Raw genomic sequence first — 72,089 nt, forward strand, 5'->3', positions numbered from 1 at the left:
ATAAGGAAAGTCTTTTGTTCAAAAGTGCTTCCATCCCGGAAGGCACACGACTAAGAAATGACCATAAATCCAACCCCAGACTAGCGTGATTCTAGTCTCAGGCCAAATTCGAGGCAATCTGATTTCAAAGTTTAATTAATAAAAAACTCGAGGGTCGGCTTCGGACTGACGTGGCTTTGACTTGATGATGAATTCAGTTTGAACTCAACACCATGCGAGAGGCACACCTATCTAGTGCCGGATTTTGGATCGATTAACTGATTTGTGCATTTCGGGCTAGCTTCTAGTCAGCATTAAACCAGAGTCAAGTTGTCGTTGAGCCGGATTTTCAACCATTTCTACATCATGTGCTTTCCAGACAATGGCGTGCATAGGGAGTAAGGCATTGATGCACAATCTGTGTGCCGTCAAATACAATGGATCGTGTGGGATTTCTTTGGTAGATCCGAACTACTAAGGTGTGTCGCGAATCATTAAAAGTTGTCCACCACTGGAGTTAGGGATGATTTTAATAGCTAAATTCTTCAATTTGCTAGATACCAAAAATACAAAAAAAAACTCCTTAAATTTTTGGAATTTCATTCAAAAAAATTCTCAGCTCATCCTTAATGAATATCTATCCCTGACATCATTAGAGCTTACAACTATACACAAAAAACTATAAAAAACCACATTTTTTCTAAAAAAAAAAAAAAGTAACTAAAATAGAAACAATTTCAAAAACTATTTATTTTACATCCATACATCATTCATTATGGAGCACAAACAAATCTTCTTTGTTAAGTACGAAACCACATAAATTGTTTCCAAAACACGTCTGTGGTACGAAAGTAAGTATTTTAGTAGCAGCCACACATCTACAAGAAAAGGCTTAATTGATATTCCATATACTTTTTAATGTATGCGAGAAATTCAAATTAAATTTAATATTGAATATGAAAACCCGAATGAATTTTAGTAGGTATTTTAATTATTAATGGTTTTTGGATGCCTTTAAAATGTGGTCAATTAAATGAATATTTAATTTTTTGAGTAAAGTTAATTAATATTGTAATATGATTAGGTGTTTTTTGGGGTTGAGAAATTGTTATGGAAATTTGATAGAGTTTATTGTTAATTTTGGATCGATATTTGGGGCTTTAATATGAGCTGTTGAATGAAATTGGAGAAGATTTTTGAAAAATTGGGTGAATTATCTGAGTCTAACAGGTTGAGGCTATTGAGTGACCGGAAGACACATGCCTGAACAGCATTCTTTGTAACTTGCCATAAAGTAGCAAGCATCTACCTTCAATTTGGTAACCACTTGAATCTACCCTAAGTTTGCCTATGCATAGGAATGCCTATTATAGGCGGTGCCTAGGCAAAGGCAAAAGCTATTGACTTTGGCTAGGCAGTGCCTTTGTCTAGGTATTGCCTTTGGCTAAGCAAGCCTACAAGAAGGCACATTTCTTTGCCTTTCCATAGTTACCCGAGCGGCACATATTGAAATGTTGCCACCACGGCGACGAGTCGGTCGTAAACTTAAAGCCAAGTGGCAGCCACTTGGTCAATTTGTGCCGATCGGGTTAATACCTAGACAAAGCCAAAAGCTACCATGATACAGCTAGGCACCTACCCACAGGCACCTATCTGACTATTTGCTTTGATCGATTAATCACAGTCTGTTCCACAAGAATATGTCCTGATCTAAATCGAATGCACTTAAAACCACAAACACAACAAGTAATTACCCTCAATTGAAACATATCAAGACATAAAATTGTCTCCCTAAAATCAGACACAATGAATCTAACATCTCAAACTCAATAGAATTGATCATTAAATTTATTTCAACAATGTCATACTTTCCAATCGATGACAGACAAAAGTTCACATTTCTATCTCAAAATAGATGTCATTCAAGTAAGCATTAAAACCATAAAGAAGACCTTCGCTTTTTTTCATATTGTTAAGAAACAATAGCAGAGAATTTCATCTATTGTTTTGTAAGAATAAGTTGAAACAAAAAAAAAAAACTTTGATGCTACTTTTTTTTTGTATCCTCGATTCCCTTCCATCCAAAAAGTGCTGCTCTACCGTTTTCCGTCGTCGTCATGGAACGATCTTTTTTTGCTTCCATTACTTTTTTATCAAAGTCTTAATTTTCTTTTGTGCTTTTCTCGTCCTCCTTTACCTCAATTTTCGCATTCCATGGGATAGAGATGCTTTTTTTCGTATCAGCACATAGCATTACTGTAATAGACTTAACCTTCAAATTAAGGAACAAAAAACAACAAAAGCAAAAGCAAACATAAAAGAAGTGCGGAAAAAATATTTCACTTCCTTTGCTTCTTGTTTCTTATTCCGCGATGGTTTTTGTGGATTTTTTTTTGTTTTGTTTTCATTTCGACGGGTGTTTTGCGGGTAAGGGATGGACATACTTAATTTAATGAATTTATGAGAAGGTTAATGAATTGGTTTAATTACTTTTTGTGCCTTTTTTTAAAAAAAAAGGACAAAGTTTACTCAAGTTACGGTGAAATTGGGGACGAATTTTAAACAAAAAAATGATGGTTTATGTGATTTATATAGCTGGAGGTTCGACATGGATTTATGAGATTTGTCAGCTTATTTGAGGCTGCTGGTGGGTGGGCAGTGTTGTAAAGATTTGTGTAAAAGTCTAAACTGATGTGAAGTTGGATTAAGATTGTGTTAATGAATGAATGAATGAATGAGCATCAAACAGGCAATTCAAGGGAAGAACATGGATTTGGAGGTTGAACCCTTCTCTCTTTTTGGAAAAAATCTTTAATTTACTAGGATTTTTCTTGAACAAAATCCCAGAATTCTACAATTTGTGCAATTTATACAATAATATCCATTGTCGTGCTGATGTCGATTTATTTGGGTCAGATTCAGAGAAATCCAACTTCAGACTAGATTCTCGAAGATCAGTGCTTGATTTTTCACTTTTTCTATGTCATCCCGATTAGCAAAAGGCGTCAAGTAGGGTTTCTGAAAAACCGCACTTTTTCAAAACCGCGGTTTTGCGGTTTTCCAAAATTTTAAAAACCGCGGTTTTGAGGTTTTTTGCGGTTTTCAATTTTCATACAAATGAATGAAATTTTTGGAAAAAATTAAAATGTTGATTTTTATGCATAAAAGAATTAAAACTTTCTATTTTTCTCTATTTTATTAAGATTCAGTTCTAAATTGCTTGATAAAATAGTTTAAAAAATTATTTCTTGTTCAAACTTTCGAAATTCAAGTTATTTTTACCAGTTTGCATAATTTCAGTCCAGAATTTCAATATAATATTAAATTGAAACTTATTTTTGAAAAATTATCTTCAAAATTTACTTTTTGTTGATTAAAGTAAATTTCTCCATACAAAGTTCTAAAACCGCGGTTTTTACTTTCAGAAACCGCGGTTTTTAAAAAACCGCTTTTTGAGCCAAAAAGTGCGGTTTTGCGGTTTTTGAAAAACCGCTTTCAGAAACCCTAGCGTCAAGTCACTTAAATGGGTAGAAATCTAACATCACGATTCCTTCATGCAAATAATCACTAAAACGGCTATTTTATGGGAGGTCACACAATTGTCAAGTACTAAACTTAAACTTTGACTAGATATTCGGTGGACTTCTTGCAGCCTGTTCTCCTAGGAATAGAAATAACTAGGAATGTGTTTGTGAGTGTTACAAGTGAGGTTAAGGAGATCCAGAATATACAGACATATGTGTAATTCATGCGTGAAAGTTGAAAGGTTAACAGGGAAAGATGGAGAATTTAGTGTTCATCGAGGAACCTAATCCAAAAACTCATGGTGAAGAAAATGCTTAAAACTGACCCTAGACCAGATTCAATAAAATCTGATCCAGCTCAAAGTAATACTGGTCTGGGCCGAATTTTCAAATTTTTTTACGCTGAGAGATTTCTAGGTTAGGAATTTTTTGGCTATAAGCACCCAAAGCATACTTTTTTATTAGGCTGAAATGATAACATGCAGGACCTAATTGTACCCTTGTTTTGGCACAAAATTAAAGCTAAAAGTACATGACTTATACCAACTTTAAATCTATCTCTAAATATTCCCATTCCATGATCCCTCATCGCAAAAAACTTTATCAATTCCCATAAAATTACCGAAAATCACTTTCCGCACTTAGAAATCTCAAAATTTTCGTCTATCATTTCCTCCAATTCACGATAATGGAAATTAATGTATAAGAATCCGAAATGATGGTGTAATTTAAAAGAAAATTAACATCCTGTTTCCATTTCATGCACATATGCGAATAAATTATGAAAAAAAAGCTTGTCTCACTTCCATCACACGCCTTCCTTAAAAAGCAGAAAATTTTAAAAGTTTTATCTACCGTAACACGCAATTTGAATAAAAAAAAACTTTTTTTGAAAGACGACAAAAACTTTTCAGTGACGAAGAAAATGCGAGAAGAAATATTGTTATTGATTTATCTCATTTTCATCCACACTCAAAATTTCTCCTTTTTTTGCGCTAGTTGACGGTTAAATATGTGTATAATGCCGCTCGAACGAAAATGTAAAGTGAATGGATTGAAAATCATTTTCTTCCTTTTCAATTTCATGTCATCACCAATATTTGAACTTTTTTACTTCTTCTCCATCGTGCATGCATGTATACAGCATCTCCATCACATATCGCATCAGAAATTAAACATTGCTTGGATGTAGTTAGGGTATTTCTTGGAGAAAATGGGGTTTCTTTGAACGGGGATGTTTCTGGTACTTACTTTCTGGTCGTACAGATCAATTGTGATTCATGGCCTCATGCAGATAATGCTTAAAGCTGGCTCTATTGCAGGCTTGTGTCTGTCAGTTCTCCAAAACCAAGTAAAACACAGTCGGAGACTAGGGTTGGTCAAAGCATCAAAAAAGCGGCAATGGTCAAGTGGTTAGAGCGTCGGACTACAAATCTTACGACCCGGGTTCAATCCCAGGGAAAGTCTAGTTGGATTTGGATGCTTTTTCGCTGTTCTAGTCATACCAACTCGGTTTGTGTGATTTACGACACACAAATTGTGGTTAGGTACGTTGCATTGATATACCCTGGGTCATGCAGCGTGCAGAGTTGGGGAAAGCAAAACGTCCATTGGACAAAAAACCGTCATCACGACAAATCTTCGTCTCCAACAAAGGTTGGGTTGGTCCCGAATGGCGCATTTTGAATTGATCCCACTACGGCGACAAGGTCGAAGTGTATTCAGAACCAAATGACAGCCGCTTGGCAAAAGCAACCAAATTTGTCATATCCAGGAACCAGGTAAATTTACTAAGTGCCTGCATTGAAACAATGGAATTGAAACAATTCAATATGTGAAGATCGGCACCAACCCCACTCAACGACTGTATTCTTTTTGGTATTTGAAATTGGCAGACAAGAGCCAGCAATAGAACCAACTTTAGACTCAATCTATGGAAAGCCATGGATCACAATTAATCAATACACAACAACCGAAGTACATAAGTAAACCAACCCCAATCCTCCCCTCCTGGATACACCCCTGTAAAATTGCAAAAGTGCTTTTTATTTCTTCTTCCACAACCAATGAAATTCTTGACAGAAGAGCGAATTGACTGTCACTCAATATTTAAAATGAATATAAATTGAATTTTTTTTTTCTTCTCTCACTTACTTCACTTCCCTTTTTCAAAAAATTTTCGATCTGAAGGTGAATTATTATTCAATCACTTAAGAATATTTATCGTCATGTGAATTCAATTTATTTCTTGCTAGGTATTGCATTATGAATTCAAAATGTATGTTCATGTGTGGCTGTCAATTTTTAAAGCTTTATGCAATTTTATTTCAATATTGTTCACTTTAAATATGCTTTTAATTATGTGCTTGATGTGTATTACTTTAATGATTTATTCAGCCATAAACATAATCAGATTATGATATTGTATAGATGGTGTGACTCAATCGAATACATGTTATTTTATAATGTGATAACAATAAGTGCCAATTAGTGTAGTTTGATACTTATTTTAATTTATGTACATAAATGTAATAGTAATATACCTATAATTTATCTAAATTCTTTAAAGTCGTCGAAGTGGCTTAGTGAGGGAATGATTTAGAACTTCTGTTTCTAATAATGGCAAACCACCCGCCTTGCTATCATGGGTTCGAAACTCGGCAAGATAAATTTTGAAGTTGTTGTCCTTTTTCGAATCATGTATATTGGGACTAGTCGAGTCTAGTCGAGTCTTGTACAACACAGACAGTAATGTCCTCTCAGGAGTGACTCTAATCCAACCTTAAACTCAGTACAATGGTCTGGCTGCGCACACATTATGCGTCGAAAAGACTCAAATATCTAATCCACAACCTTACTATGTAGACTTACAAGGAATGATGTTATCTAAAAAGTGATTCTAATCGCACTATATGTAGGTCTACCGAGTGCTGAGCTCGCGCCATGCCCCCCAAATTAATATACAATTATTCGCCGCAAATCAATGATCTGAATAGCTATAGACTTTTTTAAATCTTAACTCAATATGTAGAATAGATTATAATGTTGTGTTCGCTAATAGCAACGGCACTGCGATCGATGATCTGTTGTACCATCCCAAATTCTCTACAAAATGCCTATGTCCTTGATGAAGCCAACAATGTCCAAATAGCGTTATTTTGGTATGTCTTCAACAAACGCAAAGTCCGGATCAAAGTGCTTAACTCAATATGTAACTTGATCAATCATTGAATCTAAGTTTTGACGGTCGCTAAAACTCTCAGTCACGTAAAAAGAGAGTGTCGACTACAGTTACTACCCTGCTGGCAACAATGATATTGTCTTATATGAGTAGGAGGGTTCTAATTCACAGATCGATGTCAATGTTTGTACGAATTCTAATTACATCTCTAAATATCCTTCCCCATCTCTTTATTAAATTTCCCAAAAACCAGCGCGTACTCAATTTTCAACTTCCGATTCCATCCAATCATCTAAAATGACATTAATTCAATATATTTCCGTTTCATAATGAACTTAAAATTTAGCCTAAAAGAATTTTTTTATTCTCCTACTTCCAAACAACCTTCAATCTTAATTTCCTTTTCGTGTATCCATACTGCTATGAAAATAAATCGGCAAGAATCTTTGAACCCTGTCAAAATGAATTTTATTTGAGAATTTTCAAATTGAGGAATGGCGTGGTAGGAACAACATGAGAATAACAGCAATATTAAATAATATAAGACAAGATATTGATTTATTTATTTTGAGGGTTTATCTCACTTCCCCAATACGCAGTTGATATGTAAGGCAAAAAATCATTCACAGACGTTGAGAATAAAGGAAATATGGCGATGAAAGGAAAGAAATTACGAGACAAGTTTGAGGGGAAAAATGGTTTCAATTTAAGTCAAATGTTTTGTGGAAACGCAAACACAAAAAAAAAACTTTTTGTGATTTATTTTTGGAGATTGATGGGAAATTATGATAGCTGTTTTGTCCTGTTCAAGAAGAAGGTTCAAGAACTTTTGGATTTTTCTGTGTGGTTGGATTTCAAATTAGTTAGTTATTGATTCAACTCGACTAGAGAGCTCAATTCGACTCGACTAGAGAGCTCAATTCGACTCGACTAGACCTCGACTAGACCTCGACTAGATCTCGACTAGACCTCGACTAGACCTCGACTAGACCTCGACTAAACCTCGACTAGGCCTCGACTAGACCTCGACTTGACCTCGACTAGACCTCGACTAGACCCCGACTAGACCTTGACTCAATTTTATTAATTCTCCCAGAAAATGCGCTTTTTCATATCAAATCCTAAACATCCAAGCTTCTTTTATGCAAACAATCGAAGATAACGAATAAGAAGAATCAATCAAATATTATTTACATGCTTCAATATGATAGCTTCCCATGAAATCCTTAAAAGTGAGAGAAAAAACAAGCTGAAACCCTCATGGGATATCAGATGACTTTTCATGATTTTTTATGAGTGAGAAATTGGGCACATAAAATAGAACGAAATAAATTTTCTGTTGTTTTTTGGATGGAAGTAATACATTATTTAATATGTATGTGTAGGAGGTGTATGTAAATAATATGGGAATGAACAATATGTTTACAGTTGAGATTTCATTTAGTTTCATGAGAATTTGGTAATTTTTCTTGTTGTTGACATGGCCTTTAGCTGGAATTGGTGATATATTTTGATGGATCTCTTTGACATTTAGGATTGTAATTGAGGTTTTGGTATTGCTGGTTATTGCTTGACGGTCATGTTTCAGTCAAATTAAAGCTCATGACTAGACCTTATGGAAGTGCAATTGATGATCCTTTAAATGGCAAGTCTGCTATCTGCTATACTGAACCAATGCATTACCAAACTCTACAATCTCACAAAGCTCAACATCAACATTCAATTACCTTTACTTTACATATACTAAACATTTAATGCATCCCCATCTAAGACATCACATCTCTCAAATTCTCATCTTTGTTCGCAAAGATTTAAACAAAATTACAAATTAAATTAGATTAAAATTTAAAAGTCAAACTTAGTTCTTTTCAGATTTTTTTTTCTCTATCTCTATCCGAATTTGCATAATCTCATGCATATGTATATGCAGAACTCGTACGATATTTGAATACTGTTAACATTACTTTGGTTTGATGATGCATAATTTAATTACTTTGCAAACATCTCATTTAAATTTTGAAATAAGTAGTACATAAAAGTAATTTAATCAGAATAATTCAATGAATTTGATGGTTTGTAGATTTAATTTAAACTGGATTTAAGCAATGGGTAAGTATTTGGAGATGGATTGGAACAAATATTTGGATGATCACACATTTGTTCTAGAATAAAACTTGAGTGTTAAAGGAGGTTCATGGACTTTTGTCTCGAAAGAAACTATATCCCTAACAAGCAGAGAACGACACATTGAGTAGAGTAAACAGAAAGTAACGCTCATGAGCATGCATATCTAGTATATTTAAGATGAACAAGCTATTGAGGTCGTGCTCTTTTCTAGTTAGGGTATGCCAAACCCATTCCTCCTCAAATAAGCCTCTGTATAGGTAGAGTTGAATTAGGTTTGGGCAATCGAATGTATTCGAATACGATTTTGCCCAACACTAAGTTGAATATTATGTAGACGATTCTGTCAAAGAGAGACTAAGGCATCATTAACCGTGTGTGAAGGCAATAAAGCGGATTTCCGTATTACTAATTTTATGAGTATGTGGGTTCGATTCCCACCAGAATTCAATCTCTCAAGCATTGTAAAGAATAGTGTCGATAATGTCTTTTGAAGTCTCGATTTCGAAGAACTTTTGAGGCCAAGACCAAGAGCAAGAATTTAGACACCGAGACTGAAAATTCCTAGTTTTGACAAACCTGTGGACCTCTACTGCCTGTTCTTAGTCTCAGTCATGAGAATCAGCAAAAAGCCCTCGATGCGACATGGTTTTAAACAATTCTCACGACATTATAATGAATACACGACCCTTCATTCATAACATCAAAACAACTTGAAATTTGCAACCTTTATAGATTGTTTGGATATTGCACTATAAAACATGACCTTTTATCATGCCACACCAGATTCCAATAAACTCCTACACAACGTCAAACTTTACTCTTAAAGCATCTAAAATTCAACTAAAACTAAAGTACCTTAAAAATGCAAAACATCTCAAAATTGAAACTTTCCTCACAAAGTTATGCATAAAAATTTGCAAAAGCATGAAAAAACCAAAAAGTCATCTTTAACAAACACGAATTGAGTTGTGAATGAAACTTTTTTGACGCATAAAAAAATTCTAAAAAAAAAAGTTTTTAAGAAAAAGAAAATTTTTATTTCACACTTGTGAGAAAAATAAGAAAATTTTTCATGCTTTTTAATGCATTTTCACTAAAACTTTTGATAGAAGGAACCAAAAGAAGAAGAATTTCTTGCTTTTTTTTCCTCTTTGAAATGTGTTTATTCAAAAAAAATTTATCTTTAAGGCATTTTGTCGAATATTTTTCTTTTGTAGATTTTTCAGCTCAAATGGAAACATTTTTTGCATTGTTGAGAGAAGAAAATGCGAAGAAAAATGTGCAGAAATTCGAAGGGGAAGCACAGAAAAAATCTTGTACAGCAAAATATTGCCGTTCTTATCAACTTTTAATTGAATTTCTTCTTTGAAGACGGAGAAGCATGAGAATTTTTTTTATGTTGAAAGAGGGCAGGCACAAGTGATGGAAAAAGTTTATTTCTGGGCAGAAGAAAAGCTGAGTTATGAGGAAAAATCAGCAACTAAAATGAAAAATTACCAAAACTTTCTGTATCGATTCTTGCAAGAACTAAAGTTGCACTTTATAGACCACAAAAAGATTTTCGATAAATTTCACTGCCTAGTCATCGCTACACTAATTAAAACACAAATTATACTCCATTAATTTCCACCTTATCGAGAAAAATAATTAATATTGATTGCTATCAGCTGTCAAAATTTTTTTGGTTAATTTATCATAAAAACATTCCTAGAAGCAATTAACGAGTAACATGAGTCGGGTGAGAAGAGTAAGAAAAAATTCACCAAATGAATAATTAATGAGAAAAGATTCTCATATCAAGATGTAGGAATATGAATCAACATATGAATAAAAATTGCTTTAATTAATATTATTAGACGGAAACGCCTAAACACAGAGTAATGCACAGGTGAAGAAATTGATTGTTTGGCATTTGATATGATTAGTTAGTGAGAAATGCTTGTAATGATCCTTGAATTTTCTCAACTTATTCATAAAACAACGTAAAATTCTAAATAACGGATTCTGAGTGGGACTCGAACCCACGTCATACGTGCTCCCACGAGCTTTTAAGGATTATTCTGTTGTATGACAATTTGAAGGATATGATTAGTTCCTTTTGGTAGATTGTGAATCATAGGGCAAGCTAGAACGGCTATTTGGCGAGTTGGTTTCTTTTTTTGTTGCTCTACGATTGTACTCCAAGGGATTTTACTTCTGGCAACACTTCTTACTTACTTACACACTAGAACCATTCTCCGACTTGGGGTCTAGGTTCTTTCATAAGGCATTCTATTTGGAATTCTGTTCTGAATTCCTTCTCACGACAACTTATCTGAATCCCTGACCGCTCTCTAGCTCCATTTCTGAGTACCATAGTGGTTTTTCTGTACCATGATAGCATGCTCCTTGTCTGTATTTGTAGATCGACAATGTGGCTTCCATATGGCTCCAAAATAGACGATTCTTTAGATTTGATGATAACAGCTCCATGACGCAGTCTTCTACAGTTGTACATTTACATCATAACCCCGTTCAATATTTTTTGAATTTTAAATTATTTTTCATCAGAAATTCTTCAAATCAAACTTTAAAATAAATTATATACAGCCACAAACTGAATATTCGCAAACTTTACCCTCGGCTATTTCCGAATTATTATCAAACTTTCATAATTAAAAAGTTATTTAACTGAAACCCCTCAAAACCGCATCATTTCTCAAGAATTTTACTTCCAAAATTATATTAAACTTTCTTTTTTTCAAAAAATTTTACTTCTCGTGTAACAAAATTCGTCAATTCCTCTTTCCCCCTTTTAAATTACATTTATCCGTGACTTTCTGCCTTTTTTTAACAAAAAAGAAATATTTTCATCCTTTTTTTGGCCTCGGAAAAATGGCAAACAGAAAAGTTTATTTAGCAGTGAATAATTTTATCCATCTGTGCTTTCTCAAAGGACTTCTTTTGCTTTGTAAATAAGAAAATATTGATGGAATTCTCATGAAATAAACCAAAATTAGAATTAAAAGAAGCTTTGATGCTAAAAATATTAAAAAAGGATCATGTTGTTGTTATTGTCATGAATGTGACTTTGAACCTGGAAATATTGAGGAGTTATTTTTAGAAGAATGTGACTTTTACTTAGATTTGTTATGATATTCCGTTACTTAGGAAACATAAAACTATCTCGAACAATCTAAGGTTCACTAAAGCTACGTCATCGTGTCAATGTCAAAATGTAAAGTTGACAACGTGACAACTGAAAAATACGTTTAATTGCATCGTGCTGCTCGGGTACTAATATGAATCTCCTGTTTTCTATCTTGTATGGACATGTTTTTGTTGATGATTAACTCCTATTGATCAACTGTGAATCGAGTAGAGTTAATAAAGCGTTTGAACAATTACAACTAGGGTTCGACCAGATGTGCAAACCTGCTGCATGTCTACACTTTTTTGCACCTATGCATCTATGCATCTATGCAAATGGGGTTTCGTGCGCCCCAGTCAAGGGAACGGAAATAAATGCTTCTATGCGCATCGAATTTTGACAAACTCTAGTTAAAACTTGTACAATTTAGACAAATTTTGTGGAGTCCAGATTGAAATGGAGGGAATTTGAAAATAGAACATTGTCAACGCTGATCGTAATATCTGTGCGAATCCTCGTCATAGTGAGAACGACATTCTAAACAAGGTTCATAAACTATTATAAAAATTGTGAATTTTACAATTATCCACATGATGTTCTTTTTCTTAACTACTTGGTAACGCTAAAAATGACAGTTTTACCTTTATATGGCTCGATACCCCTCAGATTCAATTTGTTATTCCGGAACAACAAATTAAAGCTCAAAGTCAACTTTTCCATACAAAATTCGAATAAACTTTGAGCTCAATAGCAAATTCAAACTGTGCAAACCGAAAAACAATAGGAAGACATCAGATATGCTTAAATTTCGAGCTTCAAGTAATCACAACAAACATTTTACTGTGTCAAGTATTTTATTTTGATAAATTCTAAATCTCATGCTTATAACTATGGTTTTTAATACTGAGATTGAATTGTGGGATCAATGCCGAAAGGCAGTAAACTTCAATTCCGGAATTGAAAATCCTCCTTTTTGCAGATGAACCCCTGCAGCTAAACATTTAAGAATACGTATAGCAAATAAATTCCAATCTTGCTTCAAATGCATTTAAAGTAAAAACTAGATTTAAAGTGATTCTTCCGCCTACAGCAGCTATAGAAATATATCGAAAAAAAGAAGAATATTCCGCAATCCAGTTGTTTCATACCCTATCTCAATCTAATTTATATTAATACAGTTTTGTTGATTCAATAAAAAATAACAACGAAAATAATCAAAAGAACTAACATTTTTCTTCTTGCGGTATCATTTCAGAGTTGAACGAGTCCCCCACGTTATTTATTCATAAGCACAACGAATGAATGGAATAAGAAAGCGAAACGGAAAGGATGAAAAATTGCATAAATAAAGCATCAGCAGCGAAAAATGTAGCAACTATAATTCAACATCAACAAGATGAATAAATTTGAGATAAAATTTAAATTTTTCTAATTAATTTTCTAAGTGTGTTAATTAATAATTATAATAAATAAATAATAATAATCAAAGCGTGAAGGAACGATAAGGAAGTTGGAAATTAAATAGTTCTAAATTATAATTCAAATGATAATTTTGAAAATATGAATACAAAATCTTCACTACCAATGCCATCGTTCGTTGGTAATACATCGGGTCAACCAAGTCCGCCATTATGCTTTCCGCCAGCAAAAGTTGACAAAAACAGTGACAGTCAACAGCCATCAACGTTATGCTGTTGTCGAAAAGCACCAAAATCACAATGTATAGCAGCTATAGGTAAGTCACTATTATGTAACATATTGCTTCTGTTGATGATATATTGGATTTTGCTTTAAGAAAATTTTACATCCACAAACATACATGAATGTAAGGAAAAATGGAAAAACTGTAAACTTTCATATCGCTCACTTGAATATCAAATAAGAATATCCCACATAATGATTGATGTGAGACCTTTTTTACTCCCTCACATCCGCATCTTATTTTTCGTTTGTTCTACATATAAAATGTGGATTTTTGAGTGGGAAGGAGGAAATTATTCGATCGTGCTGACATTAGTGAAGGCAACACAGCATGGGGTTGAATCAGAAAATTGTGCTAATTGTCCCTGAACAGCCTTTCTATACAGAATAATGTACTTTTTTCGAGAGTGATTCTCTCATGAGTGGCTGTAACTAGTTGTTGGCAAGTTAATGTCCAGTTGATGACTAGTTTAATGTGTTTTTGACCATTCGGGTCTCTTAGTTGGCTGTATGTGATCTCTTACGATCTATAGAAGCAGATCACGAGATGAGTGTACTGGTTGCTAACCCGAGCAGCATACTAGTCACTAGAGCAACTTTAGGTCGCTGAGGATATGGCAAGATATGAAGATGCCCAATTAGTACCGTAATGACTGATTATGGTTGATGTTTACAGTTAAAGATGAAATTTACCTAAATTTGCCGCTCGGGTCAGCATTCCAACACATACCTAAGTTTCTGCTTCAGACTGACCTTTCAAACTCTACCCCTCTATTCCCAAAACCAACATTTACATATCAAATACTCTCCATTTCCAAAAATTTTTTAATGCTGCCATTTTTTAACCATCAAAAAGATTACCATAAATTCGCAATCATTTACAAATTAGACTAATGGTTGAAAATGTTAAGCTGATAAAATATGGAACAAACATAAAGTACATAAATATTTGTTTGTTATTTTGTACATCCTGCAATCGAACGCTCATTTTCATCAGCATATTGTGTGTATAAGTAGCTACAGGGGTGAATCCAGACCTAGCAAGCAAATAGGACGTAGGAGTAGGGGACAAGTGTAGGGGGCATGGGTAGGGGACAGGGGTAGGGAGAAAGAGTAAGAGACAGGGGTAATGGACAGGAGTAAGGGACAGGGGTAAGGGACAGGAGTAGGGAACTGGGGTAAGGAATTGGGGCAAGAGAGAATGGGTAAAAGACTGGGGTAAGGGACAAGGGTAAGGGACTGGGGTAAGGAACTAGAGCGGGAGACAGGGTTAATGACAGGGGTAGGAGACTGAGGTAAGGGATTGGGATTGGGGACTGGGTTAGAAGACAGGAGTAGGAGAGAGGGGTCGGGGAGAACAGAATAGGAGGACAAGCCCCTTAAGTACGCTTCTGATCAGCATTATTGATGTAATAAGCATTAAAGATATATTTGAACATGTTTTTGATGGATTGACATATTCATTAAATTGCTTTATAATGGCAAATTGTTGTACTTCCAATAAAATAGGTGTAAATTTGCCATTGTGTTGTTAAAATAATTTTTCAAAATTGATTGATGGTCTTTTAAGAAAATTGGAAAAATTCTTCTTTGGAATTTCCAACAAAACAATCTCAATCTTTGTGTCAATTTAAAGTTTATTGACATGAATATCAAGCCTCAAAATTGCTTCAAAGCTCTTCTTTTACTTCACAAAATTTTCAGCATATTACATCTTCTTGCATTAGACTATTAAAAATATTTTGAAGGTATTGTTTGTGATTACAAACAAGAAAAGCCCACAAATGACATGATTTATTATTTCAACTGGCATGCTTCTCATTAATCATGAAATTTTTTTCATTTTATAATTTGAAAATAATTTTACCAAGACAATGAAAAAGAATTTTTTTCATAAATGCACAGCAGATGGGTATTATAATCGATAACAGTGTGGCCAGGGGAGTAGGCAGGGTTTGAGGATTTCTGTATGAAACACAAAAATTTAGGTGGATTTTGGGGGTTTTTTTGTGAAAAATCCTTGAAAATTACGGAGTTTTTCCAGAAAAAAGGGAGTGTCATCCAATGCATGCGGGTCAACCATTCCATGCGGGTCAACTCCTGCAGGCGCTAAATACGCCTCTAGCATGAACACGTTCAGAACAGAAAGAAATTCTTGAATATTCTCATATTCGGACAATTAATAGTTCAATTGCTACTTCCTTTCTTACTTTCTTGACTGGGGTGTACGGGACTAACGTGGGCCCATTGCTGTGCAGAGAAAACATCTAAATCCGACTTTATCCTTCGAGAAATTTTGTCATTTCGGAATGTTGAGGACATTATCGTCCTTTTCTACATACTCAATATTAGGTGCTCTTTTGGTATCCCCGAGATCTCTTAGAAAGCCAGATACTGTTACGTTATATACTGGGGCATCTTGTGAGCATACTGTTAGCATTCTGTGGGCATACTGTGGGGATCCTGTGGGCATCTACAACATGTCCAACTCATGTCAAATTGAGAGAATTGTAAGCTATGTAAAGTTAATTATTAGTTTACTGCTTCTCAAAAAATACAACTCTAATTTGCCCTCAGTCATCAAAGACAACGATACCAATCAAAATGCACCCATAAAAATAAACCATTAAAATTTCCACCACAGTAAAAAAAATTAATAAGCACATCGTAAAAATAATTTTCACCTTAATAACTTTAACTGACATCATTACACAAATTCTTTTTTATCGAAAGTAACGTCTAGAGTGTAATAAACTTGATTTTCCCCCTTGCCTACGCGAATATCGAAACCGGAAAGAATTTATCACAAAGTATATGGGTGATATTATTAAGTATGTCTTATTTTTTATTACGAAAAGTCATTTCAAGTTGAGATGAGATGAATTTTTTCGCTGATTTTTGTTGGATTTAATGGGTTAATGGTGGTTTGTCGCGTTGACTGTCTAGAACAGTGGTGGGCAACCTTTTGTTTTATGCGGCACAATTTGTTGGTCAATTTATGTTTCATATCATTTCCAAACATTTTGGACGGCACACTATAGTGCCGCTGCACACAGGTTACTCACCACTAGTCTAGAAAGAAGATCCAGTTACTGCTGTTTAAGCAACTATTGGTTAAGCAACTCGTCAACTCGTCAAGTAACTCGCACTACTGATCAGACTCTGTCGTCAGTTGTCAATCAAAGTAATCACGATTTTCTCGATAGTGCCTGACCCTAGACTCGCACTCAAACTGGCTTTTCGACCTGGCTACTCATGTTACCTTCTGTAAATGGACGCTCCTCTTTAGGTCTAGATTTGAATTGGAGGTCTAGCAAAGCCTCACTCGTGAAAATGTCACTAATACATTTAACATGGAGCTTTGTATCTGTCTTAAGGTCTCAGCAGCTTTAAACAACCCAAAACACACTGTTTCATTCACAATTCCCATTCTAAGTTGCCATATGCTCCAAACCAAGCAGATGCGTCTTGTCCCAATCTTATCCATCAACTCATACCTTTTTCATCTTTAAAGCATTTCCTGTAGCTTATTTTTTCTCTCCACAGCATACGATATATATTGATTGAATATCACGTTCTCAAATTACTCCTATGTATTGGTACATGAGCATTATTTATATACATGCTGACACAAATACACAGTATATTGATGTACATGTATCAAGGTAACAAAAAGGATTTTTTTTCCGTTCCTTTCCTTCAATGAGCTATCGAAAAAACATTAAATTGTGGATGTAAAATTAATAGCCTATCGTTATTTTATTTTATTTTACTCATTATGTCTTCTTACTCTTTACATTATTCACATTCAGGTGTTCTAATTTTAGTCATCGGTTATACAATAGCTGGTACGATAATATTTGTAAGCTTAGAAGGTGATGCCGAAGAGATGGATGGAGCAGAGACAGCTGCTTCAAAACCATATCCTAGAAATGACATGTACTATGCTGATTTGAGGACGAGGTAAGAGTAAAATCTCATTATAAAATTATTGTTATTTATGAGGCTTTATTGTTGTTATTGTGGATGCCCAACTTCATATTTCATTGTCACTTGTTATGATGATAATAATCGTAGAAAAAGATTGATAAATATGTATAGAATAGCAGCAGCAATAATGAACGAGGGGTGAATATTTTGGTATGAAAATTGAGGATTTATGTTTGATGGTCTGGATGCTTTATGGCCAGGGTTGGGCAATCTATTATTTTTTGGGGTACATATTAGTTCAGTGGTGGGCAACCTGTGTGGCCTAACATTTTTTTCCAAAATACCATGAACCGTACACCGTGTCCGAATTTGATCGAGACTTACCGCCAAGGTATACTTACTTTTTTTTACTTCCTTGGCTGGAGCGCACGGGGGCCCATTGCCGCGTTTAAAGAATGTCTGTAGACAGCTCTTCTTTCGATAACTTCTGCCAATTAAGGATATTGAGAACTCTAGCGTCCTTATCCACACAACCAATCCAGGACATTTTCGGTCTTCCTCTTGATCTTTTGCCATCTATAAAGTCTGCAAAGGACCGTGAGGTATACCGTGAAAAATAAAAGGTTTCCCACCACCGCCTTAGTCGTAGGCCTCGACTGACACCATATACGGCATTCTGCTGATGGCATTTCTGGAAGCAGCAGTGTGTGAAAGGATGAGGATCTTTGATATATCTGAAACCCCATGTACATGTGTATGTGTGTATACCGCGGCACACAGGTTGCCCACCACTGCATAATGCCCAAAATCGATATTTTGTGATAATTTGAAACAGAAAATTGTTCCATAAAATCCCAATTATTTAGGACAATTTTTGAATTAAGAATAGCTTTTTCAAGAATCTAGTCACACAATTCTAAGCCTCTAACTGTCCACCCCCTCAAAAAATATTCCATACACAATCGTTCCTTTTGTATTAATATTTTCTCATTTCATTTGATTAAAATAATAAATGAGGAAATGAAAGGATAATAAAGCAACAGCAAGGAATGACATTGAAATGATAAATGGATTCTTTTTTTTCTCTTCATTCGTCAGTTCCTTCGTTATTTTCTTTGTCATGTCAAAATGACAGTGAGAAAAGATGGAAGGAAAACAATAAAGAAGAAATGAAGGATTTGAAAAATTTCTTGGCAGCTTAAAGCGTTCATGATAGATTTTTTGTGTTTCTATTGTTTCGATAATGTTTGGGCTTTTCATTTTATTTTTGCGAAAAGATATAACTTTCGTGACAAAAGACAGCATTGTTGGTTAGAAATATAACACAAAAATATAAAAAGAAACTGAATTTAAAGAATTTTGACTAGTATTTGGGTTTTAAATTTAGGAAAAATCAAGAAAGTAGTATAAACCAGAGTTAGAAGGACTTTAGGAGTCCATGGTGCGGACTTCGTGGAATCCGAAAAGCAAAAGCTACCATACTAAATGCTAGGCATCTTATTTAAGACACCTATCTGTAGGGTTGGGCAAATATTCGAATATATTCGAATATATTCGAATCTGAACAAAAAAATATTCGAATATATTCGAATGCATATTCGAATATGTATTATTCAAAAAATTTTCGTTGCATTTGGTTTATTCAAAGAGTCATTTCTAATTGCATTTGTGAAGTATATAATTTCATACAAAAGTTGATCAAAAATCCTTTTTTTGCTTATTTTAGGCAAAAAATTAGAAATTCTTAATAAAATTGTATTAATGCATAATTATTCTTTCATAACAACATTATTCCAAGTCATAGATACATGTTTAACCCAAATTTACTAAGAATTTCTAATTTTTTGCCTAAAATAAGCAAAAAAAGGATTTTTGATCAACTTTTGTATGAAATTATATACTTCACAAATGCAATTAGAAATGACTCTTTGAATAAACCAAATGCAACGGAAATTTTTTGAATAATGCATATTCGAATATGCATTCGAATATATTCGCATAAAATATTCGAATATTTGTATTCGAATATATTCGAATACGATTTTGCCCAACCCTACCTATCTGACAAGTCTGACAAAATTGACAATTTCTTTTGGCTTAACCCGAGTATTACATGCTTACTTACTTTGCTGGCCATACAGATCAATTGTGATCCATAGCATCCTTAAGATGTCACCTGAAACTGGCCCTATCGCTGGCTTCCGATTGTCAATTTCCAATAATAAATGCAAAAGATTCTCTGGCAACAGCCTGCTTCCTTGAATTCTTTAGACGTCCTTGTGATCATTTACAATCTACAAAGACAAATTTAAAGACCTTATTATGAGGAACTTTTACAGGTGTTCTTACAACATATCCAGCTCATAGCACACTTATCACTTTAATTCTTTTACCGATGTAAGCTTCTCTGTATCTCGAGTCTTAAGTAGAGTTTGAAGTCGATATGAATTTTGCATGGATTCAAGTCGACTTTAGTTTATTCTGGTCGACTTTAGTGGACTCTAGTCGACTTTCCAATACAAAATCTGAGTCGACATCAACCTCTGGTCCTAAAAGTATTAAATTTTAATCATGGCGCTATAAAATCATTCACTTTTACCTTAGATTGATTGACGGCCCAGATTAAACAGCAAACCAAAACAATCCAAAAATGCCATAAATACTTGTAACCCTTTGGGTATTAAATTTATTTTTAAATCAGTAGTCTACGTACAATAAACCAAAATAAATTACGTCAGAATCTAAAAATATGAAATATGAAAAAATATTGTACACAATCTACAAATTTGTAAATGGCTTATTACCTCGAGGACAGTAACAGATCAGTAAACAGCAGGATATAAATTGATTACGTAGGAATCTATGCATCAAAATTGACTTTATTGACGATAAAATTAAGGTTTATTAAGGCAGAACTTTAAGGTCTATTGTGATTGCAATAGCAAAGTTGACTTTAAGCTTTGATTTAATTCTTGCTTAATATTATGTGAATCTTCAAAAAATATTCCTTTTTGGCATTAAAACATCAAGCATTAAATTCATTTTCTACCTCCACAGTTCACTTCTGATTCGTAAAAATTATAAACGCCCAAACATATTCATTTCAATATACAGTCTTGAATGAAATATTCTATTCTATATCTATGGTGAATATCTTAAAATACAGCTAATAAATTACGGTACTTAAATACACCTAAGTGATATAATTTGATTATAGCATGAAGATTCACGAAATCATCGGCAGGTACTTAACGTTTCTATTTCAATGCTTGCTTACCTTGACTCCTGTATATTCCCTAAAGCATGATTGTTTCCAAGCACATTTGAACATATTTGATGAAATAATTGAGTATTTTCGATATATTAATGGATATTCTTCAGGAATTTATTGGATGTTACTGTAGTTACCATGATTTAATTAAGAATTTACTATAATCATGGTTCTGATTTCTACAAAATGCTTTCTATCACTAACTTTGAATAAATTCTTAGTCCGCACGAAAGGATGACATTCTTCTTAATCACTGTTTTGCGTAAGGTAGCTTTTGCAGCTCCAGGACGCCGTTTTCTTTGTAGATTTAGTCCATGGGAGGTGCAACAAATTTTTTATGTTTTGGTCCCAGCAATGACATTTTCTTTGGCATTTTTCTCTCGAAGTGTATGTTAGAAATTTAATTGCAATAGAAGTAAGCTACGTTTAGTATGTCATATACGGTTAAATTCAGGAGCATAGACACAAAAAAAGACCAAATAGCGCAAATCGGTTAGTCGATCCAAATCCGGTTCCAAGCTGACGTAACTATAGATTCGATTTTATACCGGATTTGGCAACATGCGTCTGAATTCGTCACCATGTCTCTGGATTCGATACCATGCCTCTGGATTGTCAGAGTCACATGAGTGTTTATCCCGAGTGACACATGACGATGGCGATAGCATTCAAGAAGCATTCGTCACTAGATTGTGATGATGGTCTAATGGCTCCTGAACAGCACATCGTGTATGCTGTATTATATGAACAATCATTATGTCGCCGTATTAACGATAAGACGGGAACTCGCACTGACGGCACCGTAACAGCGGATTTCGACCCATCAGCGAAATCCGTAACAACGGATTTCGGCGAAAAATGCAGCTCACTGAATTGTGCTTTACTTTGACAATGTCATGGTTTTACCACGTCATCATCATGACGTGTCGCTTTGAGTATCTCCCACTGTGAAGTAAGTTGTAATCATTGCGGTAAATATTAACCAGATTAATGTTCGTCAAATGGAAATTGTTTTAAATGTGCATATTGTGTATAAAATCAGTTATTAGAACGTCCTCTTTAACTACCACAAACTCACGCCTTTATCTAATGCTGGAAATAATTCCAGGAAAATTATAATTGGAACCAAAGAAAATAGTAAACATACTCAAACCTAACCTCAAAGCAATTATCATTCATATCAAAGAGACTCATTACATTACCACACATTTCATGCTTACTTGACTTTGCAGCACACACACACAATTATTTCCACTGCCATTAATGCAAGTGCAAAAAAGCATGTCAACAATTCAACCATAAAGCTCATAACTTTTTATAAAGTAAGTGAGATTTTCATCACTTTTTCGCGTGCTTTCGATGAAAAATTTCTAAAGGCAAAGCACCAAACTCTGATGATTTAATGACCCAACACTCAAAATGAGGAATAACAGTTGCTTAAGGGAGTTTTATCAGTCTATCAAGTTGCGGTAGTGTTTGTTGCTGTCAGAATTAGAACATCTTTGTGTCAGTTAAAGGCATGCCTTATTCTTGACTTGGATCTTAAATTTCTTGAGTTTAAGAATTTAATTGAGTTATTCTAGACATAATACTGAGAATTCTAAAGGAAAGGAACTCAGGAAGGATGAATACTTGGAATTAAAGAGTTATTCAATCAAAATCAAATTTTAAATAAGATGTTGGCATTGAGATATCTTATAAAAAGGTTCATTGACATCAAATAACATGGAAACGCACATCACGTGAACAAATATGTCGTCTACATATTGAAATCAGTATCATAGGAACCAAATGTACTCACATGTATTGCAATATCCTTTTTTTGAGCTTAAATAAGGCGTGCTGTTATTAAATTCTTTAATGTGTGGGATCTCCTCTTATGAATGAAATATCATACTGATTGATTTACGTAAACTTTTTCTCCTTTTACCTTTTTTCCATGAAAACTTTCAAAACGAGCTTTTAAAAAAATTGTCAAAGGTAACTAAGGATTTTTTAAAATTTGGAAGATTTCATGAATGAAAAAAATACTCTTAATTAATGATGGATTAATGAATTAGCAGTTTCTAGAATTGTATACTGAATATGGTGTCTTTTAAAGATGATACTGTTGAAATAATCTCAACGTAAAATCACAAAAAGTCATCTAAGAAACCTTCGATTCATCAGAATATTCAGTTTAATTTCATCATTCAAACGAACAAGTTGTCAGTTTATTCTTAGAATTACAATTAAACTGTACAATAGAACAATCCAACATTTTTGCCAGCATTCTAAAATTCTTAACATTCTTACTGTTTCACGTAAAAAATGGACTATTCGGAGCGGTACAGTATTCATTTTTGAGGGGTTTGAAATGATTTTGTTGGAAACGCCAACATTCCTTAAGATTTAGAGAAAGTCTCGGAATTGCGTAACGTTTACAATAGCATCTTAAAGATCATCTTTCCTCACTGTACTCCATAATCAAACTGGAAAACCCTTCGTCACATCCCCAGCGTTACGTAAATTCTGCTCGTTATCTTACCTGCGTTTTGAAAAACCTTAGGAAATTGAAGAGTTCTCTCCAAAAGAGGCAGTTGCCCCTAAAACAAGCCATAAAATCAAATTAGAATGACTCATATGAATATAGCGAGAACCTTCATGAACAAAATCATGTGCTTTCCTAAAATTTGTTATTAATTTCCTCATTTCCAAGACATAATGCGTAATTCTGTATGCCGATTCTTTGTTATGAATTAATGATATCCAAACGAGAGCAAACAAAGGGAAATAAAAGCAAATCATTTGTAATTTAATTGCGACTTGAATATTGTTGTCATGTAAACGGAAGATGGATATTGTTTGATTACGGCTTAATTTACTTTGGAGCCCAGGAGCTTACTTGAAGATTCTCGAATTTTCTTATTGTTTGATCTATTTTTGGAATGAGTCAAAAGAACATGGTAATCTATATGGACTACAAAATCCATGTGGATTTCAAATGACTGTCAAATGAAGCCTTCTAGAACGACAAAAATAAAGAAGGCTCCGCCACGGAGCTTTAAAGGCTTAGCAAGACTAGGAAAGCCCTAGGATTTTCGCAAAAAATTCAAAATTCCAAAATGTATATGGAGTTTTCGACTTCTTAAAAAATCGGACATTTTGAAGCTTTGTCGGGACACAGCAGCAAGGCTGAAAAGTACAGCAACGTTCCGGTAAAAATACAGCAGATGGCCGCCCTAAGCTAGACCTCTTTTATTCATAACAAATGGGATACCTAAATTTTGACTTTCTTAATTTGTGTCGTTCGGGCTTGTGTCATATCTTGTCCATAATGAGTAAACGACGTAATACCTAAAGGCAATTATCTCGCGGATATCGAAATTTCAAGAATTGGAATTAAATTTTTCCAGAATATGCGAGCTGAGTAGCACGTGAGTCCATTCTCACATGTAGAAATCGTGTGCATCCGACTTTATTCCAACTTAATTCCTAGAATCCATTTGGAGTGCGAAATTAAGAGCTTAAAGGCTTACGGCTTTACTTGTTCGGGCAATTGAATTTTAAGAAGGTCCATAGAGATTTTGTTGCGAAAAGTGGAGGAGGATGGTTCATTTGCATAAGAGGACCCATCCTTATCATAGGAGCCCATCCATTTTAGGAACGGACTAGGTCTCTTTTCACGAATCTTGAATCCCAAAGGTCTCTTCTGGATAAAAAGCACCAGAAATAACTCAAAACTCTTTTAATTAAATCATAAAAACCTGCATTTAAGCCTGTATATTATTACGTACGATAATATGTGTAAAAATTTCATCCATAATTCATTCTTCAAGGTAATAAGCATTTCTCATAACAAATTTCCTTCATTTCCACATATATATTCCTTCTTCTTCATACCTTATAACCATCTCTTCCTTCTTCTTAATCGTCATATGTCGTTATGTAAAACGACAGTTTTCTAATTATTCGAATATTTCAGAATTATTATATTAGTTCATTATTAATTAAAGTTGTTAAAGTTGATTTACGGTATTAACAATTATTATATATAGATTTACATTTAGTATTTTACAATTTCGCTTAAAGAACAATGTAACGGTTGAATTATATTCATATTTAGTATTCACTCATAAGGCGAATTCATTTACATAGTTTAATTCCCTTTGATAACGCGGTTCTTTTTGACAGCGCGATTGAGTGAGCAAGTCACAAATTTTCAAAAAATTAAATTAAATTAAACTTAAATATGTGTCTTTTTGTGTAATTAATTAAGGCTCAAGCCTCCAATAAAGTGATTTAATTAACTGAAATTAATAAGCTAAACTCACTCAATCACATATTTTTTGAAAATTTTAATATTTTTTGATAATTTTAAGAATTGGTGAATTTGGTGAAGTTCTGATTTGAAAAAAAGAAGAAATCTCGTGCTTAGAGTTTTCTATTAAAATTTAATTGATTAAGTGTCAGTGAATATTCAATAAAGTAGTGGAGATTCATATTACATAGAAAGAATAATTAAATATCGAATAATCCAAGTTTTCGCGAAAGTTCGGTCTCGTGTAAATTTAATCGTATTCGTTAAAAGTCGTGCGAAAGATTTGAAGCCACCAAAAGAAGCTATTAAAGGCTATTGATTCATCATAAGCAGCATTTGAGTGATCCAGTTGACCAGAATCGTCAAAAAACTCTGTAGTAAGTACAATGCAATTTTTAACCTAAATGTTTTTTTTCTTTCTTTTTCACAAAACAAAACTCGATTGGCTTACAAGAAGCAAATCACAAACAACGCTACACGCTACAGAGCAACATTTCTGGTCAACAAGTCGCACAAAAGACTCACATCAAATTCATTCAAATCAAATTTTCAAGTAAGGAAGCACATAAAGTCGTCAGACAAGAGACGACTTTTACCGCCAAGCAAAAGGCATTGTTACTAGTCGGTCAACACATAAAGTCGTCAGACAAGAGACGACTTTTACCGCCATTCAAGAGGCACTATACAAGTTGTAATGTCAACAAAGTCGTCATAGTCAAAGACGCATGTTAGCAGTCAGTCACCACAAAAAAGGTGCAACCAAGAGTCAGTCACTTTGAAAAAAAGTGCAACAAATTAAATCGTCAGACAGTAGACGTAGCCTCATCAAGTCATCGCAGCAACGATTAGTCACTTAACACAAAAGTGCAATTGAATTTGAAGGAAGTTTTAAAGTCGTCAAGAATAAGGACGCAAAAGTTCAACATTAATTATTTCTAACAAGTAGAAAATAATTATTGTCGTAGTGAACAACACGCATCATTTAACTTGGCATTAACTAAGTCAAGTAATTATTTGTGATCAAGTCACATCATCATCATTATTATTAAATCAGCAATTCATCAACATGAGTGCTGAAAAATTAGGCAGTTTAGGATTTATTAAGGATGACATTCATCGTGAAGTCTCTTCAGAATCAAGTTCTGATTACGATGAAATGCAGGAACAGTCATTACATGTTAATGGCGATGGAAAATTAATATCAAGTAATTTGAGAACCGACGTAAGCAAGTTACAACGGAAATATATCTCAATAAGGAAGTCCAACAAAGAATTAAAACAATTGGTCCTGGCACAAAGTCAACAAATGTCGCAAATTATGGAGTTGCTGCAGTCATCGTCAGTACATATGAGCTCTATTGGAACAAGATCCAATAGAAATACTCAATTGTCACAAGAGTCCTCATTTGCAAATGCAGTACTTAATGCAAATAAGGCATCGACTCGAATAGAAGAAGAGATCAGACAATCCAGTCAAATTATTAATTCGATGATTGGAGTTAAGGACAGTAATGCAAATCATCAACATGCTGAGCCACGTCCAACAGACATTAGCGATAGTGATAATCACATCGAAACAACTTTGAGGCAGCTTAATAAATTGTCATTGAATGAAATTCGTCGGAACCTGCCAAAGATAGATAAATTTGATGGTAATCCGGAAAGATGGTTGACATTTGAAAGAGCCGTCATGAGGAACTGGACAGAAGGAGAATACTCCGACGAACAAATGAAATCACACATTCGTCAAGCGTTAACAGGACAAGCCTTAGCGCGCATTGACAGTTTGTACTTAAACATGTCATCGCAAAGAATTATGGACTATCTCAAGGATAGTTTTGGTAATTCAAGTATTGTTGTGGAAAGTGCTCGTAATAAATTATTTAATTTGAAACTTGCCAAACCCTTAACTCACGCATCGTGTGTGGAGGTAACAACCCGAATAGCTAATTTTATGGCAGCTTGCAGTTATGCAGGCATATCGATAGCAGATTCCAGTATATCATCCAGGCTTCATAATCAGCTAGAGCCATATCATCAGGAACTTTACTATAAATATTATTATGAAAAACATCCAACAGCAACAACAAGGATGGAGAGACTTGATGTCCAGTTTGAATTTCTCAACAATTTATCCAAGACGTTACCTTTAGGAAATTTCAAATTTGAAGACGACAAGGGTAATAAGAATAAGTCTAAGGACTATCAAGTTATGTCAGCATCAGTCAACAACAGCGCATTTAAGAGTTCATTTTATAATCATGATGATTATAAGTATGAAATTCGTGACAATAAAATAGCGATTTACATTGGCTATAATATGGAAGCAGTTAGAGAATTGCCAAAGCAATGTGTGATTTGTGCAAGAACAAATCATTACACGATTGAGTGCAAGACTTATCGTAATATGGAAGCAGACGCAAGGTATAAAACAGTCAAAGCAAAGAATCTTTGCATGAATTGCTTGTTAACATCAAATCACAAAGCAAAGGATTGTGATGTTAAGGCAGGATGCGGCTATAGAATCGATAGGTATTCAAGATGTACGGCAAGACATCACATTACGCTTCATCGATCAAATAAGGATCCAATTGATAGTGAAGAGTCAACAGATTCAGAATCTGATGCAACATCAGATGAAAAGAAATCATGTGAGGAGGAATCAAAGGAACATGAGTTGTCACAACAAGAAGAAACAAGAAGTCAACATGAAGCTTCGTACATAAGTAGCTTTATATCAGCAAGTGTTCATAAAAAGCAGGATCAGATAGTGCAAGACTATCCTGATACAACATCAACTAACGATGTAAGTAAGCCATACATATTATTTACAATTGAAGAACTTCCAGTAATTGAATTAGAAGACAACAATGTTAAGTCAAATAAAGAATCAAATGAAATTCGAGAGTCGAATGAATTACTGGAACCGAATGAAAGTTTTACATCAGCTTTGTCTATTCCTGATGTATTGAATGAAAACAATAAGCTTTCAAATACAGTATCAAATCGAATCCTTCATACTGACAAGCAGTTTGAAGAGATCAATAATGATTCAACAATTAGAATGGAATCAAAACAAAACTATGAAGCGTCAAGTAGCTTGCATAGTCACCTCATTGAGAATGGAAATAAGAAGGTCCAACAATTAAAGCTTGAAAGAAAGCGGATGATAGAAATTGTTCGAATAGGAAACAACAAAGGACGATATAAGGAATGGAAGATAGGATAATGAAATTTGGTCACCAACATCCAGGAACATATTGGCGTATTGACGGTGCATACTATTCTTCTGGCCCCCCCGAGGATGTCGTTATGTAAAACGACAGTTTTCTAATTATTCGAATATTTCAGAATTATTATATTAGTTCATTATTAATTAAAGTTGTTAAAGTTGATTTACGGTATTAACAATTATTATATATAGATTTACATTTAGTATTTTACAATTTCGCTTAAAGAACAATGTAACGGTTGAATTATATTCATATTTAGTATTCACTCATAAGGCGAATTCATTTACATAGTTTAATTCCCTTTGATAACGCGGTTCTTTTTGACAGCGCGATTGAGTGAGCAAGTCACAAATTTTCAAAAAATTAAATTAAATTAAACTTAAATATGTGTCTTTTTGTGTAATTAATTAAGGCTCAAGCCTCCAATAAAGTGATTTAATTAACTGAAATTAATAAGCTAAACTCACTCAATCACAGTCATAAGTGTGTGAACTTTTTCATAAATTTTATACTTAAACAGGAAATTTCTCGGATTATAACCATAAGTACCATAAGTAAGAGAGAAAATATGGTGGAAGGATGATGGGTGTTCATTGAGAAGAACTTCTCGATACTTCCTACATTTTCTTGGAGTTCTCACATGAAGAAACGATAAAAATCACTAAAAAAGAAATTTTAAAGCTACATAAAACACTCATTGAGAATGAAAAAGTTATAAGTTTTTATAATTTTCCTGTTTCAATTCTTTATTGCTGCTGTAAAGCTGTATATACAACTTAGTACAGTGATGGGCAACCTGTGGGTCGTGGCACATTAGTGTGTTGCGCCAATAGTTTCTGAAAATGCCATAAACCGTATGCTATGTGCTTAATTCCAAGGTGGGCCACAGGCAATAAAAGGTTGCCCACCCCTGCCTCACTACGTGCTCCGTTGGCCACAGATCGAAATAAAACAATTATAAGTAATGCATAAAGATCTCATTTCAATAAATATTATCCCTCTTTTTTTCCAGAACGGTGAATCAACTGTGGGCGATAACAGAAGACTTAAATATTTTATATAAAGAAAATTGGACACGACTAGCAGCTCAGGAAGTAAAAATATTCCAGGTAATAATATTTAGTTCTATTTTTTTACAATAACAAGGTTTATTATGCTATGCTGTTGAAGTTTATCCTCCACTTAAAGGTTTTCTTAGATTATGTATTATGTTGCGGACGTGAAGTGTTGATAAGAGTGGTTTAGAGGGTTAATTTATCGGTTTTTGTGGATATTTATCGTCGGGAATGGAACAATGAATAGGAGTTAAGGTTTTTTGGTTAAGGAAATTTACAGGAATAGCGTAAAAACTTCTTAACAATCTAGTCAGGTTAGTAAAGTTAATCATGTTAGTCAGGTTAGTCTGGTCAGTCAGGTAAGTCAGGTTAGTCAGGTTAGTCAGGTTAGTCAGGTTAGTCAGGTTAGTCAGGTTAGTCAGGTTAGTCAGGCTAGTCAGGTTAGTCAGATTAGTCAAATTAGTCAGGTTAGGCAGATAAGTTAGGTTAGTCAGGTAAGTTAGGTTAGTCAGGTTAGTCAGGTAAGTTAGGTTAGTCAGGTTAGTCAGGTTATGTGCAATCAAGTTAATTTAGTCAGGCTAAGTGTAGATAACCTAAGCTCTGGTGAACGTTGGATTAAGCAATGCGTCTTAATACACGCTCTATATGTCTGCTAGAGTTTGACATTTTGCCATATATTCGAGTGACCCAATAGCTCAGTATTAGGAGCATACGACCAGAAATCGTAAAACACAGGTTCGAATCCCACTCGGAATCCAATATTCGGAATTACACTGTTAGAAGAACAGCTGTTAATTTATTCAAAATAATACAGAATGTGGGATCAATTCTCAATAAATATCAAACAAGTCCAATCAAACTGATTCCTCATAATTGATTCTACCTAATCTAAAACTCCCGATACATCAGAACCTCCAATTATCCCCACATAAACTAATATGTTGAATGTAAATCGTGTAACAAACTTCATTTCTTCATCTTCATCATTTTCCACACTCCTATCAGCACTTAATCCGACACGAATGAAATGAGAAAATATATATAAAAAAAAACACACAGCTTTCCTTCATCCTAAGAGGAATGAAAAGAGGAAATCCTCAGAAATAAAAGGCAAAAGTAGAACATAATGAAACACAGAGTCCCTCATCAAATTCAAACCATGATGTTTGCCAGTCTCATGTGGAGCATTATGAGAAGACATTACAAGGATTTTAAATAATACATTTTTTGAGTTCATTGTACGACTGGAAGTTACTTAGTATTTCCCATCACATGATTTTTCATGATGAATTTTAAAATAAAATGAGACTCGAAGTGCTTGTTAGGTATTATGAAGTAGTGCAACAAGTTGAAGTAGATTTTGTTGAATAAATATAGAATCAGAGTTTTGTGTATTACGTTGCAAATAAGCTGATTGGATTTAAGTGCTGTAGATCATAGAAATGTAATTGAACTGAGGAAGGAAATCTGTTTTTATAGAAATTAAATAAGGTTGAAGTCGTCGACGTATTTATATTGTGGGGAATTAATAGTGTCTTACTCACTTTACTGGCTGTACAGATCATCTGGGGTCAATGGACTCTCTCAAGCCTCTCTCATTTATTGTCTAAAACTGGCTCTATTGCTGGCTGCTCTTTGACAATTACCAATGCCAAATACATCAGTGTATCTATTAACAGTCTCTTTCCAAGAGTTCTTTGGCAGCCTTTGTGCTTTCATAATGTCATTCTCTGCTAATTTTAGAATTTTCTTTTAAGAGTCTATTAAAATATTTGGAAGATTTCAGAGCTCGAAGTCGGTTTGGTTGAAGTCAACTCGACTCGACTCAAATGTAGCCAACTTCTAGTCGACTTTGAGCTTTGAAAGATTCTATAGGGGTACTGGGATATAAATTGTATTTTTGTATCGAGTATCATAAATTAAGGAGGGCATGGATCTATACGACCAGCGAAGTAAGTAAGTAAGTAACATAAAAGAAAAAAGTTCCTGCACCAAATTGAAACCGACTCGGTTTGTAATCCCAATGGCTGCCGTATGTCAATTTGGTGAAGTTCTCTACATTTGTACTGCTCGAGTATGACTTAATGTTGCACACCATAAGAGGTCGACTGGGAAAACGTACCTTGTTCCAGAAAATACAATATAATGTAAAATACTTCCTACAGTTGTCGCATTACAATACTGTGTAAAATTGAATGGTTTTGGGATATTCTGGCAAATTTAGTTGAGTAAATAAAGCAGATGGCATGTTCAGATATGTCACGAGGGGTTCGTCAGTCGAATCTTTCAAAAGGGAATCTGGGAGCTAGTTAGGATTCCATTAGGTCCTCATAAGTAAAAGAGAGCAGTATTTTCATGTATGCATCACAATTTAGACATGAGATTTTGGAATTTTGTCACGAAAAATCTTAGCAAATTCATAAATTTTGTCCAAAAGCGTATCTATTCGCTTTTGGACACTATTTATGAATTTGCTAGGATTTTTGACCCTGTGAACTCAATTCCAGACAGTTAATTCTTCGGTTTCAATAAAAAACTTTTAAACTTTTTCAAATTCCATAACTTATTAACTTTAAAATTAAACTTGAAACATCGAAACCAAACTAAAAATAATTTCAAACTTTTCAATACTTTTTTTTTAGTTCCATTAAAAACTTTTATATATTTTTTTTTCTATAAAATGGTAAAGTTTTGAGTAGAAAAGAGCTTTTCTATTCATCTTCCAAAAAATCCTCATACTTCACCCATTCTTTAACTTGAAAATTTCCCATTCTTACTCATATTCCATTTCCGAATGTAATTCATAACTTATGAAACAATAATAGCATTAGATTGTTAAAGTGGAGCATAAATTTATCACAAAAAAAAAAACTAAAATGTAGAACAAGAGTTTAGTTATGAAAGATTAATGTATTTCTTGTGTTAAAATTTCTCATTTACTAAATTTAATATTTTATTTCTATACTTAATAGGAAACACTTGTAAACGCCTTAAGGAATCCTCGTCCTCAACTAATATCAAATGTGAAGCAGCCACCACCACATAAATGGACATATGCTTCTGCGTTTCTATACTCACTTACACTGATTACAACCATAGGTAAGTTATGAGGAATTTTTTTATACTTTTCAGATTCCAGTGGACATGCACATTTATAAAATGTAGCTGCTAAATGTTTTCATGCCACTTGCTATTTCCTATGAAAATGAATGTGATGTGAAAAATATGGGATGGTATGAAAATGTTAGTATGAAACTGTATGAAGCTTTGAATATGCAACTAAATGAAATTGATCTGAGGATTCAGAGGGGTGTGGATTAAAAGTTGCAGTATGACATAAAAGTTGTAATTTCTCAATTTATGGAATTTTTGTTAGAAAATTCAGTTGAAAATATGTTTAAAAATTCTGTGAGTCTGGAATCATTTCTTGTGGATTTGCTTCATGCTGCAACAAATGACAGTCTGTAGTACTTGTAATTAGAATCCTTCTAAGGAGCTTCCCAGTAGCGTATCCAGAAGGGTTTCTAAGGTGGACTTGGAATAAAAGAGTGGAGGGAGGAGGGTTTGGTTTTTTAATTATATCTTGAAAGTCCCTAGATCAATGATGGAAATACCATGAATCGTGTGCACATATGTATCAGTCGAGGCTTAGCACCACGGTGTATCATAAAAAAAAGATTGCCCATTTACTACCCTGGAAAATTGAAGAATTTTCTCCAGAAAAGTGAGCTTTTAACACCATTAGAAACCCCCTTCCCCCTAAATCCACTCCACAATTCCAAAAACTCTACAAAAAAAATTCCAAATGCAAATGACTAGATGGACAGGTAATCCTCACATACAAATGAAAAATTTCAACGTAGCAATTCAATCTTCTTTCTCCCAAAAAGGAAATTCTTTTAAATCTAAATTACAATTTTAATCCATGTCTAAAAAGGTTTTCCTTACCCCCACTGTAAAAGAAAGTATGCAAACCAGTCAGAATGAAAAATGAAAAAAGAATCCCTCGAATATGTAAAGATGTCTGAAGCTTTTTTAAGTTATGGTCAATTTGAGAGAGGATTAGGCGCATTTTTTGCCATAAACATGGATCCAAATCCATCGTCACGATGCATTCAGGTCAATTTCAGGTGCCAACGTAATGGTGCCCAAGCGAGCATGGTGATCTGTTCGGGTTATAGATTTACTTCTCTGAATCTGAGGATGACTGCTTCTTTAGCCAACACATTGTTTATAAATCATCGTTTTTCCAACTCCGTCTTACTCTGTAGCTCCTTAATAGTTCATCTCTTTAGCCAACCCAAAATGAATATTCAGCAATTATATTCACAACAAAAAGCTCCAAAAGTAAAAGAAAGCTTGCAAAAGACACATACACAAAAAAAAATGTTTAGAATTTCTCATCGACTAAAAATGTAAAATGAAAATAAATGAAAGATGTAAGGTTGAAATGAGATGAGATTTAAAAAGAAAATCCTTAAGTAAATATACACATATATATGTAAAGCATACCTCGTTTTGCGTTAAACAAATAAAGGAGCAAAGGCAAAAAAAACAAAGAATTTTCCATATTTGATAGCAAAGACCGAAGAAAACGACGACGACAATCCATGTTGATAAGGGACATACGCATAAGCAGACATTTTTTGTTTTTTTCGTGATATGTTGCAAATCTGTTGAGAAAAATTCTCAGTTATTTCCTTGCAAATTGTTATAAGACACAAGAATAAACGTACATGGAAGCAAGTTGTAGCAAGCCGTAACGAAAAAAGAAAAAGAGCAATAATCATTTGAGATGAAAGCTTTTGTTCATGTGGATGGAGGAGATTTCCAAGAAATTGTAAGCGAAATTGCTCCTCAAATCGGTGCTTATATAAATGTTAAATTGCACGAAAACATGACCAAGTGATTGTAAATGTAAATATCATACCAAACACTTCAAAATGTAAGACAGAGAGGGTGGAAAGATCTCATTTTTGGGTATGGGGATGTAAAGTACGAAATTGTACATAATCCTAATGACAATGGCTGAGAGGGATATCATTATTGAGAAAATGGCAACAAAAAAAAGAACCGAACGTCTTAACATGGTCGAGTGAATATGGAAAGGAGTTTATATAAGTGTAAAAAAGGACGTAGAAACAATAAACAGAACTAGACATTCTCTTTGTGGTTTCGGTATATATGTGGATATCCTTATAGAATTACGAGAATTATGATTACTTTTATTCGTAACCTTTACAATAAATTCCTTATTCGAGAGAAAAAAAGAGCAGCCTTTCAGAAACATTAGAAATCGATATTTGGTACAGCATCCAGATACACTTGCTGCTGCCCCACCATACATTCACCATTCACAATAATAAATAATTGATTTATGTTTTTTGGTTACCATTCGTGATCACAATTTTGTGGAATATTTCGGGTGGATTATCGGTAATAACACGTGTTATTCATGATAGCCATGGCTATTATCATAGAAGATGTATACGTAGACAATTGTGAATATATGTTTCATTTCTTCTCTTCTTTTTTGTGTGCTTGCTTACCATTGGGGGGTGCTGGCACCATATAACATTTTTACTATTATTGGATTAATATTTTACATGGGATTTCCTTCCTTGAATGTTTTTGTTTAGATGACAAAAAAAAAGGATATGGAATTTAAAATATGTATATTGGAGACAATTGCTATCGAGGACATAACTTTTATTTGCCTTGTAGATTTATTCAACTAAATTGTATTATTCTGTTGATACTTGGTTGAGGGTTAAATGAATTTATTTATTTTGATGGAAATCACGTAGGAGACGGGGAATCGGCTTTTATTAAAATAAGGTTCAGTGATAAAATGAGAATTTTTGAGACTTTAAATTAGATTTATGCATACTGGTTTTCTGATTCTAAACAATTATTACTGATCATATTAAGGATGTCATCTAGGTTGTCATCAGCGGATATTTAAGGTTATCAAGAAGTTTCATTTATTTTTAGAAATTTAAATAATCTAACTCACTTGAATTTTCGACTTTAATTGTGGTACAAGATTGTAAATTGTTAATTAGCAGACTCTTGCTGTTAATAAAAGTAACAGAATAGTTCTTAAGCTGTTAAGTTTCGAAGTCTCATTGCTGTTCAGTCAATAATTTAGGGTTGATAATAGTTCATAAGAAATGAAGGTGAGCCAAACGTCCATTTAAACCTTAACCTGCACAGTTTTTAATAAAATCCCAATCACTTCTTTTGATGAGATAATCGATTAAAAATCTGACCACAAGCCGACTATAACTTGATGTCTAATTCGATTTAAATTCGTCACCATGCCAAAGTCAAGCAGCGCTGATGTCGGATTTTGAATCGTTCTACCGACTTGTACAATTCACGTCAGTTTGTAGCTTTCAATGAGAGGCTATGAGTCGCGTTTTGCAGTAGATATGAAAAATGTCCCATGCAGAGTCTCGAAACCATAACCACTAAACATCCGAGCTAGTTTGATTCACGATGTCAAAATAACAGTTGTAGCATTAATGACACTTAAACAGTGGTGCGCAACTTGTGCTGCCAAAAATTTTTGAAAGTGCCATGAGCCATATGATGTGTTCGATTTCAGAAGATGCCGATCACTGAGATGTTCTGCGAAAAATATAAGGCTGAAAACCACTGCACTAAAGCAATCTATAAATATAGGCAGTATACTTTTGAAAAGTAAATAATCTCCTGCTTACTTACTTACTTCGATGGAAGTACAGATCAATAGAGATTCATGGGCTCCTTCAAATGACTCCTAAAGCTGGTTCTATCGCTTTCTTCCTAGATAGTAAATAATCCCTCTTGTAGCAAAGATGACCCAACAATATTTAACTCAAAATCGCTATGATTTAAAGTTTATCCACTTCTGCTTCCATCCGTTCAGGATAACAATTCAAACCAATATTTATATTCCAGACGTTACACTCATTTCCTATTAAAACACTATCTCATAATCTTTCTATGAATATTTCATTTATCTGCAATCCATTTCTCACATAAATTACAGCAAAATATTTTAAATTGAGATAATTTATTTACAAAAAAAGAAAAAAAAGTTTTGAGAAAGCAAATCAGTATCGATTTAAGGAACGAGAGTTTCAATAAAAATAAATAGAAAAACTTCTCGAAACAGCAACGAAGGAAATCCACTCATATTAAAACTTTTCATCTTATAAGGATGAAAAAGTTCAGAAACGGATTTTTTTTTCTTTCTTTCTAGAATACTTTTATGTACCAAATAAGAAGGAAATTGAGTGGAGATTTTTCCTTTATTCGGAAATAAGGTTAATGAAAAATGTTTGACTTCTTTTCACATAATTAGGTCCATTCGATCAATCTATTACTATGCAATTAGGAAAAGGGTTGAAATTCTTGAAACTAAAAGGGAAGAACTTCAGTTAATCAATTAATGAGCCATTTTCGCATGTGCAGTTCCGAGCGACACAAATGTAGTCAAGCTCTTGTATTAGCGCCGAACTGCCTTATTTTAGCAGTTATATAGACGAAGCCACGAAGTCATATACATCGAACAATATGGCACGGGGAGTCATATTGCACGGGAAGTCATATTGCACGGGGTGTCATATGGCACGGGGAGTCATATGGCACGGGGAGTCATATGGCACGGGGAGTCATATGGCACCGGGAGTCATATGGCACCGGGAGTCATATGGCACGGGGAGTCATATGGCACGGGGAGTCATATGGCACGGGGAGTCATATGGCACGGGGAGTCATATGGCACGGGGAGTCATATGGCACGGGGAGTCATATGGCACGGGGAGTCATATGGCACGGGGAGTTATATGGCACGGGGAGTTATATGGCACGGGGAGTTATATGGCACGGGGAGTCATATGGCACGGGGGATCATACGGCACGGGGAGTCATATGGCACGGGGAATCATATGTACGGGGGATTCATATTGCATGGGGAATCATATGGCACGGGGAATCATATGGCACGGGGAATCATATGGCACGGGGAATCATATGGCACGGGGAGTCATATGGCACGGGGAATCATATGGCACGAGGAGTCATATGGCACGATGAGTCATATGGCACGATGAGTCATATGGCACGGGGAGTCATATGCACGGAGCTCTAGCACGGGGTCATGTGGAAGAAACGAAGCCCATGTCGGAACCATCTTCATGAGTTTCGCTCGGAATCACCTCAAATTATGACAGTAAAAGTTATTTCACATGAAATTTTTCCAATAAAATCGACAATAAAGTTCAAAGTAAATAATTATTTATACAGTAAAATCATTTTACCTCCATAACATCAAAAACATCTGTACTTACCATCCTGCCATATGAATCAATCAAATTATTAAATTCCAATTTCATTTCTCTCTCTAAAACATTCCATAAAACTCTTAATTAAAATAGCAGAAAATATAAAAATGCTATAAATTAATTGGAGGCTATTTCCTCCATGTTCAATCGCCCTGGAAATAACCTTTCATCCTTTTGATCTTACTAATTAAATATTTTTTTTCCCCTCGCTTTTTTCACTTTAATCATAAAAAGCGAATGATTGATGTGCAAAAAAAAGTCATTTATTCCCATTTTTTTAAAAGCTTTTGAATTTTTTGATAGAAATATTTTTTATGGATATTTCAATTAAATCAGTTGAAGGTCATTTGGTCACTAGTTAAGCAGCTTAAATTGTGTAAAACCACCAAAAATATTTCCTGATATGTCCTGAAGCCAACCCGAATGCTTTCAAAGTAAATTTCACACAATATCATTTGTCATGATTTCGACAAAACACTAAGGCATATAGAATCCCTTAATAACACATTCATGACATTTTATGGCACTTCAGGTGTGTTTTCGGGGAATCGTAAATCATTCAATATTTTCTTTTGTTCCTTTGGATAAATAGTTCACTGACCTATTAGATGTGGACAAAATGTGGAAGTAAATTAGAATGAGAATGAGAATCATGCTGTGAGAAGCTTTTTGGTTGCTTTGAATAAGTTGAGTCCAAACTCGGTTGTAAAGTGTGCAATAGTCAATTGTAAAGCTTGCAATCTCTAGTCTGCCTGTAAGACGGTCATCCAGTTTCAGTCAAGGTGCCTTTGATAGGCTTTTACTCTATCATTTAACGTACTTATCCTGGGACATGACTTGGTTGCCAACGGTGTATTTAGCAATATCAGGAAATACCATGAGAACGTATAGACTTGACATTAAGTTAGCTTCAGAGTCAGATTTTGGTTTTCCCATTTCCCTTGTGAGAAGCTCTACTTACTTACTTTACACGGCGTACAAGTGTTCTTTGCCGCATTTCGAGTTAGTCGAAAGCTCGATCTGTCTTTAGATAATTTCTGTCAATTTCTAATTTCCAGCACTTTTGCATCGTTGATCACACAATAATCTTCCAGTGAGCTCATCGTCATTCTCAAAAAAGTTCATGATTAATTTGATTCTTAAATCTTAGAAAAATAGCAACTTTCTAAGAAGCAAAGTTGTCTTGATCTGTAGCTCACTTGGCAAGGTGCAGGTCACGAAAGTTGGTGTGGAATTTGAACTCTCTTGCTCGAAGCTTACTATCAGCCTAGTGATTTTTCGGAACTTTAGATACTTCGGCTTCTTAAGTATAGCAGTTTAAAGATGAAAAGTAAGAATTAGGCAATGTAAGATGTAAGAACGGGTCATGAATGATGTTGGTAAAATTAGAACGTTTCAAAAGATACATTAAAGTATTTTTCGTCCAAAACTGCAGAGCAGTAGCCTTTGTTGAGTCATAAGTTGCAGCTCAGTGCATTTAAAAATCAGGAATTGCCATGTGATTCTTGGTTGAATTATAGTCTTATATGTTGGACCACTCCCATCTTGATTACTTGGCCGAAGTGCCAACACGAGCACCATTCCAAGTACTCAAGTGTTATTCCAATTACCCAATTACCACCCAAAGTACCCAAGTGTCAGCCACAAATAACTTAAAGCATGATCATTTTAGAACCAGTTTAAGATTAGCTTATCAATTTCATTTGCGTCATATTCTCGCGTACATAATTAAAATTTAATTATTAAATTTAAAGTATATATACGAACGAGAAATAAAATCCGGAATAAGATATAACAAATAAAAAGAATTTTTTTTTGCAAAATTGCTCAGTCGAAAACGTAAAAATAATTGATTATTATGCTCATGACTGAGTTTTAATTAAGCGCAATTGGGAAGCAAACGAGCGAAAAAGATTTCGTATTTCTTTCTCTGTTCCTTCACGTCGTATTTGGGGATATTAATTTCGTGTGCAAAACGGACATCTATGTATTTTTTTTGCAAGTCTGAGTGAGACATGGTGCTTGACTTTATTTGATATTAAATGGACGACATAGCACAATTATTCAAGCATGCTGATACGGTCATTTGAAATGAATTTCCAGTCTCTCTCCCGCCTACCTTTTTTATACCTTTTTTTTATTCTTATCCGATTGAAACAGTACAGTTGATGGAAGCCACGCTGTGTTACTTAATTTACCGAACGGTGCTTTGTTAAATACCTTAATAATTTTTTATTTTCACCTCACTTACTTTCTATCTTTTTTTTGTGTATTGTTCTTCTCCTTTTCTTTTTACTCTCATACGGAACGACTGTAATGTGATACAATTTAAAGGAACTGAAATGAATCTTATCAATTATTATGAACGCTGTAATAATTTCCCTCATTTTTCACCCATTTAGAAGCGATTTTTATCATTTCTATGAGATGAAAACAACAAAAATTGAGACAATGGAGTGATTAAGTGCATTTTGGGATTATGTACCACTGGCAATTGGCTGTTGAAGAATTTCTTTGTAGATGAAGATATTAAGCTATACGAGGTTGTTATTATGATATAAATAAGGTTGATGTTGGTTAACACTCAATAAAATTTAAAAGATTCTTAAGTTTTGACAAAAGTGACAAAAGTGGGTGGATGTGCTTAAAGTCAATTAGAATTTTATGAGGAGTTGAGCTCACTCTTGTTGACTTTTTCATGAAAAATCCGAGACAACACCGAGCTCTGAGTGAAGAAGAGTGAAAAGAATAGTTTATGATCTGAGTGGACAACTAGACATAAAGTCCAATTAATAAGTAGATCTACAGGCGGTTAATGTTATAATATTTGAAACGTATCGGGGATAATTTCATTAGTCAACCGTAGTTTTAGTTATTAATTGGATATTATATCTAGTAGTCTATTTGAGGATGAACGTTAATTGAAAACATCAATTGTTCGGGAATCTTATTACCGTAATCTTATCGACTAGACTCCATTCAAAATTCGAGTTGACTTCAAGCTCTCTCAATTACTGCAAAGTTTCCAAGGCAAACGACACTTTTCCACAACTAAAACCAAAATTAGTATTCCAACCAATGCCCTCTCTTAATTGCTTGTCAATTTCTCATACCTAATGAGCTCCCATGGATTATTTGAGAGCGTAGCACAATGTTCATTTAAACCTTCAACTCTATTCAATATTCGTGTCATAGCTCTTATCATTGTTCTGGACCAAACAGCATGTATTTTTGTCGGGACGCTGCTGTACTTTTCTCCCTTGCTGTTGTGTCCCGACAAAGCCACAAAATGTTCGGATTTTTCAAAAAGTCGAAAACTCCATTCAAACTTTGGAATTTTGGATATATTTTGAACAATTTTGTTTTGAAGGTCCGGGTTCAAGCCCAGGACTAAAAAAAATATTTCTTTTTTGAATTTCAATAATTTTCTGCATTTTTTTGTAAGTTTCTAAGGTAATATAACTAGTTCTTTGAATATTAAGACTCAAAATAGTCCAAAAATCCTCTGGCCACCCTATGCTTAAATGATCCTTAGACTTGGTTTTCTGAATTATTACTTAAAAAATTCAAAATAATTCTGAGAAAAATTCATCACCAAATCAACCATTACAGTTCATTAACCCAGTCTCTAACCTCCACACCGTTTATAATTCAATTTTCTTTTAAAAAATAACAATCGCAAAAACTCAAGAAAAAAGAAACAAAAAAATTTATTTTTCACGAATGATGATGAGACCTGAGGGCTTTTATGAGCTTGAAAGCGCCAAGCTATCTGTTCATATACATTTTTTTGTTACCTTCGCGTAAAATTTCACTTTTTTCCTTCCTTCAGTACGTTTCAACCATAAAGTAAGTACACAAAAGTAAAGAAAAGGGAGCAAAAAAGTATAAAAAATGGAAATAAAAAAAAAGCTCTGTGCTCAACACGTGCCGCCATCTTTTTCGCATTTTTTTATTGAGATGAACAGAAGAAAATATAAAAATTTTTTCAATACTTTTTTTTTCTTGGTACTTGCACGAGTTATATGAAAATTGCATGGAAATAATATAAAAATTTTCTTTTATATTCGCTAACTTGTGAAGAGAATAAAAAATAGAAACAGATGAATAAGACTGGGGTAAATAAAAATTTATTGTTTCAATGAGTGCAAAAAGCATAAATAAAACTGAAGGAAAATAAGGAACGAGGAAATTGAGCTCGGTATATAGATTTGAATCGATTTGGATGGGATAAAATGGGAATCGAGGAATAAGAAGATTTTGTAAAATAACAAATGGAATGTTAAATCACGATTAAGGTAAAGCTGTTTACAAAGATTCATAGTGCTAATTTTTTATGGGTTTTAAAAAGTTGTGAAAATGTGTTGAATGAGCTATGAATAGCTGGATAATAATAACTCAATAGAACATCTGAAAAATACAGTTTTATTCACATAGATAACATTACATGCTCCACATAACAGTAAGTTCTTGGAAGGATGATGTTGATAGAGATGGTGTAGCACTTACGTTCTTACATAGCTGACCGTACAGATCAATTGTGGTCCATTGCCTGCTTCAGATGGTTAGCATTTGGTATTAGCGATTGGCAAAGGGAAGCCAGCTATAGAGCCAAATTTAGATGTCAACTAATAAAGGATATGAATGTTGTTGTTCTGTATGGTCAGCCAAGTAAAGTAAAGCAAGTAACTGTAAGAAGATCATGATTCGCCATTTTCCAACCTCACTTCCTGACTACCCAGCTATAATGAACTATTTAAGGCTCATTTAAGGATTTATGATCTACCCAGCAATAATGCCCTTATTGACCTAGATTTTACCACTTCAATTTTTGCTATAAAAGTCTATAAATATACAACAAAGGCTGAATATGCACAATAAATTCCGAAAAATAACAATCAATCCCTTCCATCAACCATCAATAAACTCATGTCTTAACATCCATCATCAAAGATCACACACGAAAATTCATCAAAAAATACGGCTAAAAATACCTAAACCCGAGGAACACAATTTAGACGCTAGGACGGTATTGAGAATGATGATGTTTAGTTCTTATTGATTAAATGTAAATTTTTGGGCATTAATAAAGGGTTTGAATAGGTTACTCTTCTTGGTTGAAACGAATAAATTCACTAGTTCCTTTTTTGTGGCTCTGCCTTCTTCTCTACAGTGATTTTCCTTCTACCAGGGCGCCATCCATCACCACATCTACGACAATACATGAAGATTTCTGACATTCACTTAGTACTTTTGATATTTTGTTATGAAAAGGATTAGGAAGGGGGTCAAAAAGTCAATTGTTTTACTTAATTCAACAACGAACCCATCTTCACGACTGATTTTTACAGCGAGAAATAAAATTTCCCGCAAAGCTGCTGTTCGAGTAATATTCCCCAATCTAAAGATAATTTAAAGGCAATTCACAATAGATTTTATGTGAACTTTATCTCCCAACGTCATCATGACACGTGAAGACATATTCAATCTAACATTCTTAACTCATGCATGCTGAAAGTATTCGTGAAAATCACTTAAAAGACAAAATAGAGCTTATGTCGCATTTTATCAAAAAATCTCTAAAACAAAAAACTTATTTTAAGAATCAGCAGTATCAGTAAAAGGATCAATAACAAAGGCATAAACAAACATTCGCCAAACTTTACATATTTTTAGAAGTTAAAAAGAATTCGAGGAAAAAGGGAGTAAAAAAAGTGGAAGAAATGGGAAAAAGGGATGTGATTTATCCCCAAAAGCATGTTTAGCAGGATAAAAAAGTTTTTTTGTCTTTTTTATTGCTTTATGTAGAAGCTAATCATCGAGTTAGTTTAAGGATTTTTTGGATGGAGAGTGGGTTACAAGGCTCCTGAAACTGATGACTTTATCGATGGCTACCACTTGTCAATATCAAGTTCAAGTTGTTTAGAGGAAATGGGAATTAAATGACAGTATTTCTTAGCCCTGGTGACGATTTTGGTAATCACACTAAAATGTACTTGATTCCAAAACCATCCCCCGCTCCGTTCCCTCACCTCCCTCCAGAATACACCCCCTGTCATCAGCACTTCCGTTTCTTCCTTTTCCTCTACGTGTTCCACGCTTTTTTAATGCAATATACAAATTTTGAACCCTTAATCCCAATTTTTCTCCTATTCTAACTCATTCGTAACTCCAATGTACACACAGACGATGTTAAAAAAAGGGATACTGGGAGCTATTTTTAAAGCAAATAAAATATAAGGAAAGGAATCATTTTAAGCACTTTTGTAATTGAAAATTATTCAAGGGATGGGCCTATTACGAGCAGTACAAGCGATTAAAGTAACTGAAATCAATTTTATGGATATATTCCAATCATGAACTGTGAAAATGTTTGATTTTGATGTTATTGAGATTTATGTTTGAGCTAAAGTTAGGGATGTAAAACAAAAAGGAGTTTGATTGACTGGAATTTGATGTTCTGTGAATTTTTTAATGGCTGATTAATAAAATATGCAAGAAATTGAATTTTTTTGAAAATACAAAGAAAGATGAAATTAATACAAGGCCTAGAAAAGGCAAGCAGGACAGTGTTTTCAGACATTTTTTGGCCAAGGGTTATCGAGACCCTTCGATACTGAGACCAAGACTTTTCCCGAGCGGCACAAATTGAAATGTTGCCACCACTTAAGTATACGACCGACTCGTCGCCGTGGTGGCAGCATTTCAATTTGTGCCAATCGGGTTTCAGTCTCTGTTTCGAGATTTGTTGAGACCAAGACTTTACAGAATTCCTTGTGCTCTCGTTCTCGATTTCGGTTTCAGTCTCGCTCTAAATAATTCATCGAAACCGAGACTTTTAGGAACCCTAGATCTAATGAATCATACTCGAATCATATCAATTAATGTCAGTTAACTGACACTCATCATTTGCACTCAAAACGTCCATTAGGAGCATGATGAAGTTATTCATGTGAAATAATTGAATTAGAATTTTAATAATTACAAATTTATTTGCTAGACCAGACAGCATCTTCTAATTAGTTAAAAGCTTCAATGAAGCAGCTTTTAAATTGAAATCTGAAAATTTGTTGCATTTAATTCAATCCTTTTAATTGAATACAAATTCTTAATCCATTTTTGTTTGTACAGTCATCGGCTTTTAACAAAAATTAATTCAAGGTCTGTAAATTCTGTTCCACTTAAGCTAAAAGAGGCAAATCCGATAATTTGTTATGTTCAAATAAAATGCTTGTACAATGCAAAGTTAAATAATTCTTAAAGATTTAAAGAGAGCATTCATGCGAGATTAGCAGGCAAATCTAACTTTTTACAGAAAAATACATGCAGGAGAATATTGTAGGAATTTAGAGTCTAATACAGGAATAAATGTATTCAATTGTCGCAAAGTAAAAAGTAGAGGCTCAGGGGAGTATTCAGAATCAAAAAAGCTTAAACTTCATCAATCTAAATTCAACTAGATTTTTGTTAAATTGAGTCTTTCAAAAGCTCTTATAATTTATAATCCCGAGCGACACAAATGGTTTAATGTGGACGGCAATGGAAGGTGGCTTTCATTTGATGCTAACAAAAGTGATTAATCAGAGCCTAAAAAACTCCGTAGGGAGGATTTTCAGTTTGTGTCTCGGAAATGCAAACTCTTCAATCCATAACCTGTTGCATTTCTGCACTATCCCACTTTCCATGTTAACCCCTTTTAAGACAAAATTCCTTCCCGTTGAGACTCAAAAAACAGCAAACATTCCATCACTTGCTCCCGACTTACGTCGATTATATTCGATTATTTTTGTTACTTGACAATCACCCTCTTCACAATTCACTCCAAATGTCTTGAATATTTGGGAATTCAAGCTTTTCATTCCTTTTTTTTAGTATGAAAATTTAAATAAGGAAAAATCTATTCTCCCCACATCTAACTCACTATTGCTAGGGCTGTAAAAATAAAATAAAAATAAAATATAAAAAGTTTCATCTTTTTTCTACCGTTTTTTTTTTTGTAGCTTGCAAGTCAACATTTTACACTCATGAGTGGTAATATTCTTCGGATATAAAAAAATTCCTTTTCCCCATCTTTTCGCATATTTTTAATATATTGTGCAGCAAGGAAAAAAGAGAGAGAAGAATGTGCTATATATAGAATAAAAAAAGTAGAACTTCAAGTGCGCCATACTTTGTGTGTGTCACATGAGAAGAAGGAAGTATCAAGGAGTAGGATAGGTTTTAGATTATGTAAATTATAGCGCATAAGAAAGAGTTGTTATTTTATTAACAAATGATGATGATGATGATTAGTTCCTATTGATCCACTATGAATTGTAGAGCGTTAAAAAGTGATTGAGCAGGATTCTGTTTCTGGCCAGTGCGGCTACTTCAGCTGGTTTCTTGTGTTGTTGAGCAAATACTTAACAAGTACAGAATCAATAAACTAGTTGTACTTAAAATTAGGCACAAATTAGATTAGATCTTTTCATCAATAAAATAATATTTGAATCCACAATACTTTCACAGATCTCTTGAAAACATGATCAGCACATCGAATTCTTTTCACTTTCGCCTTATTTCTTACGGAAGGTTTAAAGTCTTTCATTAGAATTTACAGTCGAGTCTCAACTATCTCGTGAAGTACGACCCTAATACATGATGGGTAAAGAAATCCGTATAGAATCCATACTTACTTGCTTACTTACTGAAATCATGCTCCGATTTGGAGCCTAGGTTATTACAAAATGTATGGAATCCATATGTAGTGCTAATAGACTCCGGAGTTTGAAATATCGAGACTGATATATCAGAAAATCCTTCTCCAAACCTCGCGCGGCATCTGATTAGTTATATAACTGATTTTGGTGGAAGATTTCGGTCCTTTTACAATGGCTTATCTTAAAGAAACTCTGGAATTAATATAACGGGTGTTTTTGGACCATTTATGAGGAAAAAAATTAGACTTGCTGCTTCGTGTAACTCGAATCTCATTTTTTTCATCTAAATAACAAGAACAGAAACAATCTAGTCAGATTAAATAAAAATATCCAAGAAAGATAGTAACAGTCTAGTCGTCTATTGATTAATGTCATCAGATATCTTCATGAAAAATCACTTTTCTTCGCAAGTCATTCTACATTTACATTCATTTTTGTTTGTAAAGGATTATGAAATTTCATATCTCTAACTAAAGACAAACAGCTATCAACTCAAAAATTTAGACATGCAGACAAACTTTTAAGACCAACAATAATCATCAAAATGCTAAAGCAACAAACAATTTTTGCCTTTTTTTCACCCTACAAGCCGACTAAAACTTTGTCACTTAAAAGAAAAAAAGAAGAGCAGTGTAGCAGCAGTAGGAATAGAAAAAAAAGGTTCTCCATTCTTCCACCACTTCAAGTTATTAAAGTGACATGAAAAGCTGATCAAATATTTGTACTGTAAAAAAAGAAGTGAAAAAAACTAATTTTATGTGTCAAGGGAGTTTTTCCTTCACAGCATCTTCTTGAAGTTGGTTACAATAGGGACTACTCAATAGTTCGGTGTGATGTCTTTATATCATGCATTATTAATAATCTAAACTATAATGTTCCATCTCAATAAACTTGTTTTTTATCATCAATATGGATTAATATTAATAATATAATGATCGTTATGAAAATTGCATCACATAGCACATCAGGGAGATTAAAATATGTCCTCAAATTACATGAAAATGTATGACTTGCTTCGTATCCATAATATGATAAATTCATGTGCTTAGAGACGTTCAACAATCACACAAGAGAGTATTGAAGAAAAAAAAAACGGAAGGAGGATTGTTAGCATGTTAAAATAGATGTCAAATATGTGTTCCTTAAAATGAGATGCTAAAATATCAACATTAACATTATCGTCAACATCATCATGAGTCCTCCGAGTGCAAATAACAAGTTCTTCTGTATTATATGCAACAACATACGTAAAAATTCTAATGAAATTGCAGCACATTCACAATTGTATGGTTATACATACTTACTGAATACACAACACACATAATTCAGTTCAAGACGAAATTTCTACTAAGCACGTGAGACCCAAGTTTCAATTTTAGGTTTCAACAGCATTATAAACATTGATGAAGAAGTAGCAAAAGAAACAGCACCACATCAATGCATTATTCCCATATGTATACATAAATTGAAATTCTATGTGATGTGTGTATAATGCAATTCATGATTATGTTCCTCAATTTCACCCAGTACTACCCAACGGCATTTTAGAGAGTGATCACAAAGTTTGTACAGGGTGAGAGAGTGTTTGCAGGAGTTTGAGGGAATCGGTGATACTAGTCAGTACAAATTTTCTATTAAATTCACCAAATTCAACAAATTCACCTAAGTTACCTCAGAATTGACAAAGATCAACTTCAATTTGATCAAATTTAACTCATAAATAACTAAATTCAATTCAGAACTAACTAAATTCACCTTATGACTAAGCTAACTAAACAAATCTGAGAAATAGCCAAATTCATTTCATAGCTCACCATGTTCATCTCGGAACTAACCAAATTCACCTCCAAAATGACCAAATTCATCTAATAATCAATCAAGTTCATCTCAAAATTTACCAGATTTACATCCGAATTATTCAAATTCAACTCATAATTGACCAAATTCACCTCATAATCAACCAAGTTAACCTCGAAATTTACGAAATTCATCTCCGAATTGACCAAATTCACCTCAAAACTAATCAAATTCATCTAAAAACTAACCAAATTCAACACTAATTTCACTAAATTCACACCCAAATACACCTAATTCACCTCATTACTAACTAAACTCACTACAATCGCAAGAAATTAATATCAAAATTCATCAATTTAATATCAAAACTAACCAAAATCCAATTCAAAACTCATCAAAAAATCACCATAAACTCTACTCCCTATAACCCTGCACACTTAACCATACCAAAAGCATCTGCTTTCACAAATTCGTGTTACTATTCATTTTATTATAGTCTACAACCATGTCGAATATTGATTCATGAATGAGTAAAAAAGGATATTAGAATGCAAATTAAGAAAGATAACAATCTCCATTGATGATGATGTTGATGATAATGATGATGTTTTATACATGACACATACGCACATCCCCAAAAAAAAAATACATTTTCAATCCATCTTGTTTTCCTCTTTTTTGGATAGAATAAAAAGGCTCAGAGCTTATTTATCAAAGATGAATGATATACTCTCTCGTTACACAGACAAGCATTCGCACTCAACTCTAATATTATTAAATCAATAATATAAGGAACTGGAAAATGCAATAAGCTGTATTTTGTGAGTTATGTGCCTACTGTGGCTTCATATTTTATATTCATATGTGAAAATAATAATTGAGTTTTGCATTTAGAAAACTTAATTTACATAATTTATGCAAAGATTTTTCGGAAAAGAGATTACACTGAGAAGAAACAACATTATTAAAATTTATTATATTGAAGACTTTTTTTTTTGGAAATTCTGTATATGTGAGATGGTGATTTATAGACTAAAATAAAGAAGGAAATGCAGACGGAAATTTAAAACAATTTATAAACATGAATGAGTACGCATTTTATGTGCGATTTAGAGTTTTATATGCGATGATAAAGGATTTTGGGAATTGTAAATGTGTTAGGAAATAGGATGTGACATGCGACTAAATATCGTATAGGTTAGATTGGAATTGATTGAATGAAATAGGGGGTTACATTGAAAATATTGAAAATTCTAGAAAATAACCTCAAAAAATTCAAAAATATTTATCCCGACCGACGGGATAATTTTTCAGTACATCCACAAATTATATATCAACTAACTCAAGTCTTGATTCAAAATTCAAATTTATTCAATATTTTTATTATGAATATAATGCTACCTTCAACACAGCAATGACAACAATCGATTCATAACATTACAAATTCATAAAATTCATCGCCCAAAATTTCTCTTAATTTCCATGAAAAGTGAATAACAAAAATGTGTGATCATGAAAATCAGGCTATGAAAAATATTTTAATATACTTAATGTTGAAAATTTATTGCCGCATTTAAGGAAATTTCCTTTTGTGTTTTAATATCATGTCTTTAATGCCATCTTGCCTCATGCAGATGTTCACTCTTTATGTACGCTTTAATGTGGATCAAGTTGTGCGTGCTATGCTATAGACTGAATGCTTTCTATTAAAGATGGTTGAATGGCTGGAGGAAAGATATAAAGGTTCAATGAGTAGACGGCATTTCCATCAAAAATAGAATATTTTTCGACCTATGAATAGCATCAATTTTAATTTATTCAGTCATTCAGTCCGTCAAAATCAGCTATGACCATGACTTAAAATGCACAAATCGTCCATATTTTAAAGCACCATCCATCCAGCATGATGAACCTTTCAATCATCATCATTATTCAAGTATGAAATTTGATACTTTAATTAACCAGACTATTGCATGCATGCATATATGTCTTACTTCATTCCCGTCATCATCAGCATGTCATTTGCATACGAGGAAGTGATATTTATGTTGCATAAATACCATTCAATATGTGATGCTTTTATATCATATCCACCCAGAACGTTAGTATTTTTTTCTATGATTTTTTATGCTTCTGTAGCTACTTCATTCAGTCATACACATTCAGTAGTGGATGTTCAGTGCTTCTTTTTTTGTTATTATTAGTTTTTATCATGTCATTCGATTTCAATATGTATCTTTTAACCATTTTTTTTTTTCGTAACAATGAGAATGTCAGAAGAAGTAAGGAATGAAAACATCCATTGATTATGAATGAGAAACTAAATTGAGATACATAGTTATTAATGTTCCAATTAAGATGTGAAATGTTTGCATTTTTAAGAACTTTTGGATTTTCTGTTTCAAGAGGTTCTGTTAGAAATTGAAAATTAGAGAAGAGTTAAAGGTTTGGTCTTTGAAAATGAATGATTGTTGATCTGGGAGAAAATGTTTAATTCCGAACAACGGGTCTCGAGTGGGACCTAAAACCATGTCCTACGACTTCCGGTCTCATGCTCCTACTACTGAGCTATGGAGGGTTAATCGATTAAATAGCAAAGTGATAGCGTATATTAAACAATTTCTAAATCCCCTTTACGTGACTATTTATTATGGTTCCTTTGTATGTGGAGCTTAGGTTATAATAAAATGATCTCCATCTTACTTTTTTACTGGCTCTGTAACCAAGTTTGTACAAACGAGAACTTTAAACTTTTTTATCACTATTCTGCACCATGTTGCTATTGGTGCTCAAGCATGTTTGTATAACAAGGACGTATTCGAAAGAGCTATGAAGGTCAATTGTACCCATTCCCCTAATTTACAGATACTTTCTTCACTCACAACTTTCTATTTACTTTCTTATCAAATCACACAAATCAATACCCAAACAGTCAACATAGAAATTCAAATTTAAAGCTCAGTATCAGAATTTTATTCAAAATCTTACAGTAAACAAGAAAATTCTTCGAAAGTTTCCATCGTGAATAACTAAAAATAAATCAATCCCGATCAGCACAAATTCTTCATGTTCAAAAAAACGTCCGAACGTAGTACGAAAGGTATACGTCAGAACTAGTAATCAACTTAGCGTTGGACAAAATTCAATTCGAATATATTCGAATATTTTTTCAACCTTACATCAACTGGATATTAAGTTGTCATCAACTAGTTATAACGTATTTTATCACTCATTACAGCCGCCAAATGACGGTCATATGACATTCAAGAGGCAATATTTATGGAAATTAGCATAAAAATTGACACTTGTGATTATGCCAAACAATTGAATGCCATGAATGATTTGTGTCGATCGGGTTTTGACCTTACTTCCTTGTTTTTACATAAGCCCACTCATATTTTATCAAAGTTCCAGATACACAAATAGATTTGATTCATAACAAAAATGCCGCAATTTTAAGAAATTCACAATAAAGTCAAATAAAATTTTCAAAAGAAGAAAATTCGCAATTTTTTTGATAAAAGACGATAAGAAATTCAGAGCCGATGGCATTTTCGTTAAAACTTCCCATAAAGCTTTGTTCTCATTCTATCTTAAATTAATCATCGAGGATGTCTTCCTCTTTGATTTCAATCTTCATTTTATTGAAAATAAAATTTAATTAATTAAATTCCATTTGTAATAAAATTCTTTCAAATTAATTCTAATATCAAATTCATCATAATTGATGTTATATCATCTAATTCATCATTATTGAATTATTTTCGTTATTATTCTTCTTATTTCGTCATCAACATCCACAATGGAATGTAAAACAAAGATTAACAAATAATTTTCATTAACAATACAAAACGAAATTTAGCAAAAAGTTACATAATTTTGCCGATAGATACAAAACAAAAGCTGAATAAGTGAAATGGGATGAAAATGTGGGAATAGAATGGGAAATAGAACAATAGCAAATGCGAGAAAATAAGTCACTAATTTATTGACAGTTAATTAATCACGAAATTGGATCAGAAACTATGTATCCAGAGCTTCTTTTTTGCTTATTGCGAATTAAATGTGAAGTAAAGAGGATTAGTTGACTAGTTTGTATGGTTGACTGTCTAACAGGAAGCTACACAGTTACACAGTTGTATTTGTAATGAGATTTACTACAAATCGTCTGTTTTACTTCCTATCGCAAGTAAATTGGATATTATAGACAATGTAAGTAGAAGACTACAACAGCGATTCTCAAACAATTTATATGTGAGGAAATACAGAAGAGTAGCCAGATATTATGTGAATAGGAAGAGAAATTGTTAGTTTTGTTTTTAATGGAACGCAATAATCTGGTTGAATTTAGAGTTTGTGTCTCAAAAGACCAAAACAAATTGAATAATTAGGTCTAAATGAAGGATTTGACCTAAAAATTACCCTTTTGGATAACATATGACTCCATAATGGATGGAAATAATTAATATGATGTTTATTCTTCGAAGTTTAAAAACAAACTAAAATGATGGGGTCAACAACTATGAAAGAGAAAAATCAACTAATTCTAGTCGCAATTTAGATACAATTTGAATTTTAAACGACAGTTGATTCACAAAAGGCTCAAATTCTATAATTGATCATAAAATGAAGGGGTCAGCAACTGTGAAAGGGGATAATCAACTAATTCTAGTTGCAATTTAGGTATAATTTGAATATTAAACGACAGTTGATACCCAAAAGCCTCAAATTTGGCTCAAATTGTATAATTGATCAAGTCGTCGAGACTCTGACTTGGTGACGAATTCGATGTTTAACTGATATCATGCTAAGGCCAAGCTGGTTTGAAGCCAGATTTTGGAACAATTAATAAGTATGAGCTATTCTGATTAGGTTTAATAGAGATTATCATGAAAAAAGGAATAAGAATTCAATTTTATAAAGGATCAAAATCAGTAGCAACTCTTTAAGAATATCCAAACAAATCGACATCTCTCCATACTCTCTAAAACTTCGTTTCTTTCACATCTCATCCATGACACATCTACTTTCCCACTATTCTTCCCCTCAAATGTAAATGGAAATAGCAAATAATGACTTTTGTGGCATTCCTGTTTCATTTTAACATTTGAATTGGCTGTATATACGAACAGGCAAATCGAAATAAAATGAAACATTTGACATTACAATCATCAGTTGTTAAAAATTCGATTAAATATTAATTAAAATGTATCTCTCATTCTTTACAGGTTACGGTGGCATGACACCTCGAAGTCAATGGGGTCGTATAGGTAAATAAACTCATTAAACAAACAACTTTTTTTACTCATCGTTCTCATTTTTAATTGCATTTTATTTTTGTTCTCATTCTCACTCCTCGTTTTATATGAAATATAGCTGCACTCATTTATGCAATCTTCGGAATTCCAATAATTCTACTTTACCTCTCAACAATGGGTGAAGGACTATCAAGCGCAATGCGATGTATTTTTAAGCGTTTACGTGCAACATCGTCAAAAAGTAACTCATCGTCCTCATCGAATACGAATAGTACATCATCATCAACCACAACACCATCATCGTCCACATCTAATAATATACTTGGTGAGACGACAAATAATAATAAAAGTAAAATAATAGAAAGTGAGAAGCGTCAATATGCTGGATGGAATCATAGCGGTAGTAGTATACAGCAACAACATTTTCATAATCCAAGTAGTGGTAATGGTGGAAGTTACAATAACAATTATTTATCAAATAGTTTCAGTATAACGAGTGGTAGTCATCATAAGAAACAAAAACAATCGGTTGTACCAATATCGATTTGTATAATGATACTCATATGCTATGTAACAAGCGGTGCTGTTCTATTTCATGAGCTACAAAAGTGGAACGTACTCGATAGTATATATTTTTGTTTTACAGCACTAAGTACAATTGGTTTTGGCGAGCTACAACCAAAAGATGAATTAGGAATGTATGTTGCCAGTATTTATATTATTGTTGGTATGGCTATTGTTGCAATGTGCTTCAGTCTTATACAAACAGAACTAATCATAATGATGAGAAAATTTACAATCAATGAGCAGTCACATGATGATGAAATTACATTAGCAAATGTTACAATAACGCCAATAAAGTCCTGACATCGACCAAATGATTTATTATTAACTGATTATAACTCATTACCGCGAACACCACGCGGAAGTCAGGCGGGCTTTCATCGTAATACGCCAGCAAGACGATCAGCTGGTATTCTCGAAAGTCAAATGGAATATTTTGTTCCACGTAGTGTAAGTGAATTTAATTTAAGTGGTGTCGGTGATTTGGCACTACCGCCACCTCCAAAACGTATCCAACAGACAATTGTACCCATAACGCCCATGACACAAACGACACTTTTAACGATACAGAAGCCACGTGAAAAAATGGTTACTTTCGAAGATGAATCATCGACACTTACAAAATGTCCGCACGGTGTGCCGGCAACGCCATCAAGAAAAATTATACAACCACCACCACCATTAATGGGTGATGTATTCATGTGACGTGATAATATAGATGGTGAGATGATGGAAATGATGACATCACCGACTGATTATAGTGTCAATGGCACAACAAATAATAATAATGCTGGAGCTAAAGTGTGAGATGAATAAGAATGATGATGATAATGATAGGATAGTTGTTCAGTTCAAATGAGTAACCGGGGGGATATGGAGCTTGGGGCATGAGGTATGGGAACTTTTGGTGCTGAAAGACTTTCAGAATAAATTCAAAATTTGACCACAATTCTCAATATCTTGTTTCCAGGCTGCATCCCCTCAAAAAATTTTCAAGTCTAACTTTTTTATATCTAGACAATAAGATTGATAAGTATTGGCAATGACATTGAATGAATGTGAATGAAAATGAATTATGTTCTTTTTTTGATGATATCTTACAGACATGAATTTCATATTAGGAATATGGACGGAAATAATGTTTTTTTTATATATATTCAGAATAAATTGCTTCATATAATCAGATATGACAGCAAAAGACTGCAAATGAATATTATTGGAAACGAAGAAATTTCCTTTTTTATCCTCTTTCTGTATCAGCTTCCAGTTTTGCATCTAAATTGCATCTGTACTCTCAAGCGAATTCATTTTTTCATGTTTATATTAGTTCTTTTTTTTATGATCATCGTTCATATGATGCTAATAAATATACATTTGAATGAATCAGCACAAAATGGATATGGATCAATATGAGAGTATATTGATGGTTATGCGAATAGGGAAATTAATAAACTCAACTAAAGCTTGAGCTTTTTCTTCAGATGAAAATAGCAAATGAAATGTTTCAATTAGGGTTTCTGACAGCGGTTAACCGTTAACAGCATAACAGCAGTTTTTTACCTGAAAATGCGGTTAACGCAAAACAGCGGTTATAGAAAATTAACCGCTGTTAACAGCATTTTTATCTGTAAAGGCTTTAAATAAGAAAATTTTAACGGAAATTTTGAATTTTAATAAAAAAAAATTTAATTTTTTTCATAAATCTCTCCTTTTTTGTAAGAAAATGTGAGTTTTGGATAAAAATATTATGCTAGAATTCCTTTGAAAAACTTGAAAGATTTTGGGAAATTTTTTTCAAAATCTCGCCATTGTCGTGGAGTTAAGGGCAATTTTCGTCTTGCTTGCCTTTAAAAAATCAGGAAAATTTCGGTCCAAATTTCTGCGAAGAGAGTGTTCTTAACTTTCGCAAACTTTTGTGCAAAAAAAACAGCATTGCTTTCAAATATATTACAAACGCCTTAATGTTTATGAATTTTCAATAGTCAAAATAATTTTGGAGTTCATCAATCATTAAAAGTTATTCTTTTTCTTTGATTCTGATAAATATCTTTACTTTTGTAGGTTTACGTAACCTAATTCAACCATATGAGCCAAATAAAAAGAAAATATATCAATGAAAAGCTCATTAACAAAGTAAAATTGTGATATTATTAAAAATTCTTAATAACCGCTGTTAACCGCGTTAACAGCTGTTTTGAGTTTTTTCATAACAGCATAACAGCGGTTATGAAAAAACGCGGTTAATCAGAAACCCTAGTTTCAATTACAATTTCTGATAATTTTCATTAGTACTTGACATAGATTTCATTGGTGGCACTCTATAGCTCATGCAGTAACACAGTGATTGGCAACTTGTGTGCCACGGGACATGCAAGTGCCGCCAACATTCTTTGAAAATGCCATAAATCGTAAGATTCAATCCAAGCTTACCACTAAGCTATGCTGCAAAAAATAATAGGTTCCCCACCCCTGCAATACCTCGTTATTAAATCATTCCATCACAAACGTGATCAGCAGCTACATCTGATTACAATAAATTTTACAGAAATCATTCTCAGGTTGGAAATTAAATTCCTTAATAGCTACCTTGATTCCAATAAATCATTTAGATTTGATGTGGGTTTACTGAAATGTTGTCACTTTTATGTGGAATAGTACGTCATTAAATTTGATATAAATCATTCAAAATTGCTTCTACAGTAATGGATATGTGGATGTAGGGCTGTTCACATATTACGTTCAGGAATGGTAAAATCGACTTTATGGTAGTTCGGGATATCAAGGACTCTAGTGTCTTGTTCAACACATCCAATCCAGGAATTATTCGGTCTTCCTTGCGATCTCTTACTATCCACAAAGTCTTCGGTAGTTACTTTACGTAATAGACGAACGGTCCCTAATATGTGTGGATGTTGAAGACAGTCGGATGTTCAACATGAACGCTTCACTCTTCCATGTAATTCTCTTTCGGCATCAATCCTACAAAAATTCACTTTTTAATCCTTCAAGAATCTTACACAAAATGCTTTTAAATTCTATTTTAAGACATAATCTGACGTAAATTTTAAGGTTGTAACATATTTCATTTGAATCGGATCTCATACATTTTATTGTTGAGCTCCACGTGCAGTTAAGTCGGGTACTTTCTTCAAAATCTTACAACACTTTACTCAACAAACAATGAGCTTATGATTCTATATGACATTATACTACACGTGTAGTCTAAAATGCCTTAGTAAATGCTGCAAATCACTGAATTTATTTAAAATTTGGGGAAATTATTTTTAGCAGTCAATAAGCTGTGCTGCTTCCAGTTAAGATGACAACGACGTTTCTCAGGAGACATAAGGCAGTAATTTTAAGGCTACCTGGAATTTGAAGTTCAAGTGTGTTCCGCAATAGCATGGCTTCCTTGACTTTATATCCAAATATTAATTTTCTCATGTGAAACCATGGAGTCCTGTTATCTTCAAGATCTTCTTATCATCAAAACTTTATTTGTTTTTTCTTTTCAAGACTTGTTTCCTTGTTGACTTTTCAAGTTTATTTTTTCAACATCTATTAACATTCATGAAGAACTCTTGTGAAAGATGAAACGTGTTCCATTATATAAATGTATTAAGTTCAAAAAAAGTCCTTCCTGGTACTTTTTTTGATTTGAATTTTATCAATGATTAAGTAAAGAAAAATGTTTGTTTTTTTGATTTTTTTGACAGAATTTGAGTTGGATGTCTGAATATAATCATTGACTAATGTCCAGAAGTCGAAGTCAACTACTATTCTACATGGAGTTTCGTCGACTTGAATCGAATTTTCTCAAACTTTTCCTTACAAAATCCGAGTCGACTTCAATCTCTGCAGTCATATCTGGAACGACTTTTGAGATAACTTCTGCCAGTTTCTAATTCTCAGCACTTTTGCATCGATCCATACAAAAGTCATCGCTTTTACCTCAAATTACAGGCTTTGCACCTGATGTTCCCTAAGATCGTAATATCGACAGTCATTTGACGTCATCTAGACATCATGTTGGATACAATCACAACGGCATCGTCATGTTGTGTCGCTCGAAACTGGAAACTCAACTTAAACTTTCAAAATTCCATTTATTCCCCAAAAAGCATCAATTCAACCCCATCCCTAAAAAGCTCAACCCCTTTTAAAAAGCTCAATGAGTTGACTCAACCCCTCTTTTCAAGCCTCCCACGATATCCCACGATAATGATATTAAAAACTTTCTTAATTTATTATTTCATCACACTGAATGGATGTTTAATGGATGAGAAAAATAAGTCCTTGAGTTATAATTTTAAAAATGAAATTGATTGCATTTATCTGATGCCTTTTTACTAATGAATAAAGAGGAAATGGAAAATATAAAAAATGACAGAGATTCAAGCAGTGAAGATAAATTAAATTAAATCCTCATGAATTCAATTATCATAAATCTAATTTGTAAAATTATACAATTTTTTATTCATCCTTACCGAAAAAATAAAAGAGGGAGAAACAGGAAAGGAATGATGCGAAAGAGACACAAAACGGTGTGCTATGTTTGTGAGAAAATAGTCATATTATCCTGAGTGGTGGAGTGAGGATAAAGAGCCAAGTTAGGGAATCTTATGATGGATCATGATTTAAGACGCATTTTGGTGGTTGAGAATTTGAAGGATTAATTATTGAATTACTTAACTAGCTAAATATCTAAATTCAAGCACATACCAGAAGAGAACCCCTACCAAACTGTAATGGAACATGACTGTTTAGGAACACGAAGAAAAATCGCTGAAAATCCGACCTTAAGTCAGCTTGACTCTTTTGCCAGATCTGATTCGATAAAATCCGGTGTCTGGCCAGAGTCTGGTTGTGCAGGAGCTCGATTTCCGTCCATTTCTACGTCTTGTGCTTTCCAGGATAGTCATGACGTCCTTTATGACATATTCATGATGGTAAGGGTACTGGTGCTGTCTCAAACTTTCAACATAACGATGTTTTATGGAAAAATCCTTAAAAAATCTTTTGGAGCCCCATTTGGACTCCATGTCGTATTTTGTCCACATGGTAGTCAAGCAGACAGTATTATAAGAAACAATCAACATCCTATTGACGGGAGTCTCCAAGTAACTGGTTTTGTGGATGCCACTTAACTTCAGCTATCCAGCTAGTCCATTTTGCTACACAGTAAACAACATTTAAGTTTTTGTGTGATATTTCGAGAGCATTTTCCGAACAGAGTCTGGGTAGGGTATCGGGGTAGGCTACCGAGGTAGGGTGCCGCTAAGGCACCGTTTTAATGAATACCGACACCGTTCCAATGTAGATGCCTTGACAGCACCATGATGATTCACCGCATTGTACCGTCCTCAGATTAAACAATAAGTAAACACCCCCACAAAAAAAAATTATTGACAAAATGCCAACTCACAAAAAAGCTCACCTCCATCCATAAATAAACACACAAAAATGTGAATTATGAAAGACCATAAAAAGTGATAAAAGTTTGCTCATCTGAAAGCTCATAGTGGCGGAAATAATTTAGAAGAATGTCTTTCTCTATCTCTCATTCATTCTCTAGTGCCACTTGCTGTGTATATGGAACGGGTATTACTGAGCATAAAGAGTCATAAAAATATTTTCAGTACATTAAATGAAATCAACTCAGTATAAAAAAAATTATCGTATGAAAAGAATTACGGGTTTTGTTGTAAGTGCGACACACAGTAAATTAAAAACTTTTTCGACAGAAAATTAATAGGAAAGTTTTGTTACTGTCGTTATACGAGCACCTTCTACATCATAAATAAAAAAAAGGGCTATTGAGTCTACGAGAAGAGGCAAATTTATTTTTAAGGAACGAAAAAATCCATCGTTATGAGTGAGCTTTTGTGTAATTATAATTAAAAATGAGAGGAGAGAGTGAGGAACAAAAAATTAATTGCAGCTGATAATAAAACGGCCAGCTTACAGAGGAAGTTTGTGTTTAAGTGTTTGTGGAGATTGAATGATGCGCATATATCAGTGGTTATGTCGGAACAGTTGAAAGGAGACTGAAAGCTTCTGGTCTAATTTTAATGAGGTAAACTTAAATTTATGGCTATTTAGTGCTGAATAAGAATAAAGATAGTGATCTTACTTACTTTGCTGAACGTACAGATCAATTAAGATCCATGGCCTCCATCAGGTGACGAATAAACAAGACTGTAGTATACCAATTAACAATACAAAGTAAAGAAATTGATCTTACTTATCAATTGAGATCGATGTCATCCTTCAGATGGCTTCAGATTCTTGGAAATTGACAAGCGGAAGCCAGAGTTAGGGCCAGTTTCAGATGGCATCTGAGGGAAGCAATGCATCCCAATTGATCTGTACGGCCAGCGAAGTACCTCGTGTGGACAAAAATACGTTTTAGCTAGTTGATGGCAATTTATTGTCCAGTTGATGACTAGTTCTAACGTAGTTATGCCACTCGAGGTAAGTATGCAGAACAAAACCACCAAAGCACTTTGAGTCACTTCTAATCTGGCAAATTTAACTCCATAGAAACAAAAATTCGACAAAAAAGTTTCAAATTCATAAAATTTCAAGAGTCAATCTCTTAATAGACTAACGTAAGCATACAGCAAACAAAGTCGTAATCATATTCTATAAAAAAATATACATCCTGAACCCCTCCTACCCTCATAAAAAAACATAACAAAAAAATCAATCTCCAAATATTTAAACAGAACAAATGTTGAAAAACGCAAAATATCGTAAACAAAACAAGTTGTTGTTCAAGGTTAGATTTGTTTACGAATATTTGTTGGAACTGAATCTTGTTTATGTAAATTTACATATATTGAAAATTCAGTTTGAAATTGAATTGTTTATTTAACTAGTAGCTCAGTTCCTCCCCGAACCCAAAATGAATATTAAAATTGCGCAATTTAAATATAAAATAAAAAAATCGGAACTAAAAGCTGCGGTATTAAATGGACTCATTTATATAGTCCCGAAACATTTTTGCACATTCACTCCAAAAAATCCATCCTTCCTCATTGCACGAGTCATAGAACAGCATCAATCTTTCTCATTACACACTTCAACTAGCACATTGAGTGAATATGATGAGAAAAAAATGAACATTAAAAGTGAAATAAAATTTTTTTAATTACTTTATTGCAATCCTGGATCCTACAAACTTTTCATTTTCAACCCCATTCACCCACCCCTTTTTTTATGCTTTTTTATTTCATCATAATGAGGCACTTTAGTGCTACTAATTTACGTTCTTTTGTTAACTTTAATGTATTTTTCTTTTCTTTTCGTTTATTTCCTCCATCCTTCGTCCTTCCTCAAAACTTTTTTTTTATATTCTCGCGCGCAAAAAAATTAAATACAAACAAAATGGGCGCCTGTTGTAGTCATAAATTTTAAAATGACTTGAGCATGACAAAGGGAATGAGCGGATCTTTATGTATATGAGTAAATACCAGCACATACACATATAATGGATAATGGCGCATTGAGAAAAATGGCATTAAAAAAGTGTTTTGGAACTAATTATAAGGTGGGGTGTGGATTGAGCGCAATTTATGGATTTAATTATCTCTAAAGTTTTTTATATCATTGGATTAACATAGAGTAAGTTACTGGCATTTTATATGTTAATAGCTGCAAATTCCTTACTATGGATGGCAAAGTTTTGGAAAACTCTTAGGCAGACAGCAAATAATTCAGGATTTGTCATGAATGAATATGTAAGAACAGCATAGCCACCACTGAAATAGACACTTACATCTAATGATGATACCATTGTAGCATTAAGCTATTCGTTATCAAGGTACCTATTTGACTTGAGCAAACTACTCCAACAGATGTCTATGCTCTCTGTGAGTAGGTACTACACAATCCCTGGTACAATAAGATAACAGTCTACAAGAACTTACAAAAATTCGTTGTCAGTTACAGTTCGGCTCTCTCGTTGAGTCCCTTAGCTAATATTTAAGGATGAGAGCTTTATTGACGACAGCCCCGCCATTTGGCTTAGATTGACAGTATCCACCACGAGAAGGTAGAGTTGTTACATGGTGCAGTTACGCTAAGTGGAGTTAGCAACTGCATATGTTCTTCATTCACACAGCTTTTGGAAATCAAGTTCGTTTTAACCATGCTGTTAACTAACTTTTACAAGATCTGATTATTACAGATTCTTACTTCCTTGATGAAACTAACATTGTTCTGCTTGTTCATTGACTTACTTCAGCAGTCTTATATATCAATTAAGATCCATGGCCTCCTTCAGATGGATGAAGACCTCTATGGTCGTCCACGTAATCTTTTACCATCTATCCTACTTATTTACTTTCCCAATATTAACAAAATTCTCCTAGTCCTCCCTTGAATACGTCCTTGCTGTACACACAATGACAAAATAAACACAACCTCAACATCCATCCAGTAAAAAAAAAATTTCATTGCACATAAACACAAGAATCAAGTTTTCCTCTTCGTCATAAACATCAAGTCTTAATTTTACATTTCTTTTCATTTTTCAATCTCTCAGTCGTTCCCATATTTTTTTTATCCTTTTTCGTGTTCCGTATGTTTAATGCTTCCGCTCAGAATCATAATCAGCAGGCTAAGTTTCATGTTTTTATATGTCTTCATTATGTACGATATAATCGGAAGTTAACTGCTGACAAATGAGACTTTGTAAACGGAAAGAAAAGAGAGAGAGAGAGCGAGATGGAGAGAGAGAGACAAGTTGTGAATGGAGAAAAGGGCTTAGGCACTTACGCTTATTTATGACATCATAATTTTCATTATGAAAACTTGGCATTCAAGTTAAGAGGAAGTTTCTATTCTGAAAATATGAAACGACACAAAGGCTGTTGTGAAATGTCATTTAAAGCTTTTTTAAAGTTGCTGTTGAATTTTTAACAGCCATTACTGTTGTGTTGATAAGTCAAGAGATATATAGAGCATGAACATGATTTTTGGGATGCAACAGATTTCACATTTTAATGAGTATCCTGTTGGGATGATAAAGTTTTTGACGACTTTTTTTTGGGATCAAAAGGAACTTCAAAAGAAGGCTCTTTGACTTGATAAGATCAAAGGTTGGCCTTTAAGCAACCTTTAAAGTAATGAAAGATTATAAAATTGCGGCAATTCTCGATATATATATATTTGCAGTCAAGTCAGGAAATATCCATTTTATTTAAGCTTCTTTGAGCTTTATATCAGTAATGGGCAACCTGTGTGGTGTGACACACTTGTGTGTTCCGAAAAATCTCTGGGCTGATTACTGAAAATCTCTGATAGTGGTTCGGTACGGTACATCATTGTTCGGTACGGTACGTCATGATACGGTACAGTACAGCATGTTGTGATTAGATACAGCATGGTGCGATAAAATACAGCATGAAGCAGTACGGTACAGCATGAAGCAGTACGGTACAGCATGATGCAGTACGGTACAGCATGATGCAGTACGGTACAGCATGATGCGGTATTGAAGAGCGAGGTGCGGTATAGTACGTCATGGTACGGTATGGCATGATAGAGAAGTTCACTTGGTATGGGAAAGTGGAATGCCTGTACCGTATCAATGGTACTTCAACTCGATGGTTCGTCCGGTGGTACGATATAGTAGTTTCTAAGCCGAAAATGAACCATGGCACAAAAAAAGGTTGGCAACCACTGCTCCACATAAAGGCATGCTCACCCAAAACCCTCATATATGGTAAATATACTCAAAAAATCCCTTCCATTACAAAATAAAATCTACTCAATTGTTCACATTCTCAAGCAAAATTTACAAAAAAGTCTCGACAAATTTTCAACATCCTAAATTACTCTAAATTTTCTTATCCAAATTCCAACCCAATAACAAAACGAGTACTTTTTTTGTGGTAGTAAATTATGTGCATATAAGCATACACAAAAAAGAGACTTGTGAGTGAAGAAAAGGGCTTTTTTTTCCTGTGAAAGCTAAAATAGCATTAAACCACATGTCCATGTTCATTTAAACTTTTAATTTTCAACATCATCATGGTTAACTGAGAATTTTTTTTGGTACATCCATACATGTAGCTTCTAGTGCTGGAAGGAATCTTTTTCGACATAATGATTTGTGAAACTTTTCTTTTTTTGACAAATCGCATTTCCGGCAAAACTGAATGAATGAAGCGAGAATGTTTAGAATGAATGTGGAAAGCTGTAAGGAAGTTGAGCAACCCTCATTATCCAAAAAAAAAATTCAATTTCTTGTGCCCTCTTCCATCACAAAATGTGATTATGGTGAGATAACTTTTTTGTGTATATTTGCAAACATTCAATTGGGAAAAGAAGGAATAGACGTATGAAAATGATGAGGAACAGCATGGGGACAGTGGAAGGAAACGTTGACAATGATATTGGATATTATGTCTAAAAATAAAGTTTTGGTGTTTCCTTTAAGTTTGTATGAGATGTGAATTCCTAGTTGATCTGTGCCGCGGGATATCCACTATTACTGATCGAAACTGTGTTGAAAACATGATGGTTCCTAGAACTATGACCACTTTTATGGATGTCAACTTCCAGATTAATTGTTACATTTGGTCAATTAAACTCTCAAAAGAACTCTCAATGCAGTGATGGACAACCATTTTGCAGCTGTACTCTGATCCCTAACAGGCAAAGTCTCAAATATATTAGTAGAGCATACATGCCAACGCTACTCTTAGCTTACTCTGGTATTGAGAGTACACTTCATAAACCGGATATAATCCAGGCATCGACTGAAAACATGTACACCGGATGTAATCTTGTCCACATGCCTGGATTACTAACGATCTCAAACATATATCCCGAAGGAAGATTAATCGACGTCTTTCAGACTTGTTTCCATTCCAATTGACATTAAAATTTATAAGTATCAAACCAAAATAACTTTTAGTTCCCCACATCCTCCTTTGCTGGTTCCTCTTCATTATTCCCATGCCAAGCAGCCGTTTCCTTTACATTTTTCCCGCAAAAAAAGGAAAAATTGTCAAGCCAACAATAACAGAAAAAAGAAATTATTACCAAGAAGATAAACCTTACCGATTACGATAATGAATAAAAATGAGAGACATGCTATACATTAATACATTATTCTGTAAAGATATACCGCATAAAAAGAGAAGATATTGCTGATCTTGCATTTGAAGTTCATTCACAATTACATTCATCGTTATTATTATACAAAAAATATAAAGAGGATAAAGTATGGATAACAAAAAATTTTTTTATTTCATTCTGTACATTCATTTGGAATCACAAAACATGAAAAGGAAGTGAAAAAAAGGAGAAATCCAAACAAAAAAAAAATTATATAAATTTTGTACATATAGAATAAATGTTTACACTGAGAGGAATGAGTGTATTGGAGGGTCTAGCTTATTGGTAATGGATATATGAACTCTTCATGGAAGGTTCAAGCAGATAATTTGCCACTTTAATAAGGATTGTCTGCAAAATTACATCAAAACAAACTTGATGACTAAGTATTGTCAAACCATAGAAAAAGCTAGTTTATAATCCCAAGTAGAGTTCGAAGTGGACTCGGATTTTGTATGGAAAAGTCGACTTGATTACATTCAAAATTCAAGTCGACTTCGAAATCTGATCACAAGCGATACAAAATACACGAAGAAATCCATATTGAGTTCAAATCGGCTTATTGCTCCATATGAATTCCAAGTTGCCACGAAATGAAGCTATGTCCCGCTCGGACGTTTTCCTAACAAAATTCTTGAAAAATTGGCTTCGAATTGCTGTGAAGTGACACTGTCAAAATATTAAGTAATTCAGGCTTTATGAGGAATCAAACTTACGACTGCACAAAGAAGAAAAGGGCTATCCACTTTACTTTTATGTGAGTTAAGACACCAGACTGTTTTCTGCTCTATTTGCATACCAGCCAAATGGCACAAATCGGATTAATATATCCAAAGGATGGTATCTGGCCGGTGTGAGTGTGACATCATGTCGGAATTTAAATGAATTCGACACCAAGTCAGAGTTATCTATTATCCAATTTGTGTTATTTAGCAGAGTTAAAACTCGACTCGAGTTTTTTTTGGAATTGAGTCGAATTTTCCATAAAAAATCCGAGTCGACTTCTAGCTCTGCTATTTAGATAGCTTGATAATTGTAAGAACCTATCAGCTGGTTCAATGTTTGAGTAAATAAATCAGAATTCATTGTAAATAAAAACGAAACCTGTTTTGTTCTTTTTAACAGAGTGACACAAATGAAAAAGGCTTCATCGTTATGAAGCTTTTGAGGCTCCGCAAAAGCTCTATCATTAGCACTAAATGGAAGCTACCTTAATTAGGCAGCCATATGGATGGCACAAGGAGGTGGCTTCCATTTGGTGTTAATAAAAGAGCTTTAGCAGAGTCTCATAAAGTGGAAAAACGATGTCTTATAAAGCACAGTTGTAGAGCCTTCTTCATTTGTGTCACTGGAATTGAGATGCTCTAAACAATGACCTATCTCCTTCCCCAATAAAATACTTCCTCTCGGTGTATTCAAACAAATAAATAAATTCATTTCACATATAATATAAATTGTAAGTAAGAAAGATAAGTAAGTAAATTAAGTAAGCATATTCTATACAGTATAAATATACCCTCAAACTCATCTATTTACATACTGACATGAACATATGAAGAAAAGGATAAGGAAAAACATAATAATATGAAGCCAAAAAATATTTGATACCAAAAAAATGAATGAAAAAATGAAAAAAAAATGAAAAATTTAAATATTTGATAAGAAATGACTCAATCTAGATAGTAAACATTTTAATCTTAAAAATGAAGGAAAATATTCCGATTAAGCATGAACAGAGGAAAATATGTTTGTGGATAAAAATGTTCAAAAAAAGCAGCATAGAAAAAAAAGAGTCTTTTTTTGTAGAAGAAATGAAAAAATTTTTGAGGATAGAAAATAAAATTTGTATATTCATGATAAATTGCATATTTTTGTCTTCATTTTAAATAATGAGGAACAAGAACTTAAATTTTTTCCATTTTAGATAACACAAAAATTCTTTTCCTTTCTTTTCATGAACAAAATAGCTTAAATGTTTCTTATACTGTAAATAATTTAAGAGAAAAAAAAAGTATTTAAATGAAATTATTGTATAAAGAAATGAACGACAGACAAAATGACACAAGGAAGAAGTGTGGATGGATGGAAAGTTATCAAATAAAGATGAAAAAAAATTCTTTTGAAAATTTAACAAGAAAATTGTTCTTTTTTGTTGGGAGAAAAATTCTTTTTCAGATTGGAGATTTTTCAGAATTTGAGCAATGAGGAGAATTTGTGGAACTAGATGCTGCATTATGCGTCTATAAATAAATGCTTCCGTTCAATAACGCGTAGAAAATCTGGAATTTAAATTGGATTTGTGTTGAATATTAGCATACTGTAGGCCTTAAGTCAACAGTTTTGGTCCATGCTCACCACCATGATATGTCGGTTGACCACCACTGCCCTAAATTCATCAATAGGACTCCAGTATAAAGATTATGCTGTCTAAGCAGATTGCAAACTAGGATATCTAGTCGTATAAAGATGAATCTGCCAGTGCGAGAGTAAGGCCTCTATGGCCTAGTAGTTATGCAACAGACCCAAAATCCATATCACTCTCACATATGTGAGAAAGTGTTCGATTCCCTCCATAGACCGATCCCTTAATGAGATTGGTGCTACTTTTATTTTTGCAAGTTTAATACATGAAATTTCACTGACCCTTTAAAGCTCTGTTTCTTCCATTACGTGAAAAAATCAGTTAAATATCCACGAACAATGAGACAATTCGACACCCTTAATGCATTGTAGGCATTATTTTTGAGAATTCTATATTTGTTATATTGATTATTAACGATTATTGACTATTGATTGGTCTCGTTTCTTATATCATCTATGACCATTACGTGATACTCTCAGGTCAGGTGCTATCAATATTCTATTAATAAGGTAAATCTTCTAGATCTCGTTCCTATTTTCGCGCTATATCATATTTATGTACCTTATTAAACGTTTTCCATAGCTTTAAATTTCGCTCTTGATCTCATACATTAAGCATTTAAAATAGTTAGACATCTGAAAACGCTCAAATTTGCAATTAGTAAGATTTAAACTGGCAACCTTCATATAACTTCAACTAATTTGAGTCAAACACCTTGACAATTACTCCACTGAGACATAACTAAATAGTTAAATATAGCCAACAATTATCACTTCTTAAAAGCTCATTTTCAAACATCCTACAGATGCAGCATAACAATATGCCCCAAAAAAATACCTTATGTATGACATGCTTTATAAGATTTTCTACCACAGCATTTAAAGCAACAACATTGCATGCTTCAACAAAAAAATTACCTGCAGCTATCACATAACTCGGCAAATCGCCAAATATTCAAATTTTGATACAAAAGAAATGTTTATATGGAAAAAACATTTTTTGGGTACGGTGTTACATTCAAACAAGTATATTTTACCTTAAACTGACGATACCATCTAATGCCTTTCATATTTTCATCTTCCACAGGCACACAAACATTGTAAGTATTTTCATGCATTGCAGTATATTCGTCTGATATTCATGCATAGCAAATTAAGGCAAAAAAATTAAAGCAAAAATGTGGATGGAAGCAGAACAACTAAAAGTTTAAGACATGAAGGCAGCCGTAAAGTTTTATATTTTCATGTTCACGTCAGTTTGTTAAGGAATTTTGAAGAAGCAAAATTAAATTTTTTTTGCAGAGTATAAAGTGACGAAAACTCATCTGACGGCACTGCTGGTTTTAAAATGAAAATTTTTTCGACGAGATTTTAGATCAGAACAAAAGTTTTGCGTGAGGTATAAGGAAGAAGAAATTGACAAAAAAAGACGAAGAAATAAATACGTGAAGTTAAGGAACGCGAAGAATGATGAAAATATAATGAGAAAATGCTTCTTCTTGTCACTGAATGATAAAACAGAATACAGCTATACATTTGCTTGATATACATTTAAATTTGCGAAAATCTAAAGGTCATTGACCATGTGCGTGGCCGAAAGGTATCTTTAGAAATAAATGACATAATCCGTCCATAAATATTAAGAACAACGCTACCCGAGCAACAGATCATGATGATGATGTTGTAAATGCGACAATCTTGACGGCACCATGATTTCAGCATGACGAATGCATTCACGACATGGTCGTCATGATATGTCGCTTGGGGCTACTAATCACAATTTCTTAGGCCATTTACCGTTCTTCAAACAAGAACAAATAAGAACAAAATCAATTAAATCCAAACTTTTTCGTACTTTTTTGTCAAGATCAACATCCCCGAGCGACACAAATGAAGATGGATCCGACAAGGAGCTTTAAAAGCTCTGCTAAAGCTCTTTTCTTGACACCAAATGGAAAGTGTCTCTATGTGGCTGTCATATGGGACCCACATGCGGCCATCCTTTAGACAGGGTGCATTGAATAGGCTTCTACAATATCCTTTATTCCTTTCACAAATCTTGGTCTCCAGAAGTACAATTATCAAGGAACACCACAAAAAGCTCAACACTTGACATTTGGACACCTTCTAATTCTTACTTCACCACTCCCAATCCATCTTGTGCCGTCCGGGTATCACTTTGTTATTTCACATCATATTCCACTTGTCAAGTCCATCAAGTCAGTAATCAATACGTCAAAAAAAGTTACACGAGAACTTCATAATGTCCTACTTTGCCAAATCAATTAATTAACAATCTGTTTTAATCCGCATGACAACGATGACAATGAAACTGAAATCAAATAAGACTGTCATGACGTCAATTCATTATAATTCCTTCCATACTCAATTAACGATGAGCTAAGATCTGTTGTTAATGAACTTTCTAGAAAAATAAAGGAACTTCTGTTTTTTGTGTCATTTGAATTTTTATTTTTCTATTATTTTGACATAAAGTTCCAGTTTTGAAAGGAAGAGAATGTCTTTGAAAGTTTGTTCTAGTTTTTATTTAAGAGAGAATAATGAGGGAATTAATGAGCGATGAAGTGCTTTAAAATGATTTTTTATATTCACACCGTTTTCACGTGTGAATGTATTGAATTTGTTCAGATTGAAAAACCAGTTTTTTGGATTTTCCAGCCAAACTAAGCATAATGACAAGTTGTGTTCTATTGCAATAAGTTTGTGCCTGGAATTTCACATCATTATCAAAAAACAGAATTGGAATTGGTTGAGGCATTGCTGAGAAAATCGAAAAATTCGCTTTCTGTAAGCAAGCAAGCAAGCAAGCAAGCAAGTTAATGTACACGATAACTCAAAAACGAGACATCGTAGAGACTTCTAGTTTTTTGCAATCGATCGGTGCCATTCTAAGGAAGAACTGATTAGATTTTGGGCATGGCAGGAACAGCCGTTGCTTCTAAAAAAGCAATAAACTTTCGGTTTCATACAAAATTTGAAAATCAATGTTTTCTATGATTTTTTGAAACTTTGAACATTGAACAATTACGAAAAATATTTAAAGCCTACCCGCTGGAGCCTGAACCTCAAGCATTTGCCAAGCGAAGCTTGGCCTATCCGCTGGAGCCTGATTCCTCAAACATTTGCCAAGCGAAGCTTGGCCTACCCGCTGGAGCCTGATTCCTCAAACATGTGCCAAGCGAAGCTTGGCCTATCCGCTGGAGCCTGATTCCTCAAACATTTGCCAAGCGAAGCTTGGCCTACCCGCTGGAGCCTGATTCCTCAAACATTCGCCAAGCGAAGCTTGGCCTACCCGCTGGAGCCTGATTCCTCAAACATTCGCCAAGCGAAGCTTGGCCTACCCGCTGGAGCCTGATTCCTCAAACATTCGCCAAGCGAAGCTTGGCCTATCCGCTGGAGCCTGATTCCTCAAACATTTGCCAAGCGAAGCTTGGCCTACCCGCTGGAGCCTGATTCCTCAAACATTCGCCAATCGAAGCTTGGCCTACCCGCTGGAGCCTGATTCCTCAAACATTTGCCAAGCGAAGCTTGGCCTACCCGCTGGAGCCTGATTCCTCAAACATTCGCCAATCGAAGCTTGGCCTACCCGCTGGAGCCTGATTCCTCAAACATTCGCCAAGCGAAGCTGCCTACCGCTGGAGCCTGATTCCTCAAACATTCGCCAAGCGAAGCTTGGCCTATCCGCTGGAGCCTGATTCCTCAAACATTTGCCAAGCGAAGCTTGGCCTACCCGCTGGAGCCTGATTCCTCAAACATTCGCCAATCGAAGCTTGGCCTGCCCGCTGGAGCCTGATTCCTCAAACATACGCCAAGCGAAGCTTGGCCTACCCGCTGGAGCCTGATTCCTCAAACATTCGCCAAGCGAAGCTTGGCCTACCCGCTGGAGCCTGATTCCTCAAACATTCGCCAAGCGAAGCTTGGCCTATCCGCTGGAGCCTGATTCCTCAAACATTCGCCAAGCGAAGCTTGGCCTACCCGCTGGAGCCTGATTCCTCAAACATGTGCCAAGCGAAGCTTGGCCTACCCGCTGGAGCCTGATTCCTCAAACATGTACCAAGCGAAGCTTGGCCTATCCGCTGGAGCTTGATTCCTCAAACATTTGCCAAGCGAAGCTTGGCCTACCCGCTGGAGCCTGATTCCTCAAACATTCGCCAAGCGAAGCTTGGCCTACCCGCTGGAGCCTGATTCCTCAAACATTCGCCAAGTGAAGCTTGGCCTACCCGCTGGAGCCTGATTCCTCAAACATTCGCCAAGCGAAGCTTCCTATCCGCTGGAGCCTGATTCCTCAAACATTTGCCAAGCGAAGCTTGGCCTACCCGCTGGAGCCTGATTCCTCAAACATTCGCCAAGCGAAGCTTGGCCTACCCGCTGGAGCCTGAACCTCAAGCATTTGCCAAGCGAAGCTTGGCCTATCCGCTGGAGCCTGATTCCTCAAACATTTGCCAAGCGAAGCTTGGCCTACCCGCTGGAGCCTGATTCCTCAAACATGTGCCAA

General features: G+C 34.1%; 1 protein-coding gene across 1 annotated transcript; it reads left to right on the forward strand.

Moving 5' to 3' along the window:
- The first annotated feature begins 13,442 nt into the window (after window positions 1–13,442).
- LOC139097676 (TWiK family of potassium channels protein 7-like) lies at window positions 13,443–54,436 on the forward strand. Its single transcript, XM_070649585.1, has 6 exons — window positions 13,443–13,676; window positions 17,455–17,605; window positions 29,389–29,485; window positions 32,404–32,530; window positions 53,489–53,530; window positions 53,637–54,436. The coding sequence occupies exons 1-6, from the start codon at window positions 13,502–13,504 to the stop codon at window positions 54,383–54,385; spliced, it is 1,341 nt and encodes a 446-aa protein (XP_070505686.1). The 5' UTR covers window positions 13,443–13,501; the 3' UTR covers window positions 54,386–54,436.
- Window positions 54,437–72,089: the final 17,653 nt, after the last annotated feature.

This window comes from Chironomus tepperi, unplaced genomic scaffold (genome assembly GCF_022539635.2).
Source record: "Chironomus tepperi strain 1889 unplaced genomic scaffold, CSIRO-AGI_Ctep_v1 contig_427, whole genome shotgun sequence".
Classification (NCBI taxonomy): domain Eukaryota; kingdom Metazoa; phylum Arthropoda; class Insecta; order Diptera; family Chironomidae; genus Chironomus; species Chironomus tepperi.

Bases quoted from the DNA above. Each gene is read 5' to 3' on its own strand.
- LOC139097676 (XM_070649585.1), top strand. From the start codon at position 13,502: ATGAATACAAAATCTTCACTACCAATGCCATCGTTCGTTGGTAATACA. The intron at 17,606-29,388 runs GTAAGAGTAAAA...CTTTTTTTCCAG, and splicing joins TATGCTGATTTGAGGACGAG to AACGGTGAATCAACTGTGGG. The intron at 53,531-53,636 runs GTAAATAAACTC...TATGAAATATAG, and splicing joins AAGTCAATGGGGTCGTATAG to CTGCACTCATTTATGCAATC.